General features: G+C 54.3%; 5 protein-coding genes across 6 annotated transcripts; 2 read left to right on the forward strand and 3 right to left on the reverse strand.

Moving 5' to 3' along the window:
• Positions 1-4,081: 4,081 nt before the first annotated feature.
• Positions 4,082-8,311, reverse strand: TMEM74B (transmembrane protein 74B; the record flags this gene model as incomplete). The annotated part of the gene is made up of 3 exons (XM_082292986.1): positions 4,082-4,585; positions 5,220-5,355; positions 8,061-8,311. 3 exons carry the CDS (start codon positions 8,309-8,311, stop codon positions 4,082-4,084), a joined length of 891 nt encoding a protein of 296 aa, XP_082149112.1.
• Positions 8,312-10,138: 1,827 nt separating this feature from the next.
• On the forward strand, positions 10,139-20,991 carry RAD21L1 (RAD21 cohesin complex component like 1; the record flags this gene model as incomplete). The annotated part of the gene is made up of 13 exons (XM_082292755.1): positions 10,139-10,282; positions 10,424-10,553; positions 12,039-12,138; positions 13,102-13,208; positions 13,585-13,770; positions 14,395-14,496; positions 15,481-15,591; positions 16,584-16,813; positions 17,663-17,765; positions 18,473-18,612; positions 19,302-19,382; positions 19,941-20,018; positions 20,800-20,991. The coding sequence occupies 13 exons, from the start codon at positions 10,139-10,141 to the stop codon at positions 20,989-20,991; spliced, it is 1,704 nt and encodes a 567-aa protein (XP_082148881.1).
• Positions 20,992-30,961: 9,970 nt separating this feature from the next.
• Positions 30,962-35,646, forward strand: SNPH (syntaphilin; the record flags this gene model as incomplete). Its single annotated transcript, XM_082293057.1, has 4 exons — positions 30,962-31,005; positions 31,734-31,934; positions 33,438-33,587; positions 34,509-35,646. 4 exons carry the CDS (start codon positions 30,962-30,964, stop codon positions 35,644-35,646), a joined length of 1,533 nt encoding a protein of 510 aa, XP_082149183.1.
• A 1,685-nt stretch (positions 35,647-37,331) lies between these two features.
• On the reverse strand, positions 37,332-39,235 carry SDCBP2 (syndecan binding protein 2; the record flags this gene model as incomplete). 2 transcript variants are annotated; one of them, XM_082293051.1, is made up of 8 exons in its annotated part: positions 37,332-37,386; positions 37,469-37,560; positions 37,685-37,856; positions 37,925-38,100; positions 38,315-38,476; positions 38,644-38,747; positions 38,983-39,058; positions 39,182-39,235. In XM_082293051.1, the coding sequence occupies 8 exons, from the start codon at positions 39,233-39,235 to the stop codon at positions 37,332-37,334; spliced, it is 891 nt and encodes a 296-aa protein (XP_082149177.1). The 2 variants fall into 2 exon arrangements, with proteins under 2 accessions (XP_082149177.1, XP_082149176.1); XM_082293050.1 differs by having other exon boundaries at positions 38,644-38,778; positions 38,978-39,058.
• Positions 39,236-41,964: 2,729 nt separating this feature from the next.
• Positions 41,965-51,109, reverse strand: FKBP1A (FKBP prolyl isomerase 1A; the record flags this gene model as incomplete). Its single annotated transcript, XM_082292910.1, has 5 exons — positions 41,965-42,981; positions 43,960-44,112; positions 44,832-44,944; positions 50,832-50,879; positions 50,986-51,109. The coding sequence occupies 4 exons, from the start codon at positions 51,107-51,109 to the stop codon at positions 43,984-43,986; spliced, it is 414 nt and encodes a 137-aa protein (XP_082149036.1). The 3' UTR covers positions 41,965-42,981; positions 43,960-43,983.
• Positions 51,110-67,260: the final 16,151 nt, after the last annotated feature.

Consider the following 67,260-nt stretch of genomic DNA (forward strand, 5'->3'; position numbering starts at 1 on the left):
GCTGGGAACTCGCTTTGTATCTTCCCCTGAGCAGCAGCGCTTTTCCAAGACGATGTAACTGTATTAGGAAAATGGAGAACAGCCCAGCCCTGCTCCTGCAGTAATTGCCTCTCCAGGGCATTGAATGCTGTTGGAACGCTGCACACAGCTGCGTTGGCAGAAATAAAAAAGGGCAAGGGATCCCCCCATCTCTCCCTTTTCCCAAAAGGCTTTTCCTTTTAAAACCTCTTTGCCTACAAATGCAGTTAATAAAGCTGTGTTATGGTGTGTGCCACCCTGGGCTCTGCACATGTGGGAGCAGGGAAGACCAGCTGGAGAAATCTGGTGCTGGGAGCAGCTGGAGCATCCCCTGCATCTCCCCGGGGCTCATGCATGGACCCCCATTTGTGGAGGGGCTGGTTCTGAGCCCAGACCCACTGAACTATGCAGAGGTTTTTCAGAGGAAGTCCCACCTGCAGACGCACGTGTGGGCTGTGGGCAGTACCCATGACCAGAGCAGCATGGGAAGGATGGAGAGAGACACACGGCTCAGTGAGGCCATTGCTCTGGCTATCCCCTCTGGCTCCTGGGACAGCCTGTGCCCATCCACAGCTTCGTTGCAGGAGAAAAGCTCCCAGCCCTAATGCTGGGGTTGAGAGACTGCAGACCCCAACCTTACTGCGTGAGGGAGCAGAAACAGCTTTGGCCTCATCGAGAGGCCCCTCTCTGCGGGGGGCGGCTGTTTTCTGTGCCTGAATTAATCATGTTCTGCGACCTTCCAGGAGGGAGAGACGCAGCCGGCTTTGATGGGGCTAATTAAAGCGAGTCAGCGCCGGGAGAGGCTGCGGCAGGGCGAGGAACCGGCTTTTGTCTGCAGCGCCTGGCCCCGGCGGGTCCATGGTGTTGTGCAGCTGGGAAACAGGTGGCAGAGGAGGGGAGTGGGTTCCAAAGGGGACAAATGTCCGATTCAGGCCTTTGCCTGAGCCTCTGGGCTCCCAGGGCCGACCCATCTGCTCTCCAGAAAGGATGGGTAAAAGGAGGAAAGGATCCTCCTCTCCATGTCACAGGACAGGATAGTGGATACAGGAGACTGTCCCCACAGTTGGCTTGGGTCCCACCAAAGGGCCTGGAGTATGGCAGAGGTGGCTCCTGAGAACCAGTGATCCCAAGCACATCCTTTATTCCATCTGTAGGGCTTGTGGCCAGCACAAACTCCATTCCCTGACAATGCCTGGGAGGCAGCCGACCCCATGGTGGGTTTGTACCACAGTGGCTGTGACAGCCAGGTCTCCCTTCAGCAGGAGGGACAGTTCAGGCCCTCAGCCATGTGTCCCTGTCCCCAGCACTGCTGTTTCTACCCTAAGTGACAGAAAACATTAACATGCATGGGAGCACAGTAACACACCCCACATTAATTTTTATGGGGAGGCTGTGAGGAGCGGCTGGGGCTGGGTGCGCAGTCTTGGCACAGGCTCAGCCTCCCTCCGCCAGCAGCAGCACTTCCACTACACGTTTGAAGAGAGGCACTGGATTATTGGTAATGGCTCAGGATCCCCAGAGAGTCCTTCAGGCCATCTGCCAGCCCGCCCAGCCCACAGCACCTGCCTGCATGCTCCCGATGGGATGGCAGAACCCCCCGGCGTCGCTAATTACTCTGCAGCCGGCGCTACATCCCTTGGATCCTGGGTGCAGGGAAGCCGTGTGTGTGGCCCAGCTGGAAAACAAAGCAGCCCCCGTTATATGGAACTGGGAAAGGCACACTAGGCCCTCCCTGCTTGCGTTGCTTGCTCCTGGCACAAACAAAGCCCCAAAACACCAGCACTGGGGGACTGGAGGGCCATTGACCCTCATTCCACTCAGGCTGCACAGCATCAGCCTTTCCCAGCCAGATTTTTCTCAGCACTCTGGAATATTTTGGATTGCTTCCTACTACTCCTCTGCACATTAAGCACCACATGCTAGTGCCTCTTCCCCAGTGCCTGCCAGAGTGATGAAGGGACAGCCAGGTCAGACAGCTCTACATCTCTCTGTCGCAGCCACCCTACACCTCAGCGTAGGGGAGCCTGTGTACAAAATCACATCCCAGCCCTGGAGTTCTCTGTGGGGAATCTTCTTTAATGGCACTCCTTCCTTGACACAGTTGGTTCATTGTAAATAGATCTCTCTCCATGTAGAGGCTTCCCCCCAGTCCTGCAGGGACTCAAGGCACAGTCCAGCAACGTGCTGACAAAACAATAACAGCCCCTTCCTGCAGTCTCTTGAGTAGCCTCGTGCTCTAATCCATGGTAGTATTTCTCATGCTCACATACAGCAGGTGCTCAGCAGCTGTAACCTTCACCAGGCTCAGCCTTTCATCCTGAAAACACTCTTTCCATCTTATTTAAAGTAACAAAAAGGGATGAGGATGATTTCTCCATCTAACGGGTTTATTTTTCTAATCCAGACATGCAGGGCCAGTGCTGAGTTACAGGAGGGACATACTGCCTTCTCAGGGCAAAGCCTTGGGAAGGCTCAGAGCTCCCCCTTTCTCCCCTTCTCTTCTTCTCTTTCCTCCCCTCTCTTCCCTCCCACGGCATCACCCCCTCGTCCACCCTAGGGCCCCTCAGGGACAGCCACAATGACATTTGTCCCCCCTGCTCTCCTTGGACCCTTCATTTGGCCCCTCGGGCTCTGCTTAAAGTCCCTGGGCTGTTGGGGACAGGGAATGCTTGTTTGGGGATGGGGGCACAGCCACCCATTTCACTCCAAGTATGGTTTCATCCCAGGGAAAGGTTCCTGGGTGTCAGGATTGCAGGTGTGAGGTGATTTGAGTTGGTTTCCTGGGATCCTACGATAAATACAGAGCATTGCTGGTGATGTGGTGACAGGGAGAGGGGCATGTGGCCCTTCACAGCAGCGGGAAGAATCATCTGCAAAGCATTATAGGAAAACACAGGGCAGAGGACACTGTCCCCAGCATACGAGGGGACACTGGAAGCCCTAGAATAAAACCCAACCCAGGTAACCAGATGTAAATATCACTTTTGTGTCAGGCTGTCTGGGGGGATTTGTCCCTGCCTGAGAACGTTTGAAGTGGGTAACTTAAGGGGTGGATTGAAAACTGGTGGCAGTTCATGATAAGGAGCACCTTTTGTGGGTCTGCATTTTCCAATGGGATAATTATTTCCCTTTCCCAGCACATTGCTCATGCCCATTTCTCTTTCCAGAGAACATTGTGCTTTAATGACGCTTCATGTTTAATTCCCGAGATGCAATTTTACCTTCACACCACAGACAACGGCCCTTGAATCAGCAGAAAGGCCAGCGTGGGGACACCCCAGCAGCAGCACTGCCAGGCCAGCGTGGGACACAGCCACCACGTCACCTCGAGGCACTGAGAATCATTTGCTCTCTTCTGTGTGGAGCACCATGATTTTTGAAGAGGCCATTCCGGGGCTGCTGGTGGTAGTGGGATGCTTGGCACAGTGCAGGCGCGTGTCCTGGCCTTCATCCCGCTGTGCAGAATGGGGCTGGTGGGGTGTGAGGGCTGAGGGGTGGCAGGGGGCTGGACCCCACCCCATGGGTGGTGGGCATGCTTGCTGCCTCTTCTTCTGCCCGAAGCAGTGCAAGCACCAGCTCTGTGCCAGAGTTTTACAGGAAACTATTGCTAAAACTGGTCACTGATGGCAGAAACAGATCTGTTGGGAGGAGCAGTCAGGTCCTGGCTGTGGGAAGGAGCTCAGTCTCACATCCAGCCCAGGCTGCAGCTGACCATGGCACAGAAATCCCACGGGTGCCTTGATCGTGCCACTGCCATGATGCTGGTGGCAGGATCCCATCCAGGAAAGTGCTGGGGAGACAACACGGGATCCCAAGGCCATGCTGTCCCAGTGCTGGTGGTGGGGAACAACCCAGGCCAGGACCATGCAGTCCGGTGGAGTATCCCAAAGCCTCATCATTCCGGTGCTGTTGGGCCAGAGCACCATCCAAGGAGGGTTCAAGGAGGTGAAAATGGTGGCTGAAGGCTAGCGTAGGCAAAGTCTCACCCAATGGTGTCGGTGTTGGGGTGCAGCAAGGGGACCCCGTTTCTGCCAACGGCGGGGGATCCCCGGGGTGCACAGGGCTAGGAGACGGGACCCTCGGGGGTCTGGGGTGGGGGGCTCAGTTGGCTCTCCAGCAGGGCCCGCGTCCCTTCAGCTGACACCCTCCGCAGCCGCAGCCGTACCGAGCCATAGGTGCCACCGGTGCGCCGGGCGGCCCGGGCGCGGCGGCGGGCGGCGGCGGCGGCCAGCAGCAGGGCGGCGAGCAGGAGCCCGCCCAGGGCCAGCAGCGCCAGCCCGGCCACGGTGCAGCGGTCGAGGCGGGCGCGGAGCCGGGCTGCCCGAGCCTCCAGCCGCTCCATCTGCCGCGCCGGCACGGCGGGGTCGGGCCGCGCCGCCCGCGGAACGGCCCCCGCCAGCACCACCAGCGCCGCGCCGCCCAGGGCGCAGCCCAGCGCCAGCGCCAGCCCCGGGCCCGCTGGCACCGGCCCCCCCGCACCCGCACCGGCTCCCGCACCCGCGGCCGCCGCCTCGTCCGGGCTCCGCAGCTCCGCCGCCCGCGGGGACGCCATGGAACCGCCGCCGGCCTGCGCGGCCAAAGGTGAGCGGTCGAACGGGACGGGATGCTGCTCTGGGTCAGAGACGGGTCCCCGAACCGGGATGCTTCCCCAAACCAGAGCCGAACCCTGGGGATGGGATGCTCCCCCTCCCCGGAGTCGTTTCCCCTGACCGGGCTGCCAACCCCACCCCGCAGGTCTCCGAACCGGGCTGCTCCTCGTCCTGGGATCCCGCTTAGCCGAACCGGGATACCTTCGGAGCTGGGACCCCGCCCGGACTGTCCCTCTTCCGCGGAGCCGACTCCCCAGACCGGGCTGCTCCCCGGCACCGGGCTGCTCCCCTTCCCTGAACCCGGCACCTGCCTTTCCGAACCGGGTCGTCCCACCTGGCTCTCCCCCTTCCCACCGCGCGACCCACCTTCCCGAATCCGTCTGAAACCCCCTGCGGGGACCTGTGTCCCTGTGACCCCACTAAACTACCCCTCTCCGGACACTCTCCTCCCGCCGGGCTCTGCCCTCCGGTCCCCCGCTCCCGCACCGGGCTGTGGCCCCGTTCCGTGCACCGGGCTCCGCTTCCGCTTCTCCGCTCGGTCTGCCCTCCCCGCCGATGTCCGCACCGAGCTGCCCCGCTTCCCCTCCCGGTCCCCCGCGTCGGGCTGCCTACCCCCGCCGCCTCCCCGGCTCCCCGGGCAGGTGCCGGTGCCGCCGCGGGGCGGGCGGTGGGTGCCCCGAGCTGCGGTCGCGCACGGCCGCCGCACGCACACGCACACACAGACACGTACGGGGGGCACACACATGCACTCACACGCACACACCCGGGAGCACACTGGCACCTGCTGTGCACGTACCCTGTGCAAGAGGGACCCCTCTGTGCACCCCCCTCGACAGCGCCGGGACCCTCCGTGGGCACCCCGGGGGGCTGCGTGGGGAGGGGCTTTGGAGAGGACAGAGCAGCACGCTGAGTTTTGCGTGGGGTCTGCCTGGAGGACGTGCCCCCCACAAGCAGCCGTCCCCTGTGGGGACCCGGGGCAGAGCTGGGCTGGGGACACTGGGGCTGCAACCTGAGCATCCCCAGCTGCAAAGACAGCAGGGAGAGGTCCCATATGGACGTTGCCCACCCTGAGTCCCCACAAGGGTCCAGCCTGTCCCTAGGGAAAGTGGGGGTTGACCTAGGTTTGGGCCAGGTATGATATGCCCCAGCCTGGGACATAGGAGCCCCTGGGTCCTGCCACGATCCCACTGCAGTCCCATGGCATAACACTCCCCCTTCATACACACACACACACACACGTTATTTACTCAATTTTTCACAGAGCATTCATGTCAGTGCCTGCACTCTGCTTCCCCCTGCCCTGGCACCAGACCCAGGCCCGTGCCCTGGCAGTGACCTGCTGGCAGCCACACGCTTTCCCTCGTTTGTTAATATGACATGGTCTATTTCCACATTTGGAGCAGTGCCTGGAGGTGTGGATGTAAATCCCAAGTGATAGCGGGTGGGCTGCTGACAGCTGCTGGGAAGGTTTGTCCATCGCATTGCCATTCCCTTCAACACCTTCACATGCTTCCAGCATCTCCACAAGCACAGCCAGTGCTGCAGGTGCTGGGTGAGCTCACAGTGCTGGGGCTGCAGGGATGCCCCTTGTGTCCTGCACCCTGTCCCCATTGTGTCCTGAGCCCTGTCCCCTCACACAGTGTATTCCTCTGCAGCTACACTGGGCTTTGTGTTACCCATAATGTCTGGGCACTGCCCTGTGTGAAGATTTCAGATGGGAGTCTCCTCCACCTGTGTCATGACAGGAGCAGGGATTTTCTCTGAAGTCTCTGTCAGATACAGCTTAAATGGATAAAAAAGGGTCAGAGAGTTTAGGGCGTGCCACACAAATAAAGAGGCACATTTGTGTTTTCTGAGGGCTGGACTGGTGCAACACGATCCAGGCTCAGCACCCGTCTGGGCACAGTGTCTATCCATGGTGCTGACTGGCACCCTCTAGTCCAACACATGGCACCTCCAGTCTCTGAGATGCAGCAGGGGCATGGAGCTGCCATGGCAGGGGGCTTGGAATGAGATGATCTGTAAGGTCTCTTCCAACCCAAACCATTCCGTGACTCTGTGACTCTACAAAACGCAGGGCTTCCAAGCACAGTGTCCCCAGAGATGCAGCCAGAAGTGGGCCGAGAAAGAAGCAGAATTAAAAATAAATATAAGTGCATCCTGACACGTTAACTACATTTAGAGAGGCTTTAGTACCAACCCACTCCACAGGAAGGCAGGAGATGCTTGGAGACAAGTAGGTCATGGGACACAGTTTGTCCCAAATCAGCAGGAAGAGATGGATTTGGAGCAGGCGGGCATATCACTGTGAACAGATGGGCAGGAGCAGATCTGCTGCCTCACCATCGCCAAATTCCTTGGGAAGACAGAACTGCCACCAGTTTGCTCCTGAGCAGAGCTGTGGTCAAGCCCTCTCTTCTGAAGCACCCAAGCCCTGTGGCTGCCAATGCACCCAGGGATGCCAAGGCCAGGAGCCCTGCCAGGATGGAGATTTGTGGGGCAGAAGCAGAGCCACTCATGCCGTGGCTCCCGCCTGCCTTCATACAGAGGTCAGGTCTCCATGCTGTGGGGTCAGGGCTCCATGCTGCCCAGGGGGCTGCTCCTGCACCCCAATCCCACAGCAATGCTCGAGAGGCCACCTGTGATGGATGAGGTGGAAGGATGCATCCTGCTGGCATCACTGCCTGCACTGTGCTGCCCCAGGATCCCACTGCCATTACTGGATGGGAGCTGGAGGGGACCCCAGGCATTTGAAGGGCCTCGGGGTAGCCCAAAAACCTTCCCCAGTCTAATCCTGAGTGGCTGAACGTGAGGCTGGGGGCTGGCAAAGGCCACTCCATCCCCAAGGTGCTGGCACTAAGGGAAGGGGAGGACAGAGTGAGACAGCCAAGATTTATGCTGCCAGCGCAGGAGCAAAGAGAGGAGGGAGACAGCCAAGGTCAGAGGGAGCACTGCCAAAATTCACAATGAAACTGCAGGAGTGCCGGAGGGGAGAGACAGACGACTTGGAAAGAAAAGGAAAGAGGAGGGAGGGAAGGAGTCTGGGAGATGGAGCAGGGTGAGGGAGCCAGACGGGGAACCAGGGATGGGAACATGTCACTCCTCAGACAAAATGACTGAACACACATGAGAGGGACAGCAAATGGGAGCCTCAGGCAGGCAGAAGAGGACAGTAGGAGCGGGACTCTGATGGAGCTAGACAGGCTGTGGACCTGGCTCTGTTCCCCGACACAGCCTTGTGCAGCACAGCCCAATTTTGGGGAGTGCACAGCTGTCTGGTGCCCACTGGCACTGCTGACCCCTATCCAGCCTCACCACCGAGGTGAAGTTTCATTCCTGCCTCCTTAGCATTCTCAGCATCCCACAGCAGAGTGAGCCCCCGCAGCCAGCACGGCTCAAGGTGACTCGGAGGTCAGGGAAAAAGCAGCTGGGCAATTCAGGAGCTGGCTCTACATCACCGAGAGATCCAGCAGTTTCGGAGGACCAGAGGTGCCCCACACATCACGGCCTCCCTGCCAGTCCCTCTGTGCCCCAGACACAGCTCTCCAGTTCTCCCCATGGATGGGGGATGGTTCTAATCCAGCAAACTGCTCCTGGGAGCTGTTGCCACTGGCAAGGTAGGCAGGGCTGGACTTCAGCCTTGGTGCCGCAGAGGGCTGGAGCTGCACAGTTAGCATCAGGGTGGTTTCCCTCTTGCAAGGCATGGAGTACCCAGACAGGTTTGGTGCCCTGGAAGAGCAGTGCGCACCTACTCTGGGGCTCGTGGGAGGTTCCTCCAAGTCCCCGTCGGGGATACACCACTCCAAGGATGGTTTATAGCAAAAATCCCTCTCCTTCCCCAAATGTCTGAGCCCCAGCCCAAAGGCAGCTGGAGGGATGGAGCCCTGCTTGCCACTGTGACCGGCTGCAGAGCTGCACTGGGAAGAGGCTCAGCACTTTCCTGGTGATAATTAAGATCTCATTATCTTCAGCTAACACTAGGGAGACAGAGAAAACCACAGGTGCCTTGTGATACGGCAACAGCTGATGCACTGGGCCGTGCCTGGGAGCAGCGGGAGCCTTGCAGTGCTCTGCCTGAATATAAAGCATGGAAAGCATGAAGCAGAGGGTGACAAACTATTTTTTTCCTAGCTGGTGACACCTAAGTGTGCAAACATACTGTCTTCTCCTCTCGGGGGTGGCTGGAGCTGGCACAGACGGGTGGCTGTGTATCTTTTGCGTTCTCCCTCTGCACAGAGGTCCGACCTGAGGCTCTGGTTTTTTGTTTGTTTGGGGTTTTTTGTTTATTTTTTTGTTTGTTTTGTTTTGTTTTTCCTTCTTCTGCAAATTTCCTTCACCAGGGGAGTTTTATCAGACGTGTCTGGAGCCACACAGGAGCTGCCCACCTGCAGAGAAAGAGATGGGGCGGTGTCTGCAAGCGGGCTCTTAGAATGTCAAGGGTGAAACGGATTGGGAGGAGGAGGGGAAGAAGGAGGGGAGGGGAAGACAAGGAGAGGAGGGGAAGGAAGAGAGGAGAGGAAGGAGGACAGATGGAGGAGGAGAGCGAGATTGCTTTCCACTCTCATGAAGCTAAAATGAGGGGTGTTCCCGGGGATGTGTGGGTACTGCCGGTGAGCCCCAGGAAGGAGCAGGGAGCCATTTACAGCGGCAGGTCCGGGAGCCGTGCGGAGCCGTGGCGAGTGGACACGGGCCCTGCAGGGACTGCGGCCGGAGCTGCCCCGCACCGGCTCCGAGGGCGGGACCGGCGTGGGACCCCCGGGCGGCGCCTTCCCGCCCTCGGCTGAACCGCGGCTGAGGCCCGAGGAGGGTCTGCCCGCCCCGCCGAGCCCCCTCAGCCCCGGCTAATTCCCCCTCGACGCCCGCCGAGCCGAGCTGGGCCCTCTCATCCCCCCCTGGGGCCCTTCAGCTGCCGGCTGTGTCCCTCCATCCCTCAGGATCCCGCTAAATCCAACCCCCCCTCCCCCCCCCCGGCATTGCTCAGGCCCCCCGTCCCCTCAGATCCCACTAAATCTCCCTGTCCCCTCAGTGCCTTGGTCACCCCATCCCCTTAGGTCTTGTTAAATCCTCAGGGCCTGCCTGGATCCCCCTGTCCCCTCAGGCACCACTAAATCCCCTCTGACCCATCCTCTAAGGGTCCCGCCAAATCCCCCCCTGCCCTCTGAGGGTCCCGCTAAATCCTTTCGTTCCCTCAGTGCTCTTAGGGTTCTCCCATCCCCTCAGCACCCAGCTGGGTGATCCCAGCCCCTCTGGATCCCACTAAATCCTCATATCCCCGTAATATCTGCCTGGGTCCCCTATCCCCTCAGATCCCAGTAAATCCTCTCATCCCTTTCAGTGCCTCGTTGTGTCCCCCCATCCCCTCAGATCCCACTAAATTCCTCCTTCCCCGTAGCACCCGACTGGTTCCCCCATCCCCTCAGATCCCACTAAATCCCTAGTCCCACCTGGTGCCCCAGGACCCATCTCCTGTTGGAAGGGGAAGAGCTCAGGGAATTTTGTCAGGGCTGCCCTGAGACACTTGGCCAGGCACCATGTTCTACGTCCATTTGCTCATCAACAAGCGGGGGCCGCTGGCCAAAATCTGGCTGGCTGCCCACTGGGAGAAGAAGCTCACCAAGGCACACATCTTTGAGTGCAATTTAGAGGCCACCGTACAAAAAATCCTCTCCCCAAAGGTAGGCTGTGGCATGAGGAGGCATCTCCTGGAGAGTCCTGGGGTGGAGGCGTTGGTCTCTCTGTTGCTTCTGTGTAATATCTTAACATTTTTGCTAAAAATACTAAGTCCTGAATAACTTTTTTTTTTTAAATCCTCACAGTTTGCTATAGCTCTGCGAACCTCTGGACACTTACTCCTGGGAGTGGTGCGGATTTACCACAGGAAAGCAAAGTACCTCTTGGCAGACTGCAGTGAAGCTCTGACCAAAATGAAGACAGCCTTTCGCCCAGGTGTACACAAAATTCAGCATTTTTCAATTTGTGTCCTTTACAGCTCTCATTTTAAAAGTTAATTTTTGGATATTTCTGTTAAATACACATTACTGCTCCCAAAGGAAACGGAATGTACTAGTGCCTACTGCTGATATTTAGTCTGGCTTAATTTAGTGTGTTTTCAGGTCTTTGGCTCCCTTAACAGGAGCAGTATCTTAAGCGGGCTTATAAGAAGATGCTTGAGTTCAGCCTCCATTGCTAGATAATTAATTTAATTTCTGATGACACCAACAACATGTCTAACAATGTCAGTGCCAGACCTGACAGCATGTTTTGAGCTCTAGCCATGTTGACAGGGAGAAGGGAGCTGAGATGACTGGATCCTTTTCCAACGGGCTCTGTTTGTCACACTTAGGCAACAAATGGGAGGCACTGTTGTCTAAAACAGCCTAAGAACACCAGTGTCTATTGCCAGTTTTAATGTGCTTTGTGACCTGGTCTGCTTGCAGAATAGGGAATAATTACTCTGCTTTATTCTCAAGGATATGATCACAAAATTACAGAATCCACGGAACAATTTAGGCTGGAAAAGCCCTCCAAAACCCAGTCCAACTGTTCACCCAGCACTGCCAAGGCCACCACTAAGCTATGTCCCCAAAATAAATGTCTTTTAAGTCCCTCCAGGGATGGTGACTCCAGCACTAGCCTGGGCAGCCTGTGCCAGGGCTTGACAACCCTTTCAGTGAAGAAATTTTCCTTAATATCCAACTGAAATCTGCTGGGCACAACTTGCAGCTATTTTGGAGATAGATCCTATAGCAATTTGGAGAGCACCACACAGGTCAAGAACACGACAGAACAGTCACCACTGCAGCAACAGAGATGCCAGCTAGATAGAAGGAGGGAGAAAATCTCAGCAGAAGTGGTAAAATGCTGAAAGAGGTTGTCTGGGGATGCTGTGAAATCTCCATCAGCAGAAATAGTCAAAAGCAATCTGATTTTGAAATTAACCTCGTTCTGAGCAAAAGGTTGGGTTGGATGACCTTCAGAAATCCTTTCTCACCTGAATTTTTCTAGGATTCTCTGATTCCCAAGTAATTGCAGTCTGAGTACATAATTAGTTGATGCTGGAGAACAGTGTTATGGAGACAGAGCAGAGGAAAGGAAAACACAATGATTCATTTGCAGTGCTGTGAAAGACTCTGGGCTAAACGTCAGCTGTGAGAACCTTCCAGGGACTTAAAGCAGCTGTTCACCAACACAAGTACTTGCATATTTCAGGTCCTGTTGTAGCAGACTCTTTTGTACCTGTTTGTAAAAAATAGATCTTCTTAACGACATGGCAACTGAAATTCTGCTTTTGAGTGCCTAAGCTTTACCTTTCTGTGATTTAGAATGGCAGCAGCCCCTCCTGACAGGTTTATAGGCTTATTATACCTCCTTGGGAGAACACTACTTTTATTTTATTGATACTTATTTTGTTATGTTGTCTGTTTATTTCAGGGCTTCTTGACCTTCCGGAAGAGAACTTTGAGGCTGCTTATCAGTCCATTACATTACCTGAAGAATTTCATGATTTTGAAGCACCACTACCAGATGTAAAGTAAGTGCTTCCCTAGTTTTTATTCACTCTTCTAGTATTTTCAGAAGTAAAAGCTATACTTGCTGTTATCTGATCGAGACTCAGGTTGGGTTGTTTCCATTTAATAACTGAATTCTCCTAAATTCTGAGCTTTGCAAGGCTACAGCCACAGGCGTTGTGGCTTTGGTAGTTTTCCTCTGTCCTTTAATCAACAGACCGTCACAATGAAATAATGTCTTGAACTTAGACTTCAGGATTTTAAATTGTCTGAGTGAAGGATGCAAACAGCTTTCTGAACCTCAAGAGAAGAGATAAAAATTAGTATTAATCCTGAAAGATGTTGGCCAGTAACCACACAGTGTTGTACTGTTCCAGTGGGTAACTTTGTTTTGTTTCTGCTCCACTGCTCTCCAGGGCTGGAGTGTTTTATCAGCAATAGTCAGCCTGGCTCCTGAGAAAAAGCCAGCATATTTCTTAGGCTTTTCTGACACAAATCAGCATTAATGTAGAAAACTGATGAAAAGCAGGAGGCCAAGTCATGTTTCTGATTGCTCTGATGCCCCGAAGGTCCAGGACAAGAGATTTCCACTGAGGGTTGCTCTGTACCTCCTCATAACTATGCTTTGATGGGATCAGTAAGGGTTTATTATTTTGGAAGTACAGCTGCAATATAATACACTTTATTCAAGTGCCTCAGTGTGCTGATTCTGTAAAGGTGCCTTTTCTTCCTGCCCAAAGAGTTGTGTCATTTGGTTGAAAAGATGTTTCACCAATCGTCTTCTGACAAGGGCCTGGTAGATACCAGGGCTTGGATGGGAACAGAATCATGTAAGCCCAAGTTTACTGGCAAAAGAGTGGAAAAATATGGGGGCTTGTGATAAAATGCCAGGATTGAAGGCTGCATAGAAACAAGCTTTCACGTTTCAGCTGAATGCTCAATGATTTTCAGTTCACCCCATATTATTATAATATTTTTTTCATCAGGGCCATTGATGTTGCTGAACATTTTACCTTGAATCAGAGCAGAGCTGAAGAAATCACACTTACAGAGGATTATGAAAGCAGTATACTTCTCTGTGATAGAAACTTTGGTGAGAGAAGTTGAGAAATTTGGAATAGTTCATAAGGGGAAATGTGTTTTATGTGAAACTTTTATGTGAGCCCTTTCCACGTGTGAAAAAGCTGTGATTAACTGTGCATTTGTTTCATGCTTTTGCTGATTGGCCTATCATGCTGTCTTAGGTTTAAAATTTTGTGTGAGCAATATAATCTAGTGTCAGAGACTGAGAACCAAACCAAAAATTTCCTACTTTTACTAAATTAGATAACACTGTTTATTGTTTCTTCCATTTGAGGGATGGGATGTCTTGCAATCTTTTAAAAATTGCTTGAAAAATTAGGAAATTAATAAATCTGGGTTTCCAAAACTCACACAGATGAGGGATCAGGAATTGTGTGTTCCCTCAGATGAAGAAGCAGATGCACTGAGGAGACAGAACTTCTTTGAGGGCAGTGTCCTGATGAGCAGTAACAGCCTGGTGGCAGATCCCAATTCAGCCAGCACCAGCGGAGACAAATCTGTGCTGCACGGAGATGTTTACTGCTTCCAGGATGACCATTTTGGGGATGAGGACAATGCTGCAGATATGATTGGTAGGGTTTGCCACAGGCAAACAGAATCAGTTCCTTTCCAAATATTTTTATTCTTCCAGGAAAACAGTCAAGACAGTACCAAAGTGATTGCTTTCAAACATAAATTCTATGTTATTTCTTGTTTTCATATTTCTTTTTTTTTCTACTTGTCACTAAATCTATGATCACTTAGACACTGCCAAGTGAAATTGGTTTAAAGGCTGTATTTCATAATTTTAGAATTAAGGGCATTAAAATTATGCTTAATGTTTAACAATTTCATTTCTATTTTTAAAGGTGAAACAGTGCAGCATTTTTATCCTTACTGTTGTAATAACAAAGGCAGCCAAGTAGCTTCTACATCGTTATGGCTTAGAGTATTTATGAAAACCTTACAGATTTATACATTTTAACACTATCAAGGCCATAATTTAAAAAAAAAAAAAAAAAGGTGGAAATCTCAAACTTGGGACTAATCCCCTCCTTTTTGTGCTGTTGCAGACAGCCGTACCACTGACGGCCATCTGCGGAAGCTGAGCTTGCTTTCTTTGCAGAGTATTAACCTTGAGTAACATTAGGCTGTATCAGGCTATTTCATGACTACTAAGGCTTAGAATGATTAAAATTATGTGTTTTGTATTTAAGAAATCCTGTTGAGGGATGAGGAAAATGTCCTAGATAAAGACATTCTTGATGTGGAGGAAGCACGTCCTTTGTCACAAGATCTGCCAGAGAACAGCACAGCCAGTGAGTTTGCAGTGTCTGCTCCATCTCACATAAACCCTCTGTTCCCTCTGTTCCTGTGTTAATGCCTAATGTTACTCACATTCAGCTTTTTGTAGTATCCTGTGCCTTTTTCCTTTCTTCATTTATTTTGCTTTTTTTTTCTAAACTGCTTCATCTACTATTTTCAGATAATTTTATTTGATATAGGGATTCCAAATTTGTAACCTAACATTGCTTAGAAACACCTTCATGTGACATCCTGTTGGATATGCTGTTGGTCCACCCTGCTGCTCACAGTGTGATGTCCCTTTTGAGGGGGAAAGAAACCCAAATAAGGCTGTCCTGTAACTGTGAACTTTCCCAGCGAGAGCTTAAGAGGTCTCTTCCAACAGAAACAATCCTGTGCTTCTATTTCTGGTTTCATACTTCTGCGACAAATGACACTTAAGTAGCTCATAAAGATGGTGTTAATCTTCTTTTGGTTTGATGTTCATGAAAGCAATTAAGCTTTGATAACTGTTTCTGAGAATTTTTTGCTATCTTAAATCCTTACTCCCCCATCACAGTGTTAGTTTAAAACAGATTTCTGGAGCAGCTTTAAAGGGGTAGAGTGGCTCTTGCCTCTCCTTGTGCTGTTACTGGTGCTACCTCTTCCTTTTCTGTTGACAGAAATGTCCACACTGCATGCACTTGCCTGGAACTGGAAACAGATAGGGATTAAAACTAAACACCTTTCCCCCTAAACACTTTCTGTTGTGTGGGTTTTTCTCCAGATCAGTTCTTTTGGTCTCTACTATGGCCTGGTCATTCTGGGATCAATGAAGGGAAGTGTGCAGGGCAGAGTATGAGCAGGAACTGGTGAACATAATTGAGATTTTAAACAAAACCACAGTTTCCTATTTCTCACCATTTTTGTCTGGTATCATTCTCTGCCATGTGATTGAGAAATTAGTCCATATTGTAATTTTTTTTTTAATTTGGGTTATTTGCTGGGTTTTCTTGCAGTTGAGTCCAACTGCGCTGACACCACCGTTAAGGACGTAAGTCACACAATGAGTGAGACAATCCTTTTGTTCAAAGAAGAAGGATTTGTGCTTGAGCCAGTTGATGATACAGGTCAGAAGTTGATCAGTTTCTCGCTGAATGTTTGCATTAACTATGTTTGGTTTTCTTCTTAGTAGTGAAAATACTTGCAAAATAGATTATTCCCACCTTAGATTTCTTCTGCTCCTGCTGTCATAGTTCCATTTTATGGTAAATATTATACAAATCCAGTGTCAGGTTATTTATCTCAGCTGCCCAAATCTCTGCTTGTAGTTTCTTCCATGTACCAAGTCAAGTTTTGTTGCTCTTCAGCTCTGGTAGCATTTTAAGCCTGGCCTCAGGGGTGGTACTGAAGATTCACTTGAATAACTTTAATAGCCAGTGACACATCAGTGATTTTTGTATTTAAAATAACAATCTTAAAACTTTCAAGCCTTTGGAAAACATTGGTTTGTGAACTTTTAACAAGATCCAAGGTGCAGAGTATTACATTTCCTCTGTGTCTAAATGTCCCCTATCACGTTGGTGGCTGTTTATGAATAAACAAGCTTATGTTGACAGCAGCATTTACAATATTGGAATTTTCCGTCCTGACCAAAAACTATCCAGGAAGTTATGGCTATATAACCAATCTGTGTCTTTCTTTTGTGTTTACATCTTGATTAAATTGCTAACGGATTAAACTGACAAATACAGATATTAATTATGAGGTAATGAGTGCATCAGAAGTTCCTGGAGCACTTCCTGATGGATTAAAGACAGCTTATTCAGTCTTGTTGCTCTATCATGTGTTCTCATTAAGTTCTCCTGCTACTGTTTTCTTTATTACAATAGTCACTTGTCTTCCACAATTAAATACATGGGTATTTCCTGTACAAGAGTACAAAGAGTGAAAACTTTATGGAAACTTTTGAAGGAATGGCCTGTGGACTTGTACTTTGATTTTCAAGTCTGAGTGGTGTTTGGAAGGTCGGCAGCCGGCTTGATTCACAGGGCTTTTTTTTGTGTGCTTAATGTGCTAGGAATAGACCTTAAGACTTGTTATTAATACTTGCTTTATGTAGCTGTCACCCCAAGGAAAAAAAAACAAAGAAAGAGGAAGTTGCTGGTAGATGTAGAGAAGGAGCTCAGCTGCAACACCATTTACAAGCAGCTCACCAACTGCACCGACCTCCTGGCCACGCTGGACCTCGCTCCCCCAACCAAGAAAACGATGATGTGGAAGGAGTTGGGAGGTGTGGATATACTCCTCTCCCATGCATCACAGCCCATGGGTCACACTGAGCTGCAAAAGGTAAAGACCAGTTCCTTGTGGAGTCTGTGCCACTGTGTAGGTTCCAGGATTGTTGCAGAGCCGGGATCTGACTGAGAGAGGTTTTGCAGACTCAGTTTGATCTAAACTTGGCGCTGGCTGCAGGTGTGTGCTGAGCATTGCTCTGCAGTACAGGTCAGCTGGACGCCTCAGGGTTTGCACACTCACCACTAATTGCTTCAGCCTCTGTGGGGTCACAGCCTTAACCTCCTGCACTTCAACAAGTGAAACACTACAAAAGGAACATGAGAGCTGATAATTCATTTCACACACTGGCACCTGACTGATCTTATACTGAGACACAACTTTTTACATTTCTGCCCATTTCTTTTGTACTTTCTCCTTTGTTTTATTATTTTCTGGTTTGTTTCTGCTTTGTAATCAATTTGGGACATCTTTTGTTTATATTTACTTTAAAGGTACATTAGGCATATTATTATTAGAATATTGCTAATGGATTTGGAAGGGTCCACTGCAGCAGCTCAGCTTCACCACTTAGAGTCCAGCTGCAGAATTACAACTTGCTCTTTAAGAGGATGAAAAACTGCAGATGTTTCTTTCTTTCATCCTTCCTCACTGGCTGGCTTCATGAAAAATGATCCAAGCTGCTCCTAAGATGTTTTTTTTGATAGAATTCATGTTGGAGATGCCAAAGGCTATTACTTAAAAACAAAAAAAAATTGCAGATTTTCAGAGTGACCTAATTAAAATACTGAAATTCTGGGTTGCAGTCATTAATATACAGCTCATATTCATATCTTTGTGTTGATGTTTGCAAATAATCTGACAAGATATTCTGAAAGCAAACACAGAAAAAATAATTATTTTCAGTTGTTTGAAAAATGCTTCAAGAGTGACAGATGTAAGATGAGAGCAAATGGAATACAGAGGATGTCTGAAATGAAAGAAATTAGAAAAGAGCAAGATACTACAGGTAATATTTTAATTCTGTTGTGCAGAATTAGCTGTTAGAAAGTATTTTCTATTCTACATAATGTTTGAGAGACACATGCATGGTGTTTGTGTGCAGTATTCTACAAATTACTACTTTGCTGTTCTTTTGTTTCTTAGAAATTAAATTAAATCCAAGGTTTTTCTGCCTTGTGGCATAAGGAGATATTTTTGGTTTCACTTTTGGTTTCTCTAATTGTCTCTGAAACTGCAGATTTGGGTAGTGTTGTTTGTGGCATTTTTTTAATACAATTTTTTAAAAAAGATTCCCACTTATTCTAAGCTTAATGAAACTGCTCTCCAAATTTCCAAATTAATGTAAATAGTTCTATCTGGAAGATGTGTTTTGGTTAATATCAGGCAAGAAGAAGTGTTCCATTTTAGATCTTCTGAGAAGGATGTATCCACTTTCACTCCTTTGCTCTGGTGGGAACCTAACCTGCCTCAGAAATTAATTAACAAACCTCCTGTGAGTCCATAAAGGTCAACTTTCAGAAAAGGAAAACCTCCCATGGAAGGTTCTTCTTCCATGCTCCTGTTGGGAATGATGTTTCTTCAGTATTTCCTCACTCTGGCTCTTTCTCTCAAAGACTGTGAACTTGGGTGTGATTTTTGGGTTTCAGTGGGGTTTTTTTAAGGACAGTGATTCACAATAATTACCTCTTCAACCTTGGTTTTCTATTAATACAGAGATGCTGCCAGTAGAAGAGCCAAGTTACCTGAAGGACCCAGCTCATTCCGAGACTGAGAGAAAAATTAGGAATGATTCCTTTATGTTGACATCACAGAATGACAGAAATGAAACCAATGAGGACTGTGGTGAAATTATAGTGAGCAGTTTTCCTCAGTTTTAGAGACCTAAGTGTGTCTATTGGTTCCACTTTTTGCTAAGGTTCCATTTAAAACATATTAAGAAATTACTAATGTTTGGAAAGGATGCTAAAACCAGTTAAGAAAGCATTAAGTAGCTTGTGTGATGAAAGTTTATTTATAATTACTTGGTAAACTCTCACAATCAATGAATGAATGATGAATTAAAATGTCTATTAATCAGCATAGATTACAATCTAATCACTAAGTATAAATGAGAGCTTAATATTAAATATGAAACACTGTACTGAAGAGATAAATATAATCTTTATAGAGGATGAAACTTAGATTTTGCGTCTCATATTGAGGAAGTACTTAAGCAATAACAAATTACCTATCTCTTCCATCTTCACTTATGCTGAAGGGCATTCTTTAGAGAATATGAGGATCATTAATGTTGAAAAGTGAGAAAATTGGACCTAATGGCAGTGGAAAATGTGTGCTCTGTGAATAGGTGTAGATTCAGCTGTAGGATAAATCCTACAGCAAGGTCCTTCCCTGTATCAGGAAAGACACGGTGGAAATAGCAGCTATTAACTCATTTTGGAAAACTTCATTACAATAAATTCTTTGAACAGAACTGTGTAAGGAGAATTGCAATGTGTGCATAAATGGTCAGGCCTAGTGATTGTCTTTTTCATGCTCACAGGAGGATGGAGCAGCTTTCTCTGAGAGCTCAAAAAATTCCCTGGATCAGGAAGCTGAAGCACAGCAGGTGGAGGTGCCAAAGGTGTGTGTCCTAAGCTGATGGCCCTGGATTGTTTCAGAAGAGAACCCTGTTTCTTAAAAACAAACAAACAAACATCTCATAATGATCTTACAGTGAGTTTTGCTTCCTGTGAGAACGAAACCATTTCCAAACCTGCTGGCTCTGATGCTCAGACACTCTGAAACCAGGGCAGTCAGCTGCAGACTTCAGAGGTTAAGCCCAAAATCCCAAGCCAAATATTTGAACATCTCTTTAAGCCCCTGGCCAGTACAAATCCTGTCAGAATGCCAGTCCTGCAGAGCAGTACCTGGCTGTGGAGCTGCCTCACTGGGACCCTGTCCATGGCCTGTTGCACCTGAGCTGCCACTGTAGCAGAAAGCACATGGTACCATTCTTTCCTCTGTTTCACAAAACCTTGTGTGAGCACAGAGGTGTCAGAGGCACCAGATTCCCTGAGTTTGGCCATCCAGATGCCCAGCTCCGGCTGGATTTTCAGTCAGGCTGGAACTCCTGTTCTTTTTCTCATGGTGTGTGACTTTTTACACACCCTGACTAACCTTCTGTTTACTTCCTCTCAAGGAGCAAACAAGGATCAGGAAAGACAGTGAAGAAATAAGATGGGGCAAAAGAACTCTTCGGCTACAAAAAACTTTACAGGTACCAGTGCTGGATTTTGTTATTAGATACCAAAAGCTGGTGTTGATTTCAGCTGGATCATATCAGAAAAGGTCTTCCTTCTACTGTCCATTGTGTCTCTGCCTTTCACTTGCAGCGTGTGGTTTTTTTAATATTTCTGTGGAAAATCAGGATTCTGCGTGCTTGATGTGTGGTGTTCCTTTCCACAGCTGCTGGAATCACTAGAATTTTCTGAATGCTCTTTTTTTTGAACGTATTTCAAAGGTTCAGTCCAAATAATAAATAATTATTTACACCTGAGTATAGGCTTTAAAAAACAAGAGATAACTCTGAAACCAAAGAAATGCTCAAGGATATTTATTTTTCCTAATCACAAGACATGATGGAAGTGCTCCATGAGTGTAGTGGGATTTGGTGGAATTGTAGATTTTAGTAACACATGTAGGTACCCACACTATTATGGCATCATAATGTTAAGAGCCACTTCTATAAACACAGATGGAAGATACCCAGAGAGGTTGTGGACTCCCCACCCCTGGAAGTGTTCAAGGCCAGGCTGGATGGGGCTTGGACCTTCAACCTTGTCTAGTTGAAAGTGTCCAGGGTGAGGGAATGAGATGGTCATTAAGGTCCCTTGAGCCCAAACCAGCGTGTGCTGCTATGATTCTATGGAGATTGGATCCTATCTGAGGCATTCAGGCAGAGATATTCCCTCTATGCAGTGCTCTCTGTTTGGATTCCATGGGCTCCAGTGTTACCAGTGGGGAAGCTGACCTGACTGATTTCTCATTTCCTCTTGCAGCAGTTGAAGAGATCAGGTGTGTGTTCCTTCAGTTTTCGGGAGCTCTGCCGGAAAAACAACCGGAAAGAAGCTGCAGCCACGTTTTACATCTTTCTGGTGCTGAAGAAGCAGCTGGTCCTTGAGCTGCGGCAGCATGAGCCCTTCGCTGACCTCACAGCCACTGCTGGCCTCATGTTTGACAAGATCAGATAAACTGAAAAAGCTTAGGTTGCATTTTCCAGCAAATAGTTTTCCTGGAAAAAGATGAAATGTCTTGTCAAACTGTGGGAGCTGAGCAGAGCTCCCTATCCTTTATACCACCCAGTAATGGCTTGCACAGGGGTCCTGCCCTAGGTGATGACTACAGGGCTTATTATTGATATTTATAGTTACATGATGAGTTATATGATAGTTATATAATATGTTAATAAAATACCACTAATATATATATTCTGCATAAGAGATTTGCACTGTGAAGGATTTTATGAAAGTCCTTAAAGGAATTTTATAAAAGTCCTTGAAAGGTTTTTATTAAAAAGTCCTTCAAAACCTTTCTCAGAGACTACCTTTGGAGCTTAAATTATTTTTGACAAGGTTTGTGTCTGTTAATTCTCTAATACCATCAGTAAGAGTCATCTGTTAACTCTCTGTAGCAAAAAAATTTAGACTATTTAAAATTATTCCTGTCAAAGAATGTTCAGTATTTCATATTTTAAGATCTAGCAGGGTGCTGTCTCCAGTGTTGCTTTTGCATGTTCAGGCAGGCAGAGGTTACACTGGTCTTAGAAGAGTCCAGAAGCTACAGCAAGAAATTCGATTTCCTAGAAATTCTGCAATTTCAGATTTCACAGAGCTTTTTAACTTATTAACACCTTTATTCATGTGTAGACCTATTTAAAAATGGATGTTAACTGAAATATTATTAAGTCATTGCATTTTTATCTAATTTAGGATAAACTTTATCCCTTTTACTGTCATTTTCTGAAGCTCTTGGTTTCCAGCTGCCTACCACCTGTGCCACAGGGATGGTTGTGCTCCATTCAGCTGTTTCGGTGCTGTGGGGACATCATTGTCCGTTCATGTGGAATCAATAAAAATCAGAAGATGTTTCCTTTGCTTGTTGGTGTTTCTTCTGAAGGATCAAATCCTGTGGGTTCATCTCAGGGTCAGGGACTTGGTGATTTTATTTGAAATTGGAAAGGATGGGTGATATTGTCACCTGACTTTCAGGTGTTCACTCACTTCAGTGACACCCCCGTTTCTCTGGGCCCACTAATGTGTGTGGTTCCTGTCCCACAGGGTTCAGGGAGGTTTGGGTTTGAGGGTCTCTCTAAGGGAGTAAGGAGGCTTTAAAAGAGGTGAAAACCCAGTGTGGGGCAGGGGGATGTCATGGGGTGGCCACTGGCTGTGGGGGTGTTCCAACTGCGTGTCCTTTCTGAACAAGAATATTTGATGAAATAAGTAATGGGCCTTTGCTGCTGCTCTCTGAGGGGTTCCTTTTCTGCGTGTAAGGAAGGGAAGAGGGTCCCTGTATGGTAAAAACCTCTCCGTTTTCTGCAAAAGAAATGCTGTTTTTCAGTGGGAACAGGAGCATGGCTCAGGCCAAAACTGGAGCCATCTTTTCCTTGTGGCAGGCCTGGCACTTCCAAAGCCGGGTGCTGACCTGAGAAAAGGGTTTGGGTTTGGTGAAAACCTTTCCCTCTCTCCCTGCAGCAGGCCCAATCTCCCTGGAGCAGTGCTCCCACTCTTCAGGTCAGAGTATCCTGGGAGACCAAGCACTGCAGACTGCAGAGGGAAGGAGAAACCATTTTTGTTTCCCAAAAGCCATCAGGAATGACTCTGCATCTCACAGCAGAGCTGCTGCCTGTGCCACATGGTCAGAGCTGCTCCAGTGGCAGCAGATGTGATAACTCATTAATTTTCCTTTCAAGGAGAGAGGCTGTGCATTGGATTCACGGGGAAAGAGGGAAACAAAAGGCAGCTGGAGGCAGGCAGGAATAAATGGGAGGCAGGAGATATATATATATACACACTGAAAACAGTCTGTGTGTTAGGATAAATGAGGTACAAATCATGCAGGAAATAGTGCTGGAAGAAAGACTGGCATGTATTTACCAAACAGGTTTGTCAGAACTCTGGAATAACCCTGGGGGCGTGACAAAGGGAGCTGGGAATGTCTGGGAAGCAGGATGGGCCTCGGGTCCAGACCCAAACCAGGAGCAGGTTCTGCTCGGACTGTGAATATTTCCCACATGAACATTTCCCTCTGTAAGTCTGTATGTGGATCCACACACGCTGGATGTTCAGTGGGTGTTTGTAACACGGGCACATGTGCATCTCTCACGCTCCTGGTCCCCACGGGGGTGTCCGCAGCCGACCTTGGGTGCTCCTGGCCGCGGGCACCAGAGCAGAGCGGAGCCAGTGCCCTGCTACCCCGCGCAAAGGCTGCAGGACGTGGCGTAGGGGCTCCCGAGACGTTTCTTCAGCAAATAATTTGGGAAGGTTGATCTTGACAGTTACAGCAGGAAGCGTGTGGGAAGTGCCATGAGTAACCGGGCTGTGCTGGAGGACGGGACGTGCCGTGCCGTGCCAGCCTTCAGCCTCATCTCCCAAACCTCCCGGACCCCAGTCACAGCCCGGGACAGCTGCTCGGGGTGGCTGTTGCTGCTTCTCCACCCCAGCCCCGGCGATTAGGGCTGAGCCAGAGGGACTGAAATGGGGCACAGAATTCCGGTTATTTAATGATTTTACTTTATGAAAGTGCGTCACTAATTAGGGGCAGGGATCTCCTCAGAGCTGGACTGCTTAAGATGAAAATTAAGACGCTGGGGGGACTCCAAGGGCCGGGTGGCAGCAGCGCGGGGCCACCCCGGCTCCCCCCTCCCCTTCCTCCGCCTCCTGCTCCGGGGTTATGCGGGGCGAGGAGCCCAGGGCCACTGGTCGCAGGGCACACCCGGCCCCGCGGGGCTTCGCAGACGGGGAGGGACCCCAAAACCCCGCTGGTTTCTTTTTTTGAGGTGGTTGCGCCGCTCGGGCAGAGGGGAGTTGCCATAGAAACGGGGGGGAAATCCGGCGGGGGGGCCGGGGGGAGGCACCCGCGGCGCCGTCGCTTTAAGATCGCAGAGGAGGGAGCAAATTACGCAGCTGCACGGCTCACCCCTCCCTCCCTCCCTTCTCCATCCATCCCTCCCTCCCTCCCTTCTCCATCCCTCCCTCCTCCATCCCTCCCTCATCCCTCCCTCATCCCTCCAGCGCTCCCGGCCGCCCCGCCGCACCCATGGAGGCCGGCGCAGGTGATGGAGACGGGGGAGGGCGCGAGGTGCGGGGTGGGGTGCGGGCCATCGCACCGGGCATCGCACCGGGTTCTGCACCGGGCCCCGCGCCGCCGCCGCTCACCGTCCGCTCTCTCCCTTCCCCGGCAGGTCGCTGAGCCCCCCGCCCCGGCGCTGCCGCCCCCGACATCGGCGGGGCCCTGCGCAGGTGAGCGGTGCGGGGCGCGGTGCGGGGGGCGCGGTGCGGGGCCCCGCGGCCGCCGTGACTCATCCCTTTCTGGCTGCAGATTCGGGGTGGAGGGAGGCGGGGGGCACAGCCGGGTCCGCCAGCACCGCTCCGCATCGGGGGCGCGGGAGGGGGAGGGATTCCCGGGGCACAGGGTGCTCGGGGCGGGTCACGCATCGGGCCCGCAGCGCACCCGCATTGCGTGTGCCAGACCCCCGCGGCACACATCAGACCCGTACTGCTGCACCAGAGCCCACGGCATGCGCTGGACCCCCGTGGCACACACTGGACCCCCATGGCGTGCACTGGACCCATGTCTGACTTGTCAGACCCATATCTTATGTACCCTGAGCCACACTGCAAACCCACCTGGACCCCCACCACACCCACCGGTCCTGCTTCACATCCCTGGACCCATATGACATGCACTAGACCCACACAGCAGCATCAGCCACGCATTGCACTCACCAGACCTGCACTGCACTCGCCGGAACCACATCTCATGCAGCTGACCCACTTCACATGCACCAGACCCTCCCGACACACCCCAGACCCTCCTTGCACACCCCAGACTCACATTTCATGCATCAGACCCTCCTTGCATGCCCCAGTCCCACATCACATGCACCAGACCCATATCTCATGCACCAGATCCTTGTCACATGCATCAGACCCTCCCTGCAAGCACCAGACCCTCACTGCACACCCCAGACCCACATCTCATGCGCCAGACCCTCCCTGCATACACCAGTCCCATGTCACATGGATCACATGCACCAGACCGTCCCTGCACGCTCCAAACCCTCCCTGCACACCCCAAACCTGCATCTCATGCATCAGACTCCCCCTTCAAGCACCAGCCCCATATCAGTCATGCAGCATCCCAAAGTGTCTCTGGCACCATGGGGCATTGCAGGAGCCAGGGCTGCTCTGCAGTTGACATTTTATTATTTAATGGCTTCGTGCTCCGTCTCCGAAGGGACACATGAACACCCGAGTGGGGTGATGAGCTGGGTGCTCTGTTTTCTCCTCCCCACAAGGTCAGCGCTGTTGCTGTCACACAGAACCCACTGCTGGGCGCCTGTTCTGCTTATAAAATCCCAGTGTTCCCACCCTCTCTGGGCAACGGGCACGTTGTGCTGTGACCTTGTGCCAGAAGATGCAAATCCTGGTGTCCAGGGCTCCCAGGGTGGGGGTCAGAGGGGCAGTGCCCGTGCTCCCATCTCAGAAGTGCTGCAGTGGGCTGAGGCAGGAGATGTGGTGTGTGCTTAAAGTAGGCCATTCCAGCGATGTGGAGACCAGGGCTAATCCCCTGGCACCGCCGTCATTCCCAGCCCTCACTCAAGGTGGATGGTGGTTGGGGGAGACCTTCTTCCGCCGCGCCGAGGCACGGAGGGGAGGAGGAACTCTTGCACTGGAAGCTGGGTTTGTCTTCCAGGTTTTTGCCTTTGTATCTCGAAGGAGTGGGCTCTTGCTTCTGCTTCACACACCTCAGCTCGGCTCCTGCCAGAGCACCTGTGCAGTGTGGACTGTGCAGTGGGATGTTAGCTCCATCCCATCCTGCCGACCTTCCTGGCCGAGGGTGAGACCATGGGGTCTGCCTCCTGGGTGTCCCACTCCTGCTCTCATGCTGCTACAGTACTTGACATGGAGCTCTTTCCCATTTCCCTTTAGATCCAGAGTCCCCAACGAGAGCCCAGCCTTTGCCCTTTGGTCAAGCACCTTATTTTTAGCTAATGAGGGCTGGTAATTGCCACCTCCCCATTTGGAGTTGCAGCCAGGTCAGCCAGAAAAGTGATGAGCTGCATAACCCGAGCTTTCCAAATGGTGTCTGTTTTCCTGTAATCTCTGGGTGTCAACTCAGCATTTTATAACAAACAGGAGAATAAAAGGAGATGTTCCTGCCTTTTGGAATGGGACACAACCACTCTTAGCAACATTGATTTTTCTGGTGGTGTTGCATAAACACCCTGTGGGGTTTGTCTCTGCTTGTGCCCCGAGCACTTGGCTCTGCCCTGAGCTGGATTTAACGGTGGCCTTGGCAGTGCTGGGTTAGCAGTTGGATTTGAAGGTATTAAAGGTATTTCCCTACCTAAATGGTTCTGTGATTCCATGATCTCCCTCTGCCTAGGACCCAGGTGAAGCTTTGGGATGAACCCATCTACACTGGAGCAGAGGCTTCCAGCCTCTGGAGATATTGCCACATCCTTGGAATCTTCTAAGCAAAAGCAAAGCAATCCCATCATCCCAAAAATCCCCCATGGCAGGAGGAGGAGTGCAGATACAGTCATGAATGTTTGCCCTCAGCTGCCCAGGTGGTGGTCCCAGTGCTGACCCCCTTCTGTGCCAGGACTTCTGCCAGCTGTGGCTGCTGGATCCTGCTCCTTCCCAGCTGTGTCCCAGTCCCTTTTCCAGTGCAAGCAGCCTTGGCATTTTCACTGTCCAGGGACACAGGGCTCTGGTTGTTGGCCACATGCAGCACTTGGCTTATTTCTAGTGTGAAGAAAAGCAGAGCTGGTGTCAGAAAGGCAGGGCAGGTCCTGGGGAGCCCTTGTTGGCCCCTGGAAAAACAAAGCTGTGGTTTCCCTCTCCATGTTCCCTCTGCTTTTAATCTTGTTCTTCGTGGAGGGCTGGAGATCTCCATGGGGACCATGGGGACACCACGATTCCTCTCCCAGGTCTCTGCAGTGGTGAAGCTGCTCTCAGACGCTTGGGCTCAGTGCCACCATTGCAAAAGATTCCTCACACAGGACGTGCCAAGGGAAACACAGGAATCCAGCAGCAGGCAGGATGATGGGAGCCTCGACAAAGGAAGCAGTGAGCAAGAAATCCGGGGAAATGTGGCGGCTGCTGGCACAGCAGTGTTGTGCTGAGGGTTGACACTGGCAGTGAGCTGCGGGCTGTCACACCTTCTCTCTTGTTCCCCGTGGGGATGGGGTGAGCTGGCAGCAGCTGGATCCCTCTGAATCCCACAGGAGCTGAGCTTTGGAAGCTGATGGGAGCAAACTCTTGAGCCTGCAGCCATGAAACCCTCAGAGGAACAAGCTGAGGAACCATCAGAGGCTTCACTGAGCCAGTGATGAGGGTCTCTCCGGGGGTCCTATGTCCCTGTTTCCCATGTGAGAAGCATCTAGGAAGGGATATACCTGCCCAGCCTGGTTTGTCCATTGCTGGCAGAGCCAGGGGATCCAGCAAGGAGTGGGGAAGTGGCAGGATTTGAGCCGAAGAAGCATCTCTGTGGGGCAGTGATCCAGCTGAGCCTGGGGAAATGTTCTTCTGGGGCACCAGGCTGAGCCCCCACTCTGTCACTGCTCTGTCACTGCTCTGCCATCCATTGCTGTCATGGTGTGATCAGTAGGCCAGCAGTGCTCCAGGTCCCCTCTATGGCTGACAGGAGCTGGGGACAGGAGATGAGCCCCATGGTGTCACCCACCCCGGCACTGTGGCACTGTGGGGGACTTGTGCTGATTCTGCATCCCAGCCCTCTGGGAGGGATCCGCTTTTTCATGCAGTAGCTCCAGCTGTTTCCTTATCAAGGCCCATTGCTTTTATTTATCAGGAATTCCCCAGGCTAATTCCACTGCATGGAACAAGCCCTGGTTTTTGCTGTTGTTTGTAAGAGTGCTGCCTTTCTGTTCCACATGTGCCAGGACACTCACAGGGAGTTTTGCTGTTGACAGCACCAGGAACACGTTGGTCCATGCAATGGACAGCATCCACCCTGCTCAGCCCTCCAGCTGCATTTTGGGGGATTTGCAGTGTGCTGGACCATGTGCAGGTGGTTTGCAGGAGAGCCTTTGGGTTTGGTGTAAGTTGGAGTGTCAGACCCTGGCCCATGTGGGCATTCCTGGGCAGTAAGGCAGACACAGAGGTGCTGTGCTGAGCAGGGTCCTACTGGTCCCCCAGTATGGAGACAAGCCAGTGCCCCCAAATCACCTTCATCTTGGTCTGTGAATTGTACTGACCACCCCTGCTGTGGAGACAGCCTGAGAGAGCTGGTAGAGAAGAGAGGGCTCCAGTGAGACCTTAAGAGCCTCTTCCAGTGCCTAAAGGAGCTCCAAGAGGGCTGGAGAGAGACTTTGGACAAGGGCATGGAGTGGCAGAACAAGGGGGAACAGTTCCACACTGACAGAGGGCAGGGTTAGACAGGATATTTGGAAAAAATTCTTCTCTGTGAGGGTGGTGGGGCTCTGGCACAGAGTGCCCAGAGAAGCTGTGGCTGTCCCATCCCTGGAAGTGTTCAAGGCCAGGTTGGATGGGCCTTGGAGCCACCTGGGACAGTGGAAGGTGTCCCTGCCCATGGCAAGGGGTGGAACAAGACGAGCTTCAAGGTCCCTTCCAACCCAAACCATTCTGTCATTCTAACCCCCTGCTATGGGCAGGGATGCCACCCACTAAACCAGGGTTAATCTTGGATTTCCCTTGGCTTTCCTGGTGAGGCTCCATTGGTGCTGCAATCGCTCGTCCTGGTCCATGTGATGGGGGTAATTCTGAGTGCAGATCCATAATTTCCTCCACCTTTAGTAGCCACATACCACATGGGAAGGTGTATGTTCAGCTTTGGTGCTGGATCTGCCCACCCTGCCTGCCTGGGCAGCCCATGGACACAGTGAGGCTTCTGGGGAGACTGAAGTGGCCCACTGATCCTCTGGGAATAATGAGAATTTATTACCATTGATTAAAATCCGAACACCCTGGGTGCTGTGGGAGGCATCGAGCCTCAGCGTGGGCACCAGGCGAGTCTGCAGCAGTGGGAGGAGGAGGATGAGGAGGAAATGAGGTCCCCAGACATGAGGCCAAAACCAGGTGTCCCCACAGAGCCCTTCCAGGCTGCGGTTGCTGGCGGCAGGTGCCTGGGGTATGGTGCGGGGGGCTCTCAGGAGCCCCATGTGCTGGACACACACGTGCCACCTGCAGTGCTGGCACTTGCTGGTGTTAGTGAGGCACAGAGGGACCCCTGCACAGAGCAGGGTGGCATGAGGGTGACCTTGTCATGAGTGGGGAAGATCCAGGTACAGCTGAGCTACCACTGGGCTGATGCTGGGTCCCACTCGGCTGCCACTCGGTGCCTACCACCCCTACAGGGCTGATGCTGGGCATCCCTGGAATGATACCAGATACCACTGGACTGCAGGGGAGAGGGTGAGGAATCAACCTTCTCAAATCTCTCTAAATCCCTGCGCAAGAGCTGTTGGAGTCCAGGCTGTGCCGCAGCCCCACATGGCGCTGCTGGAGGGTGACGGAGAATCCTGGAGGATGCTCCCGCCAGCGTGAGGCCACGCACGGCTCTTGGTGGATGCTGATTCACACTGCTGCAGTAGCAGAGCTCGCTGCCTACTTGGGAGCAGTGATCCAGCAGGACAGAACACTGCCTTCCCCTGCCCAGGTCATCTCCGGGCAAATCCATCCCAGGTGGGAGCAGCAGGATCCCCAAATCCTTCTTGCACTGTCCCATGGTGCTGGCACCCCCCTGGCATGGGGCACTGTGCCTGCTGGGTCTTGGGGCTTCACAGCACCAGCACTCTGGGATCTTCAGTGATCTGGTTTGGTGATCAGAGAGCAGGGAATCCTGGACAGAGGAGGCCTGGGCTGGCCAGGGTGGGTGTTGAGGTATCCTGGAAAAGAAATAACCTGGGGTGGCAAATGCAAAAGGCTGCACTGGGGTGAGCTGGTTGTGCCCCCCTTCCCGTTCTGCCTCCCCTGTTGTCCCACTCCTCTCACTCCCCTGGAGCAGGGCCAGCAGCACAAAGTGTTTCCTGTCACCCATCGATTATCTGTTGGCAGGTCCCATCTCCTGCATTGCTCTGCCAAAATCTGAGATAAATTCTGGCATTGTGAATGGGCCTGGGGGTGGGGGGCTCCCCATGCTGCCCCTGGCCCATCAGTCTCTGGCAGCCTGGGAGCACAGTGGGGATCACAGTGGTGCCATGGGATGCTCGGCAGGATGCGGGTGCTGAGCAGATGCTTCCCTCATGCCCTCACATCCTGCATGTGCCCGAGGTGCTGCAAGCCTCTGGATCTGGCCTATTTATTTACAGCAAAGAGGGCTCTCTGTTTCCCAAGGGATTAGCTGCTGCTGCCTCATCATGCAGGGATCTGTTCTTCCTCACCTTATTTCACTGCTGGATGGGGGATTTGCACTTAATTAAGGAAAAGCAGGCACCCAGCCCACTGCAGGGAGAGCTGCCTGCCCAGGGAGCTCCATGGCTGGGTCAGAGCCCTTGTACCATCTCTGCCCCCAGTAATGCCACCACTGCAGGTACTCTGTGTCCCTGTGGCATTACCCTGCTTGCTGGCAGGGATGGGCATCTGGGAGCAGGGGGAAGCTTGTCCCATGGTGGGCTCCAGACCATGGGCAGGCACCTGCTCTGCTTCTGTTCTGCTTTTTAGATTAAGAACACCCTTGCCCTGTGCCCACAGCATCCCAGTGGGACCACAGGCATGCAGCATTCCCGCATTTCTGGGCTATCTGTGGGAGACAAGTGGGAAGCACAGCCCAGATGTGCAGGGATGCTGTCCTCATCTGCTCCTGTGCTGGTGGCCCTGGGGACCATACTGATGCCCTGGTGCCAGGGCTCACCCCAGAGAGTCCCCATCTCACCAGGGCCATTTTCCTGCCTTCACCTCCTCTCTCTGTTGCCTTCGCCCACAGTTCCCTGTGCCCAGGACCCGTGGCACCGTGGCCATGTCCGTGCCGGGGAGCAGACGCGCATCCACAGGATCACGAAGGTGAATATGCTTCAACCTCTGGCCTCGGGACTGGACACCAGCGCCTGCAGCCGGGATGGGACGATCCCCACGATCCCCACACCTCCACCACCGGCTGCCACTTCGCAGCACGAACCCCCAGCCCAGCTTTCGGGGGTTTGCATGGCACTGCCCGCTGCACAGCACTTCCCTGTCCGTGCATGCAGCTCCCCGAGTGCTGCACGCCCCGTCCCTCTGTCCGTCTGTGCCACAGGCAGGACCGACCCCTCCGTCCGCCCAGGCGAAGGCAGGCAGTGGTGGAGAGCACTGGGTTGGGGCAGTGAAACTGGGAGGTATGTTAGCCCTTGGAAAATCTCTCCTTGAGCTGAGTGATAAAGAGAGAAAAAGAGGGAAAACGCGTTCATTCCCCTCCCAATGTGTCCATGACCTGGACTGCCGTTATGGAGGTCGGGCTCAGCATGGGCAGGGAGCGGAGGCAAAGCTGCCCACGTATAGGTGATGCGCTGGCAGATGTGGCTCGAGCTATGCCGGGACTGTGCTCCCAGGGGACTCTCGAGGGGCTCCCAAGGGGCTTCCAAGGGGATCCCAGGGGCTCCCAAGGTCCTCAGAGTGCCACGCCAGGGAGGGGGGAGCGGGTGGACATCCCCCCCAGCCCTGCCTTTGTGCCCGTCGCCATGTCCGTGCCATTTTGATCCCTGCTGTTTGTTTTGTCCTTTTGTCTTGTGTGTTCTCGGTGTGGTGGTTGGCAGTCGCGGGGTTTATGGACGGAGTGGCTTTGCCTCCTTCTTTAAGTCTTCAGCGCCCTCAGCCACTCGGCCTGAGACACAGCCTCTTCTCCCTGCCTCCAGGCGCCCCTCGCCCCCCGGGAGGGACACCTACGGCACCTCCTCGCTGAGCAGCAGCAGCAATTCTGGCTCCTGCAAGGGCAGCGACAGCAGCCCCACCCCAAGGTAACCCATCACCCGTGGCCCCAGGGCGGCTGCCGGGTGCCCCCGGGCAGGGGGAGCAGCCCCCCGTGCTGCCGGTGCCGGTGCCCGGCGGGAACAGGAGCGCAGGGGCCGCTGGAGCGAGGCTGTGCGCTGGGTGGCTGGGGGAGCCGGAGCTCGCGGAGCTGCTGGTGTGTCTCCAGAGACCCTCACTACCCTCCTCCTCCGAACCGCTCCGCCGCTGTTGTTGTGTCGTCTCCCTTCCTGTCCCCCCGCCTGCCGCCCAGGGATCCCCCGTCCTCTTCCCTCCGTCCTGCTGTGGCTGTGGCTTGCACGCTGCACGCTCCCTCCCGCCACTCCCGCATTCCGAGGAGCACCCGGATCCTTCCAGACCAAAGGCACGAGGGCAAGAGCTTCGCTTCCATCCCCTCGTGTTGCCCGGCAAAGGTTTGGCAAGAGCTGGTGGCCCCCTGGCTTCTCAGCAGGGAGCTCCGGGTGTGTTCGGGGCACAAATAGCCGGCGACGAGCTGTGGGATGGGCACCAGCCCCAGCCCCGCAGGCACAGCAGGCCGTGGTGCGCTGCTCATCCCCTGCCTGCCCCTGCCAGCTCCCAGAGGTGGAATCATTCTGGGAGGATGTGAGGGGCCCGAGGGTGGCATAGTGAGCAGATCCCATGTGTGCTGCGGCCGGGGGCAGGGGCCATCCTGCTGCCATGGGGCTTTCTAAGGCATGGATGCTTCTAACATGATGCTTCTGGACGTGGCTAAAGGCTGCTGGGCTGATGGACACCATGCAGGGGGCTTTGGGATGCCTCCCTTCCATACACGGGGAGTTTGGTCCCCCTACTGCCATGCCAGGGCCGCTCATGCAGCTCCCAGCTCTCCATGTGCCTCCCAGCCTGGCCTTGTAGCCCTGTCCCTGGCCAGCCCCTGCTCTCCGCGCTGTCCCAGGCTTTGGGCCAGAGATGTCACTTCATCTGCCCCAGTGCCAGTGGTGGCACAAGGAGGGTCCAGAAGTGCTGCTGGCCCAGTGTGGAGCAGATGCTGGATTCCCTGGCTTGCTCCCCACAGGCAGGACAGCCACCATCTTGAGACCTGCTCCATCCCAAACCCTTCCATTCCCCATCTTGTGCCTCCATCTCTGGCGGGGCTGATCCCACCCTGGGGTCTCCTTCCACATCAGTTGTTTCCAGGAAGATCCCTCCGGGCACACAGCGACCTTGGTGCCCCCAGTTCTGATCATGCCCCAGCAAAGTGCCCAGCACCACAGAGGGCTCAGCACCTGACAGCAGCACCGGTGTGTCCAGGGGCTGCACCCGCCCTCCTACCAGGGCACAGCACTGAGGACACCCACCCTGTCTGTCCTGCCAGAGGCACAACACAAAAGACACCCACCCTGCCCCTCCTGCTCTCAGGGCTCCTTTGGGATGTACTATGGGGCTGCACCCTGAGAGCAGGCCTTAGGACCCCTGGGTCAAGCCTGTGCTGACCCTGGCACTGGCAGTGGGTGACATCTGTGTTCCTGCAGGCGCTCGTCCAAGTACAACCTCTGCAGCGATAACCATGGGATAAAGCCGCCGACTCCGGAGCAGTACCTGACTCCCCTGCAGCAGAAGGAGGTCTGCATCCGGCACCTGAAGGCTCGCCTGAAGGACACACAGGAGCGGCTGCAGGACAGGTGAGCATGGGAGCAGCAGGCACAGACCCCATGGCATGGGAGCTGCTGGACAGGGTGCCAGCACCAGCCATTGCCACCCGCTGTGGCAGCTCCTGAATGGAGCTGGTCCTTCTGGGTGTCTCAGTTCCCAGTATGGCATCTTGTCCTCGTGCTTGTGCCCAGGCACTGAGGACACAGCTGTACCACGGCATTGCCAGCACGTGGGATCTGGCACTGCTGCCTGTCCAATCTAGGAGCTGCAGATCTGGGGACTAGAGAGCCCCGCATCCCACCTGCAGTGGCTGTGCTCTCCCCTCATCCTGGTTAAGTCCCTGCCATGCTTTTGCTGAATTTCAGCGTAAGAGGGTGGCTAATCCCCATCTGCTCCTCTCAGGCTTAGGCATGGCCCCGCTGTCGTGCCAGCTGTCACGTGCCCACCCGGGGCACCTGCCCACCCCCACGCAGCCCTCAGGAGCCCTGGGCACTGCAGCCCCTCTGGGGAAAGACTGAGCGTCACTTCTAGGGATCCCTGGGCACTGCAGCCCCTCTGGGAAAAGACTGAGCGTCACTTCTAGGGATCCCTGAGCTCCCATTGCTCCCAACAGTGCTCCCAGGGGGCCCTGAGCATTAGTCCTGAGGGTCCTCAAGCATCCATCCTTGGGGTCCCTGAGTGTCACTCCTGAGGGTCCCTAAGCATCACTCCTGGAGGTCCCCAAACATTGTTCCTGAGGGTCCCTGAGCATCACTCAGAGGCTCCCTCAGCATCACTCCAAGGCTCCCTGAGCATCACTCCTGGGGATCCCTAAGCCACTGGATCCATCCCTTATTCCCAGTTGGGAGTTTTACTGGGTGATTTGATTGCAACCCAGTGCTGGGCACACGAGGACAGGGCTGTCCCTGCAGCCCCCTCAGCGCCGCGGTGGTGCCCTCCCGTCTCTGCAGGGATGCTGAGATCGAGGACCTGAAGACGCAGCTGTCACGGATGCAGGAGGACTGGATCGAGGAGGAGTGCCACCGCGTGGAGGCCCAGCTGGCGCTGAAAGAGGCTCGCAAGGAGATCAAGCAGCTGAAGCAGGTCATCGACACAGTGAAGAACAACCTGCTGGAGAAGGACAAAGGCCTCCAGAAGTATTTTGTGGACATCAACATCCAGAACAAGAAGCTGGAGACGCTGCTGCACAGCATGGAGGTGGCACAGAATGGGGCGCTGAAGGACGAGGGCGCGGGCGAGTCGGCCGGGGGGTCTCCAGCCCGATCCCTCACCCGCAGCTCCACCTACACCAAGCTGAGCGACCAGGGAGCCGGGGACCGCAACGTGGGGGGCTCGCAGACCATCTCGCTGGACGAGGGGGCCGACGGCAGCTTCGTGGGGATGGAGGAGGCTCCGGGCCACACGGACCCGCTGGAGGTGGGGGGTGAGCCCGGCACCCGCCTGCCCCCCAGCAACACCTACGAGAAGGTGCTGGGACTGCGGAGCAGCGCGGAGGCAGGGGTGCAGGCCAGCTGCATGCAGGAGCGGGCCATCCAGACGGACTTCGTGCCCTGCCAGCCCGACCTGGACACCATCCTGGAGAAGGTGATGAAGTCCCAGGCTTGCAGCTTGGGCAGCCCTACCTCCGCCTGGGTCTCTGAAATGGAAGACACGATGCCCGTCCCCGAGCTCGCCAACCCCACCGGGACCACGGACCTGATGGTGGCCGAGCCCGACGCCGCGACGGCGGCTGCCGGTGCCGAGGGGGGTGTCCCCTGCAACCCGGCGGTGCGGCAGCCCCCCAGCGCCAGCCCCTCGGTGACCATCGCCTGCGTGGCGGAGGAGGAGCTGACGGAGGTGACCGGCTGCGAGACCAGCCCTTCCAAGAGCTACTGGAGCCGCCACTTCATCGTGGATCTGCTGGCGGTGGTGGTGCCGGCGGTGCCCACGGTGGCCTGGCTGTGCCGCTCGCAGCGGCGGCAGGGCCAGCCCATCTACAACATCAGCTCGCTGCTGCGGGGCTGCTGCACCGTCGCCCTGCACTCCATCCGGAGGATGGGCTGTCGCCCCGTCGCCAGCCCCGGCCCCGGCGGCACCGCCCAGCCCTGACCCCTCCGACGCCCTCCACCCGCCCCCACGGACCCGACTGCTGATTGTAAAGCCCCGGCGTGGCACCGGCGGGTGGGAAGGGGCCGAGGGGTCTGTGGGTGCATCGAGGTGTGCTGCCCCGCCCTGCTCCTTTGTCCTGGAGGAGGGAAAGAACCGTTGTTGGAAGAGGTGTCTGCACCCAGCGTCAGCCCCCGCCGATGGACACCCGTGCCTGTGCCACTGGCTGCGGGGTCTGTGGGGCTGCACCCGCCGGAGGGGGCTCTCTCTCCATCGCGCTTGCTTTTTATTTGTCGCCGGTTTATCCCCGGGGCCAGCCCTGCCACGGGCGGGTGATGACAAGGAGCCGCTGGCAGCGTGGGGCGCTGGGGATGCAGCGGTTCCTTGCTCCAGGTGCAGTGTCTGTCTGTGGGCAGGGGGATGGGGGGTTCCTGTCCAGACACAGGGATCAGCTCCAGAGCGGTTCGGTCCAGCCCGCCCTTCCCTAGGAGATGCCTCCCCACATTGGGATGATCTGGGCTGCAGCTTGCTCACGGAGCCCCCCGAGGAAGCCGTGGGCTCTCCCTCCCCTTGCTTTGCACTATATTCACTTTTTTTTGGGTACAGACTGAAGCCCGGCTGTTGGGACTCTGGCTGCAGGGGGCTCCTGCAGTTTTGTCAGCCGTGCTGCCGGTGATCGCACCATGTGCTGGAGCTCGGATGCCTTTGCTGGGGTGCGGGCAGTGCCGTGCAGGCAGAGCCAAGCCCTTTGCCGCCCCGGCCCACCCAAACCCCTGCTTTGCCGGTGGCCGCCGGAAAAATGCCTTTTTTTCTGTTGTTGAAACACAAAGACAGCAAGGATTGATCAGCGGGGCTGTTGGGGCACGGGACTTGGGGCTCCCTCGGGCACGCCGTGCTCCCACCCCACGAATGTCTGTGGTTTCTTCGTGACTTGAACTAACAGTGTTTCCCCCCAGCCCAAGCCCACTCCCCCACCCATGGGTGCCACCAGCCAGGTGCCCTGGCAGCCGGTGATGCTCCACATGCCGGTGTCCAGTGGTCCCCCAGAGGGGCACGGGCCAGGTCCTCTGTGCTCCACGCTTCCCTGCACTCCCCGTGCTAGGGGGCAGTGGGGACAGCAGCTCTGCCACCAGCACAGCACCAGGTGCCAGGGGAAAGATTTGGGGAGCAGCAGTGTCCAGGCAGCTGGGGCAGATGTAAGCAGAGCTGGGATATTCGCCTCTCGTGCAATGTATTTGTGGATCTGTGTACACGTCTGTTAGACCATCCAAAGCTTTGCCAAGAAATAAATGTAACGACTATATTTGAAAGACAAATCTATATAATATATTTTTAAAATACAGAACTGAAAAAGCTGTAACCCCCCTCTTCTTGTTTCCCCTGTCCTGTACTCGCTCTCTGTGGTGGATGTAATAAATGTCGCTGGGTGTGTGTCTGCTTTGGCTGGAGCCAGCCCTTGGCATCCGCCCTGAGGGGGGTGGCCCAAGCAGGGACACGGGGACAATGGGACCCTGGTACAGGATATCTGCCCCATCCCTGCTGAGGAGAGGAAGAACCACCCAGCAGCCACCAGCCTCTGAAGGGATAAGGGGGTTTGTGCTAAAATAGCTCCTTTTGAGGTGCTGTGGGGTCCCCTCGGCAGGTCCTCCAGGCTTCCAGCATCAGCTCCCAGGACAGCGGCGATGGTATCACAGGTCAGGGATGGAGTGGTCCATGGATGACTTCACCAGCCCTGACGAGAGCCTGAGCACAGGGAAGGGAGGTCAGTGGGGGAACTGGGGGGTCCTGTGGGTAGTGGGGGGTCCCTACAGCCCCTCATTCTCACCGTTTGACCATGTGCTCGTAGATCACAGTGGGGATGATGGTCAGTGTCACCACGTTCCCAGCCCCTGCCAGCACCTCCATGAGCTGCTTGTCCTGCAGGAGAGAGCGGGGGGTCCGTGGGGTGCCTGGCTTTGCTCAGTATCCCCCTCCCTCCTGCATTCTCTGACCACATCCTGGACTCCCCAGGATGTCCTGCACCACCAGGGCACAGCCCTACCTTCATGCCGATGACATTCTGGCCATTCACCTCGCAGATGCAGTGGTGGGTGAGGAGCCCGTTGCGGGCAGCTGAGCTGTCCTTGGCCAGTGACACAATCTTCCCCTTCTTCACCACGATGCCGATGTGGCCGGTGCTGTCCTTGTGCACGGTCACGGTACGCTGGAAAGGCCTGCGGGGAGACTACCATCAGTGCTGCCAGCGGCACCGCCATCCCCACCAATGCCACCACTTGCTCACCTGTCCCGAACCACCATGACGATCTTTTCGGGGTTTGCCTTCTTCAGCGCCCGCTGTGCCTTGTCACTGCTCCAGCCTGCACAGTTCCTGCCGTCGATCTGCAGCACCTGGTCCCCGAAGCGCAGCCCCACCAGCGCTGCCGGCGAGTTGGCCTTCACCAGCTGCACGAAGATGCCCTGGGGACACAGTGGAGTGGTGGCACAGAGACCAGTGGCCATGCCATGTGCCATGCCATCTGCACCCTGCTGTGCTGTGGCACGCTGTGACATTTAATGCCACACATCGCTGTGCCACGAGACAGTGCCGTGTCACGCTGTGCTCTACTGTCATGCTTATGCCATGTCACATCATGCCATGCCACACTGCCCCATGCCATGCCCAGCCCCTCACCTGGTCGACATTCTTCAGCTGCAGCCCCGTCTTGCCCCGCTCGTCCTTGCACAGGTGGATCTCCCGCACACCCGGCTTGATCTCTGCCCGCCGCAGCCCTGCGCTGTTCCCGCTCAGGGGGGCGACCAGCTGGCCTGATTGGGGCCCAGCGGGGGTCAGTGCCTGTGGGGGAGCTAGGGGTCAGTGGGGACAGGGGGACACAAGGCCCTGTGCACTTCAACCCTTGGGAGAATATCCCTTTCCCAGGCAGGATGAGGAACCAGAGGGACCCCCATCATGGCATGGAGAGCCCACATGGGGCAGGGAAAGCTGCCAGCCCAGACACCTACTGTGCTGTCCTCCGTGTGCAGGTTCTTCTGGATCTCCTCACTGGACAGTGCCAGCCCCATGTAGTTCTCCAGCTCAGCCAGGTTGGGGTACAGCACAGGTGGCTCTGAGGGACACACCGAGGGTGGTCTCAGCTCCTGGGGTCCCCAACCCACAGCTATTGCCCCCTCCCTCCCAGGAGCCCCCTGGGACCACGGGATAGCAAAGAGAGACCCCAAAATCCCATCCTCAACCCATGCATTGAGTTGCGGGCGGGTCTCAGCTGAGCCCTCCCCACACTGAACAGCACTGCCCACCCAGACAGCCCCTGCACAGAGTGAGCTGATCATGCCCCACCTTACCAGTGCCTGAGGTGAGCTTCGGCTTCTCTGTCACCACTGTGGTGGCAGGGGTCCTCACCCCAGCCGCTGCCTGTGCCTGCCAAGAGACAGGGTCTGCTCAACGCTACGCCCCCCACCCTGGGGGCCCTCCGAGGTGAAACCCCACAGGGACCCATTGGGGTCTACTCACTCCCTGTAACGCTGCTGTGCTGGCACTGACCTGCAGGACCTGGTGGCCCTTCATGTCCTCCAGAGAGGGGTAGAGTGTTGCCATCGCTGCTGCTGTCTGGGGAGGACAGGGATGGGGTTGTTCAGGGACTGGGGTGCCTCTCTCCAAGCATCCCTCCCAGCCCCTGTGCCGGAGATGGGCTGTCACAGTGTGACTCAAGACTATGTCACCAGGGCCACCACCACTTCCTGGTGGCTGGGTGCTGGGCACTGACACCTGGGCATCGCTCGGCTAGTGGCAGGTCCTGCTCCCCACGTTCACCTGCCCCACAGGGCCATCCCAACATCACCCACGTAGGGGAGCAGGATATCCCATGGGAATGGCCCCTTTGCCCCCTCATCAGACCCCTCTGCTCCCCACGTCCAGCTGGCCAGTGGGGCCATTCCAGCATTACCCAGAAACAGCAGTGAGATGTCCCACAGGAACAGCCCTCGCACACACCATCAGCCCCCTATGTGCCTCATGTTGTGCCCAAGGTTGTGCCCCCCAAACCTACTCTGTGGCATCTCATGCCCCAAAAAGCATAATCCAAAACTCATGGTGTAGGGGCCAAATCCAGACCCAGCTCTGAGCCCTGCGGGAACCAGGCAGGATCCCACCCACAGCCCAGAAACAGCAGCAGCACCCGACAGACAAGACCAACCCCCACCCAAGTCCAACCCTGGGACCCCTGGACTTACCAGCCAACAGCTCCCAGATCCTTGTGAAACCCTCTGCCTGGCCCCTGGATTTTATAGCCAGACCCAGCCCAGGGAGGGGCCAGACAGCCTCAGCTGATTGCACTCCCGACAGGTAGGGCACAGGTGAGGAAGAGGAAGGTGAAGGCAACAATGCACAGAGCTCTGTCACTGCAGGGATGGAACAGGGATTGGGATAGGGATGGCTTTCTGTAGGTTCGGGCATCCTGAGGGAGCAGGGATGGGGCTGTACCCCCCCCATGGTGGCCACCTCTCTCACTGCATCACTTCTCCTGCCAGCCCCAGCACGTGGCTTGGCCCCCCAACTGGGCCCCACCCCCTCATTATCGTTCCTGGGCTCCACAGGCCCTGCTGGGGGAGCAAAGGGGGTTCCCCACCGTGAGCCCCTGCGTGGGCGGTGGCTCCCACTGACACCTCTCTGCCCGGGCACGTGGGGCTGACGCAGCCGTGACCAGGATCCCGTGTCCCGCACCCTTCCAGCCGTCACCTGGGACATGTGCCAGGTGTGGGAGTCCCACGCTGCAGGTGGAGAAACTGAGCCAGCACAGAGCTCAGCATGGGGTGGCTGTGGCATCCCGCTGCCATGGGCCATCACCATGTCACCTGGGGATCCTGCCCTCCAGCACGAACTGGTGACATTCTGCTGTTGGCAGTGGGGATGCCTGGGCCACTGTGGCCCCATGAGCCGGGCAGGGGGGTGCTGAGGGTGCTTGGGCAGGCCTGGAGCTGGTGGCACTGGCCCAGAGCTCCCTGGCACGGGGCCAGTCCCATCGTGGAGCCGTAGCCAGGCACGTCCCAGCTCCTTGTGCCTCCGCTCCAGCGTGCCAGGCCAGGAGGAAGTGTTTTATTTACTGGTGTTATTTTTAGCTGGATGGTGCCCGGCTGCCTTGACCAGCCCAGGACAACAGCCTAAACGCCAGCAGCAGGGAGAGTCCTACACAGACAGAGAGGATTGTTCCCTGGAGTCTGTTTGTTCCCTGAAACCCTCATCCCCACAAAACCACAGCTGGAAGGACCCACGCCCCACCTGCATTCGTGGGTGCTGCAGGAGCCATGCAGGAGCTGAGGGTCCAAGGGCAGGGGGCTTCCCCCAGCCTCCCCCCTGCCCTGGCGTAGCCCCAGCCAGAAGCCACGGCACTGCCTGGCACGAGTTAATAATTAAAACAAACAGCTTTGCAGGAAGAGAAACTCAAACTGGACTCAAGCTTCCACCCAGAAACGGCCACAGCAAAGGACACAGCAGGGTGCTGGTGCCCCACAAGCTCCTGTTCTGCTTAATTGAGCAGCAATTAATGGCAGTGCTAATTCCTGCACAGCCCTGTGCAAGCACCAGTGTTCCTGGATGCATCCCAGCAGCTGAGCTGCTCCCTCCAGGACCCATTACACACAAACTTTGCTTGGCAGCTGGGCCAGGCTGTGTTATTGATCGTGGCTGTGTTATCAGTCATGGCACACTGATCAAAGGTTGTAAGCAGAGGAGCCAGGCACTGGCCCACAGTGGTGCCCGAGCAGGTCCTACACACACAACACCCACAGCTGCAGCAGCGAAGCCCAAAGCAGGTGATGTGCTGTGCCCCATGTACCATGTCCAGCTTTCAAAAAGGACTGAAATAAATCCAGGGAGATGTATGCACAGGGTTCCCTGGAGCTGCAAGGACCCTGGGAACATGCATCCATCTGCCCTTCATGCTTCCAGTCTGGACTGAGTCACAGCCACAAGGGCACAACGCTTAACAGGTTGTGGTGAGGCAATTAATTATGCAAATTCCAGCGGGCCACCATCACCACCCCACAGAGCACAAGAGCCCCAGGCATCCCACTGTGCTCCCAGGGCTGAGCACCTGAGCCTCATAGTAAGGCACAGCAGCACAGCACAACAACCCTGGCACAGCACCCCATGAGCTGGCACGGCACCCACAGCACCCAATGAGCCTGGCACAGGACCCTACAAGCCCAGAGCAGCACCCAAAGCACCCTACACAGCACCCACGGCACCCCATGAGCCCAGCCCAGCCCCTGCTGTGCTGAGCGACAGACGGGCGAGGGAAAAACCTCCAGGACACAGGGCTGAGAAAAGCCAGCATAAAGCGTTTTTATTGCGATCATAAACTGGATACCTTTGTGCGGCGGAGAAGGAAGTGACCAGCGGGAATTTGTTACCAATGGACTGGGCAGGGCAGAGGGAGGGGGCACAGGGGACAGCTATGCGTCCTGTGACACCAGGCAAGCAGCGATGACCAGCATCAGGTGGCAGGAGAGAACGGGCAGGTGTGCTCAGAGCGGGGACAACGGGGGGCTGATGGCTCCTTTCCATGGGGAAGGAGGACAGGGGCATTTTTGTTGAGTTGAGCCCTCACCACCTCCCCTGCAGACAGCACCTTCCCTTTGTCCAGTTTTCCTTTTTTTTTAAAGAAAGCTCCATGCTATGGGATTTTCAGGGTGTAGTGGAGCTCAGGTGGAAACCCAACTCCCTAAATCCAAAAGTGGTCTGGAGGGGAAGGCATGCCCACCGTGAGATGGCAGGGTGAAGCAGGAGCAGAGCAGCCCTCCTTCCCAGAGCAAACCCACAATGCCCAGTGATGCTCCTGGGGGAGCAGGGACAGGCCAGGCTCCCTCGCTGCCCCATTCCAGGCAGAATTCCTATAAACAATCCTAGTGCTACCTTGCTCTCTGCATCCCTTCAGCCTCGACAACCTCACTCTGCTATGGCTTTTGCAGCAGCAGCAATTTCTGGTTTGAAAACACCATAAATCTGCACCAAAACGAGTAACTAACAGGGTTCCTTTTGTTCAAATGACTCCTATCTAAGGTCAGCCCATATGCGTGCTACTGGGAAAACGTAGTCTACACCTGGAACAAAAATAAGATTAAGAACTTGACCCAAAAAGAGTTGAGGTTTACGGCGTATAGTTTAAAAAGACATAAAAACACGATACAAGGAGGAAGAGTCAGACGCAAAGCTTAGTGACCAAAGGCATTCAATCAAGGTGTAAGGTTATACAATGAGTGTAGTGGACTATCAGGAAAAGCTCCATACAAAGTCATGTGCACTCTTCTTGAAGCTGAGATTCTGGATTCCTCCATGTGCCAAACCTGTGGGGAGAGAGGAGAGGCAGCGTGACAGCACTGTCTGCCCAGCAGAGGAGGAGGGAACGTGCCCAGGGCATGGCAGCCTCCACACAAACCACACCGGGCCCTCAGGGCAGCAGTCAAGCCCCAAGTGATCACAGGGGGGAGCACAGCCCTACCCTGCCCACACCATGGGGACCACACACCCCACAGAATCACAGAATGGGCTGGGTTGGAAGGGACCTTAAAGACCCATCTTGTTCCAGCATCCTGGCACAGGTGTGCCAGGACAGGCACACCTTCCACTGGACCAGGGTGCTCCAAGCCCCATCCAACCTGTCCTTGGATACTCCCAGACATGGGGCACCCACAATTTCTCTGGACAGCCTGTGACAGGGCCTCTCCACCCTCACAGGGAAGAATTTCTTCCTACTATCCAATCTAACCTTGCCCTCTTTCAGTGTGAAGCTGTTCTGCCTTGTGTAAAGTCCCTCTCCACCTCTCTTGGAGCCCCTTTAGGCTCTGGAAGGTCCTCCAAGGTTTCCCCAGAGCCTTCTCTTGTCCAGGCTGAGCAACTCCAACTCTCAGCCCATCTCCATAGCAGGAGTGCTCCAACCCTTGGGTCATACTCACAGCCTCCTGCCCACACCATCAGCCCTATGCCCTGGCAGCATGAGAGGCAGGAGGGGGTGCAGTAACAACACTCAGAACCCAAGGCACAAACAATTGGCACTGCAACACCTCCATGACATGAACCCGCTCTGCCAGGCTGGGAAATTTGCATTTACCGCTGCAGTGATCTGAACCCCAGCTCACCAGACTCCCAAGAGCAACTTCTACCCACAGCTAGAGACCTACCTCGTCCTCCTCATATTCCCCACTACCGCCCGCTCCCTCCCTCTCGCTCCCATCCCACCTCTCCACACCATCCCAAGATCAAACACTGGGTCCTTGAGCTGTCCCCAGTCCACACAGTCCCTGCCAGAAGCAGTCCGTCCTTACCCGAGGACAGGGTGCTGGGATGGGTCATTCCAATTTCATGAGCTCCACGTCAAAAATTAGAGTGGCGTTTGGTGGGATGATCCCTGGGTGGCCAGTAGAGCCATAAGCGTAATCTGGAGAGATGGTCATCTTTGCCCGCTGACCAACACTCATCTGGGGCAGGGACAGAAACACAGGGATGTCAGGAGATGGACACAACTGCCAGTTGAGTGACAGAGGAGGGACACATATCTGTCCCCACTGCTTTCCCTACACTGGGCAAGAACAAGGATGCAGGCTGCACAAACCAGAGGAACAGGAAGAATGTCAGAGGGAAAAGGTAGGCAGCACAGGCTGGAAAAGGAGCAGGGCTTGAGATGTCCTTCACATGAGGGAAGGCAGGGAATGCCAGGCCATTCCTCCTGCCACCAGCATCCTTGTGTTTGTGTTGCCAGTGTGGCACAGAGTGAGCGGTGTCACGCAGGCAGGAGCCGAAGCTGTGCCGTGCCCACAGCGTGGGATCACAGCCTGGAGCTGCGCTGTGCCCACCAGCCCTCCCTCCGCGTGGGCTCCGGAGCCCGGGAGGCCTGAGCGCTCCCGCCGTGCTCCTCCAGAGCTGACTCAGTGCAGAAATGTCACCGCTGAGTCACCAACGTGCCGTAGGTGTTGCTGGGGCCTGGCCCGGCTCCATTCCTGCCAGCTGGCAGGTGGCAATGCAGAAGGTGATATTCACACCCACACCTCCCAGCGCCGAGGGGGTGGAACAGGGGAATAAAATAAAAAAATAATAAAATAGGGAACAAGCTGCATGCACACTGATTCCTGCCCACGCTGAAGCTCCCAGCGCAGCACAGCCTGGCATGGGGAGCGCGAGGCGGAGGAGCTCCAGGCACCTGAGCAACTCCTTCCTCCCAGCCGCGGATCACCTCCTGCTTGCCCATCACAAACTTGAACGGCTTGTTCCTGTCGCGGGAGGAATCGAACTTCTTCCCATCCTCCAGCATACCTGGGGAGAGAGATGGAGATGATGGTAATACAGGGACAGAGCCACATGCACCAACATGAGATGCTGTGACCTGGCAGCTCAAGCAGGTGACAGTCACATGGCTCTGAGTCAAAGATGTGTCTCAGCTCATCCTTTTCCCTGGGAAATACCTGTGCAGGAAGGCAATCCCCAGGGCATCACCCATCCTAGGGCAGGGAAGGATGATTCTTAACTGTTTTGGCCCAAAGAGAAGTGCTCCTCTGGGCCAGAACCAAGGACTGACAGGGAAGCAGAGGGATGGAAGAAGAAAATCTTGCCCATCTTGCAGCACTACCAACAGCCGTTTATCAGGCAGCAGGATCTGACCTTGTGCTTCCCATCCCACCAGAAAACACGCCTCTCACTCCTTGTCAGGCTTCCCGCTTCAGGCACCCAAAACACTGATGACGCTCCAGAGCCCCATCTGGAGGCTGTGACCGGCCTCCAGCCCTGCCTGTGCCCAGCTGTGAGCTGCTGATCTAAGCCAAATCCCTCCTGGACCCAGGAATGACGATGGGGAGAGGCAGCACCAAGTGCTGGATGCGTGTGCATGGGGCAGCCCTCATTCCCCAGCATGAGCCAGGCTGATATCTCCAGAGCTAAATATAACTCCCCAACATGAGCTAAGGAGGAATTTCCTCCCCTCCCTTGCTCCCTGCCTGACCTTCTTGGGGAATCTTGGAGCTGACGCTGCCTTATAGGAGCAGTAACTCCACCAGTCAGCTCCTGTAAGGCAGCTCCAGCTCTGCATTAACACAGCCGGTGCCCTGTACAATAAACCCTGCGTGATAAGAGCAAAATTAAACTCTCTTCCAAATGCTTTTCACTTCTTCACTTCCCAAATAAGCCTGAAAAACCTGTTATCCTGACTGGAAACTGCTTTACAGTCTTGAAAAACCAAACTTCCTCAGGAAGGCATGGGGCAGTTTGACTTCCCTTTGCCAGGGCATGTGTGCAAGGGAAAATGTGTCTGTGAAAAAGATGGGATGGGGGATCTCAGCCCCTGCTTGCACTGTGACCAGAGGGAATGGTACACAGGGACCAGCAGCCATAGGGATGGGAAATGCTGAATGGAAAGAAGGGAATGGGAGAAAATACATCACTTTTGCAGGGGCAGCAAGCACCAAGACCTGTGGGCTCCTCTCAGGGAGTAGAATTAAGTTTTTTATTTAACAGACAGCCAAAAATCCCTTCTCCAGGGTGTCGAGCATCAGCTCAGCCGGTCACGCTGTAGCCCTGGACTTTGGAATAGTAAATCTGGAGTTCTCTCATTTCCTCCTTCCAGGATAAGCCTCTTGTCGCTGAACATGCTTCCAGCCCTGTCTGGCACTGCTCCTCGCTGGCCTTCCTCCTGCCTGGCAGCAGGGACACAGGGCAGGCCATGCCGGCTGGCACCAGCAGCGCTGCCTGGCTGCGGCCCCAGCTGACCCCGACTCGGCTCTGAGCCCTTGGGCGCTGCAACAAGCCGGGGTGGCTGAGGAAGGACAGAGGGGACAGCTCTCTGCCACCCTTCTCCCTGGACACCCACCAAGGACAAACCCTGGGGGCCAAGCAGCACAACCCCCTGCTCGTCACAGCAAGCAGGGACTACCAGGATGCTCCTGGGGCATCCACAGCCTGCAGGAGTGCATCCCATTTGATGTCCTGACCAGAGGAATGCAGAGGCATCAGCAGCAGTGCAGGAGATGCCACCAACCTTGCACAGGAGTGGACCGCGCTGCCCAACCCTGCTGCCAAGCTCACCTGTCCCAATCCAGCCTCAGGAAGCATTTCAGAGCTGGCAGCTCCCTGGCTGCAGAAGAGAGGGACTGATGGACTATGGTGGTTGCAGCAGCCTGAGGGATCAATCACTCAGCTCTCCCAGACCAGGATGGAGAAGGTCATATGTGGGAGTGTGTCCCTGCTCCCCAGCATGGGGCTGCCATGCTCCCCCATCATGCCAGTGGGTAAAAAACAAAGAGGCTCCGATGCTTCGGAGACGGTATCCTCATCTCAGGCACTTCCTCTGCCCGCAAGCCTCCTGGGAGATTTCTCCAGCCCTGGACAAGTATGAGCAACCATTTGCTCATCCCTGCCATCCCTGAGCAAGGAGATAACGAGATCTTAAAGCTATTATGAAGGCAAAGCATCCTCTGGCAAAAGCAGCAGCCCCAGCAGAGCCCCAGGAGCAGCAGACAGCCCCTGGCACATCCCAGCTCATCCAAGCCCCTGACAGGGCTCCATGCTTGTCACCCCCAGTCCTGCTAGGAGGGCAGAGCCCACAGAAGTGGATTATGGAGACCCACTTGCCCTGGCTCCCACCCTGAAGGATTTGAGCCGCCCTGAGATCCCAGCTGGGCTATACAGACCCCAAGGGGTCTCAGGGAATCACAGTGAGGAAGAGCAGGGAGCACTACCGTCGAGGCTGCAGCAGCCATGGGATAGAGTGGGGGCTCTGGAGCACAGCCCCAGCCCCAGCTGGGCAGCGTGGCCCTGCCAGGTCTCTGCCACACTTGGCAGGCAGGAGCTGGGAGATGCCGGCTGCAACATGCGACTTGGCTCCGGGCCCCCCTGGGCGGGCAGAGGCAGCGGAGAGCAGTGCTGGAGCAGGCAGAGTCAGCCCTGGGACAAACCTGCCGGGTCGGGTTCTGCCAGGGGTGCAGAGCCCCACCCACACCCCCTCCATCCCCTCCGGGGTGCTGATCCTTGGCAAGGCCATTGCCCAGGGGTTCCGGCACAGAGCCAGCCTCCCTAGGAGAGGCAGGAAGAGACCAGAGCAGTGGGGCAGGCACTTCTGCTCCAGCTGGGACAAGATGGAAAACCCTTCCCAGAAGCCCTGGAATACCCAGCATGCTCCAAACCCCTGCTCAGGGCAGGGATGCCTGCATGAGGTTCAATCCTGCCCCCACCAGCACTCCCCATCACCAAGCCCACCCCATCATCACCCACAGCCCACCATTCTTGAGGCCTGGCAGGACAGAGGACCCCAACGCAGGCAGGGAAGGGACTGCAGGAGATGGCACTGAGCTCCCACAGCTGCCACAGCCATGGACCGGAGTCACACACCTTGGGAGGAAACACCTGACAACGGCAGGGCACTTGCTGAGCAGCAGGAAAGCAACGAGAGCAACACCCAGAGCATCACGAGCAGCACCATTGCCCCAGGGGTCGTGCACAGATGCTAGGGAGGACAGCAGTCCCCTCAGTGCTATCCTGCTGGAGAAAGGCAGTTTTCCCCAGTATCCCTCTCTGCTCCAAGCCCACCTGCCTCAGAGACCCCACATGCTGAGTGTGCTTTGCCACTCAGGCAAACCCATTTGGCCAATCCATATCAGACTTGCTGCTGTCCTGGCACTCCCCAGAATTAACCATGCACCCTCATTTCCCCTCCCGAAGTGCAGTGGGGTGTCCACAGTCTCCCCACACAACAGATCCCCCTGGCAAGAGCACTGCAGGACCCCCAACTGTACAGCACCCCACTCTGCTCCCTGCTCTGACTCAGGGGGGCTCAGCTCTGTTGGCCCCCAACCCACATCCTCTCCCCACTGATTCACTCCCACACTCCCTTCCATCCCATGCCAGTTGCTGCAAGCAATCCTGAACACACCGTGCACATCAGGGAACTTTACCCTTGATTTAGTTCCTTTAAGAGCCCTACATAGCAGATTTCACATCAAAGGCTCTTTCAGACACCCCATGGATGAGCTCTCCAAAAAGAGACCCAAGACCTGGAAGGAAGGAGGGGCAACAGGTCCAATTCCACCAGCTCCCCCCATACATTTCCATCTCTGCAACCCCAGCATAAGAAACTGCCATCTCCAAGGAGGAGGCCCAGAGGTTGCTCTTCTCTCCACCTCTTTCCTCTGCACTGCCCTTCCACACCAGGGCTGTCTGTCCATCCTGGGATGCTCTTGGCAGGGCCATGCCCCATGGAGCAGGAGCTTGGGCACAGACAGAAGCAGCACCAGCCACTGGCTGACCAAGCTGGCCCCCCACAGTCCCTCACCCTTGGATCACTGTTTTGTCCCCAAGTGGTTTTTACCCAAACCACTGTGCATCCATAACCCAGTGCAGCGAGAGCTGCCTCCCGCACACCACAGGCTGGATCTCCCCAGCACTGGAGCAAAGGGCAGCCAGGGACGGAGCCAACGCAGGGCTCTGGAAGGAGTCCTGGAGCTCAGCACCTCCAGCACTGCACTCTGCCACCATGCCTGATGTTGCTCTCGGATCAGCGAGCGCTGCAACCGGGCCAGGAATCAAAGGTTTGTAAGGCTTCCCATGAGCCAAGCCCCGCTCCTGTCTCTGGCAGGGCTGGCTGCAGGAACTGCGCTGCCGATGCAGGGAAATGGCATCAGGGCCTGGAGGTGTTTGATTCCTGCTGCCTGCTGAGGCGGGGGGGCAGGAGCTGCCTGCAGACGGAACGGGGGTGGGGATAAAGGACAAATGGAGACAGTAATAACAAAAAAATAAAATAAAGGAAATTAGAGAACCCCTCCCAGGCGCAGCAGATCGCTGCTGCTGGGGAGGGTCCGTTGTGAGCAAGTCACCACATAGCACTTTGCCTGAAACACCGTGACATGGGGACAGGATGCTGGTGACCCCCAAGCAGATCTGCCAGGGTGGGGGCCAGAGTTGGGGAGAGTAGCCAAGCTCCAGCAGCGCCGCAGGAGGGGAGAGCCGGCGCAGGGAGCCATAGGGTTGGGAGCTGAGAGGGCTGGCAGGCGGCAGGACTGGCCCACCGGGAGCCACTTGACTGCCTGCCAGCCTCTCTTTGTTCTTCCACCGGCAGAGGAAACGGGGCGGCCGGGCAGACCAAGCTGCTTCCTCTCCCTGCTGACGAGGGAACGGGAAGGACGGGGGAGATGGAGGAGCAGCAGATGGGCTGGATGCCCGCTGAGCCCTCCCGGCAGGCCGGGCCCCGCTCCGCAGAGAGGGGCACCCCCAGCCCCCCCAAGGGGAGCACGGGCAGGCAGAAAGCACTGGGGCAGGAAGGGGAATTGGTTATTAGCAAAAACAGACACAAATGAGTTGTTAACTCATTTTTACCACCTTGATGAGCCAACGCTGTACAAAAGGCAGCCGAAGGGGACAAGAGCCTCCAGAGTGACTCCCAAAGCATTTTTTGGGGTCCCAAGGTTGGCGTTTTTCCCCTCCAGCTCGCAGATGGCTGCGGGAGGACATGACCCTCCCTGCCTTTGGGGCAACCCCTCATCGAAGCACTACCCTGACCACCAAACAGCGCCCTGGTTACCCGCACCAGGGTCCCCCCAAAAAAACCAGGATGCAGGTCTGGGGTGGCCCCACGGGTACCCCTGGTGTCACCCCACAAGGGAGAAGAGGCTGGGGCATGACTGGGGAGGACGACTGCACTCCTGCAGGGAGCTGTGCCAGGAGGGACCCCGCTCTGAAGAAGCGGACCCCAAAGCTCCCGGGGGGTAACTCATAGAGCCCCAGAGGGCTCCGGGCTCGGCCGCCCCACAGCCCGCGGGTCTCGGCTGCCCTGGGACCCCCCAGGATTCTATCCGGGGTGCCCTCTGGGTTGTTCCCCGGTGCACCCCCAAAAAGAAGGCTTGATACGTGTGAGAAAGGCCCCTCCATTGATAAGGCTGCGGGAGAGACGGGGACAACGGGGCCTCCCCACGGCCACGGGGCACCGACAGGACCCCCATCCCCACCCTGGGGCTCATCCGCATCCCCCGGGAAAGGCCCCCGTGGCGGCCCGGACCCCTCTTCCCCCGTGGAGCGCCGCGGCCCATCCGAGCTGCCGGGGCCGGGGTCCCCGCAGGCAGCCGGGGGCGGGGGGACGGCAGGCCCCGCTCCCTCGGTGTCCGGGCCGGTCCGACCCTCCCGCCCCTCCGCTCCCGGGCTGGCGGGGCCGCCCCGCACTCACCCGTGTAGTGCACCACGCAGGTCTGGCCGCGCTTGGGGAACGTCCGCCCTGCGGGGAGACAGGCGCCGTCACCCCGCGGCACCGGGACCCGCACCGGGACCCGCGGGGAGGGCAGGGAGAAGGGGTGGGGGGGAGCGGGCTCGCCGCGGCTCACCGTCGCCGGGGGCGATGGTCTCCACATGCACGCCCATGCCGGTGCCGGTGCCCCTCGCACCCGCAGCGCCCGCAGCCCGACGGAGGAGGAGCCGCGTGTGCGCAGCCGCGACGGTCACCGCCATAAAGCCCGCCCGTCACTTCCATAGAGCCCGCCCGCCCCGCCATGGAGCCCGCCCGTCACTTCCATAGATCCCGCCCGGCAGTGCCGCCCTGGCCGCCGCCATCTCCCGCCCCGCCGCCATCTCGGCACCGCGCCGTTGCCGGGGGAACGGAGACCCGGCCCGAGGGACCCCCGGGCGCGGGGCCCTGCGGGCTTTGCCCCTTTATGGCCATTTCCAGCCCGCACGGCTGCGGTGTGCGTGGCCCAGCACAGAGTCACGGAATCGGTTAGTTTGGAAAAGGCCTCTGAGATCAGCGAGTTCAACCTGTGACCCAACACCACCCTGTCAACTAGAGCAGGGCACGGAGCGCCGCGTCCATGCTTTCCTTAAACACCTTCAGGGATGGTGACTCCACCGCCTTGCTGGGCAGCCCATTCCAAGGTCTAATCACCTTTTTTGTGAAGGAATTTCACGTAATGTCCAACCTAAACCTCCCCTGGTGCATCCTAAGACCATGTCCTCTCATCCTGTCCCTTGTTCCTCCGAACTGGACACAGTAAAGGGCTGCAGTGCAGATCCAGGGCTCCTTGAGAACCCCAAGGGCAAAGGCCAGCAGCATCCTGGCTTGTGCCCTCCCCAGTGTGGTCAGCAGGACCGGAGCAGTGCCCGTCCCCCGTGCTCGGTACTGCTGAGGCACCTCGAGTCCTGGCATCAGTTCTGGGCACCTCACTTCAAGAAGGACACTGAGAAGCTGGAGCGTGTCCAGGGAAGGGAATGGAGCTGGGAAAGGGTCTGGAGCACCAGCAGCCACTGAGGGAGCTGGGGGGCTCGCACTGGAGAAAAGGAAGCTCAGTGCCTCCTTGTTCCCTACAGCTCCCTGACAGGAGGGTGCAGCCAGGTGGGGGTCAGGCTCTGCTCCCAGGGAACAAGGGACAGGACAAGAAAAAATGCCTCAAGTTGTGCTAAGAGGAGGTTTAGGCTGGATATTGAGGAAATTTTATTCAAAAGGCTGATCAGACACTGGTGGAGGCTGCTCAGAGCAGTGAAGTCATCATTCCTCAAGGAATTTAAAAGACGTGGCTGTGGCACTTGGGGACATGGTTTAGTGGTGGCCTTGGTCATGCTGGGACTTGATGATCTTAAGTGTCTTTTCTAACTGTAATGATTCTGTGATTAATGCTGCTCCCCACTGTGCAAATGGAGGTCAGTGCCGGCCCTGCATCACTGGGACAGGCTCAGCAGAAGAGATGCAGGTTTGAACAATCAAAAGGACTTTTTTCTGGCAACAGCAGCAACTATTTTCTTTTTTGGTCAAAAAAAGAATCACTCCAGGCGCAGGATTTTTGCCTCAAAGCGTCCTATTTCTTTACTTCAAGGAGGTGAACTTGAGCCTCCACAAGGGAACAGTGAAGTTCCAAGGACAACCAAGAGACTAATAAAAAGCCAGGATTCTCAGCAAGTGCATTAAAATGGGACACAAGAGGAGGAGATTCTTAAAATAACAAATAGCATGAAACAAGTTTTAATTGCTTTTGTCCCTTGCTTGTATCTTTTAAATACTGAAATACCAAGGGTGGGTTTTTTTCTTGTTTGATGCCATAGCATTATGTTTTACATTAAAGCTCTAGCACACCGATGGTGCTGGCAGTCCCTGACTTTCCACATCAGCAGGGCAGATGTGTGAGGCCCTGAGTCAAGGTGAAAAACCACAGGGTAGGAAAAGGGGCATGTTCTCATCCCTACTTATTAATGCTGTCTTTGCCGAGAGCTGGGCCTGCTCTCCCAGCAAGAACTAGTGATAAACAAGGATCTGAAAGGGGAAAATGCTGCTGGATGTAAGCCCATGCTGGAGCCCTCGCCTCGCTGGCACAGGCACGCTTGCACACGTCAGGCACAGCAGCTCTCGCTCTGGGTGGGGTGTTTTGGTTTGGTTTTTTTTAACTCCCTGGTATAAGCTGCTCATCTTACCAGCAGCAAGGTCACTGCAACAAGCAGTGTTTCAACGGGAGCAAGGAGCTCAGCCAGGTTTGACCAACCCCTCACTGCTCAGGGTCAGGGTCCAGCTGGTCAGACCCAGGACAGGTTCAGGTCAGAGTCTGCTGCCTAAACTCTGGAGAAAGCACAAAGTCTTGAAAACTAGTGAATTCTGCCCCAGTCACTCCCTGCCCTCTGGATCATCCGCTGATAGAACTCACAAAGTCAGAAATACCAAGAGGGACAAGCATGACCATTCAGATTTAATACTGTAAAAAATAAAAGGGACATTATTTGAGCTACAGAAGCACCACCCCAGGCAGCAGTGGGCTGGCAGGCACCACACACACCAGCAGCTGCGGATTTGCTGGAGGGCAGGACGGATCCACAGAGGATCTGGGCAGGCTGAATCGATGGTCCAAGGCCAGAGGTATGAGATTTAACAAGGACAAGTGCTAGGTCCTGCCCTCAGGTCACAGCAACCACATGCAGTGCTCCAGGCTTGGGACAAAGTGTCTGGAAATCTGGGAAGAGACCTGGGGGTTCTGAATAACAGTAGCTGAACATGAGCCAGTGTGTGCTCAGGTGGGCAAGAAGGCCAATGGCACCGGGCTTGGATGAGCAATAGTGTGGCCAGCAGGAGCAGGGCGGTGACCCTGCCCCTGTACTATTCCTAAATCCAGAGGCAGCCAGACTGGAAGCGAGGCAGTGGCAGAGTGCAGTGCATCCCAACACCTGACCAGGATGAGCCGGGTGATCCCAAGGAAGAGCCTTCACACTCCAGAAAACTAAACAACAATAAAGGTAAAAAAGAGAAAAACGTGACATTCCTTGTGCATCAGAGAAATGGTTTTGAACCAGGGCTGCTGTGACCATCCTGACACCGCTCTCAAACACCATCGCCCCATTGGTCACAGTGTTGCACCATGAGACTTAAGGCTTTGCATTAATTCATCTCACAACTGGGGAGCAATTTGCTCAAATTCTGCCAGTGTGCACCAGACTGGAGAGCTGCAAGGTCAGCCTACGGTCAGATCCAGCTCCAGCCCTAAAAATAACCAGCCTCCCTCTCTGCCTCTGCACAAGGCTGAGCCCAGCCCAGCGCTACAGCCCCGGGATGGCTGATATCCCCCTCTCCCCCCACTGCCCCCTCACTGTTGCCAGGAGAGATGTGGGGGTGCCAGCAGCTCTCAAAGATGCTGCTGTGGGAGATGTAGTTATGGGCTATGATTTAAAAGTTCAGCCCTTCTTGATATTCATTTGACACTTCTGCCATAGCCTCCCAACCTGCCAAAATCATGGACAAGCTGCCAACCCCTCTCAGCTGCTGACCGGAGGCAGCACAGCCCATTCTCTCCTGTTTTCCCAGAAGTGACTCAGGTGACATGGCCCAGGCAGGTGGACAGACCTGACTCCCACCCCCCTGCTACCAGGTGTTGTTTCTGCTCATGCATTAACCCACTGCTGGCTTCAACTTCACCTTTGTTCAAAGAAATTCTAAACCTTTCCCTGTGAAAGGGCAGTCTGAGCACAAAGACATCCACTATCTTGGCAGTATTTTCCCTAAAAACTGGTCAAAAATAGTTTCCTCTCAAAAACAACCCCTGTGTTTGCTGTGCTTGTGTTCCCACCAGGCTAAGTGACACCTCCACACCCTGGTGTCTCAGTGCTGCTCTGGGGCTGGTGGGGGCTCTTCCTCCCAGCACTGCAGTCTAAAGGACAGCATGGACCTGCCTTGCCCAGATCTGTCAGGACCTGCCAGGCCAACCCCTGGAAAAAGTTCTGGTGAGGTGGCAGGACTGAGGCTGCAGCAGGACCCCCTCCCCGTGCCTGCCAGCTGAGAGAGGGAGGGGTTTGGGATACAAACCAGACCTTCGGGACAGGGAACAGGAAGCAGCAGGAAGGAACGACTTTCCCCCACAGCAGCACATCCTGACAGTGCAGCAAATCTGTGTCTTGATGAACGCAACCTCTCCAGCCCGGGTTTATTCCCAGCTGCCGCACTCTGCCTGACGTGGGTTACAAGGAGCACAAGCACTCATGAAACCTGGTGGGAAGTCAGGCAGGGGTAGGACAATAGGCTATGGCTTCAGACTGCATCCATTCCTCATACTCCCCAGCTGCAGCTCTCTCAGGCTCTGTTCCAGGTCCCTTCTCTGGGACTCCCCAGCTGACCGTGCCCCATCCGTTGCAGCACAGGATGGTGTGTGAGACAGTCAGCCCCAGGCACCATGTTCCTTACAGTCTGGAAGGAGCTGTACCTGAACAGGTGCTACAGGAATTGCAGGGAGGCGGGGTGGGATCACACCACGCCGCAGCAGAGCACCCCAGACAGCACAGAGCTTGGAGCAGCCCTGGGGAGGAAGCAGAGCTGGCCAGATGCGACCCTCAGATAAGGTGGTCACACTGCTCCTTGCACAAGCTGAGCTACACAACACAACCGCTTCCCTGGCCTCCCAACCACAGCCCAGCTACTGCCAGATCAAGATCTGTGAGAGGAAACACAAACATTTGAGAGAAAACGTAATGTCCGAGTTTCTAACATCTCTTACTCTCTTGCTTAACTGCTTCAAGTCCTTGCCCTGCAGCAGAACCCTGGGGCAGCAGTGACCCTCTGCATGCAAGATCTGCCCCTACTTAGAGCCTGGAGAAGAGCTGCTGGCACAACTGACTGCACATGTCCCACCACACTGGCGTCTCACAGCACTGAATCCCTCGAAAACCTCACCTCCCAGTGGAGTGTCCCAGCTGCCTCCTTGTGCTACCACTCAAGGAATTTAAACACAGCAAAACCCTCCTGAGGTTTCTTCATGGTCATTCACCATGGTACCAGCTTTTTGCTGTATTTTCTCCTTGGGCTCTTGCTGACCAGGAAGCCAATAGCAGACTGCATCCCAGTCTCTTCCAAGGGAAATGATCAAAGAGGTGTGGAATGGCTCCAGCCAGGGGGGACAAAGGAAACAACAGTTTGAAAGGGAAAGAAGTCCTGTGGAAAGACTGTGAGCAGCAGCACGATGCAGCTCATTCCAGCCAGCATTTCATCTGCATTCCCTGGACACCCCTCCAAGTGTTGAAATGACCCCTCCACCACCAGTGTTTACAATGATGTGATTTTGATCCAGTTTGAATGCATTTCCGATGGCTTTCAGCTACCCTACCAAACTCTACCTTTGTCCCAGACTGCTGAACCCCTTTGCAGATAACCCCATCTCATGTGGCCACTCGCCTGCACAATATCCAGCAGGAAGGTCTGGAAGAAAAACTCCAGGGCATTGCCTGTAATCTGGTAGGGAATGGTCCAGCAACAGAGCTGGACCTTTGTGCAGAGAGTAGCCCTGGCTTCTGCTGCAGCCGAAACTCCAGGAAACGATCCCACCTTAGAAATGATACACACCTCTGGCTGACAGCTAAACCAAAGCTGCTGCTCATCTCCAAGGATGATTTAAACCCCGAGTGATGTCATAACCCCCATGACAAACATACCTATTCTTGGCTGGACATTGCTCCACCTGACACCCACAAGCAAGCTGGTCAGCTGGGCAGTGCTGTGGGGTGCTTCCCCAACTGCTGGAATCTCAGTGGTCAGGGTGCAGTGCTTCTTACACACAACCTTCCCTTGGGCTTAGCCTGGATCCTGAGGTCCTTCTTGGCAGCGTTCCATGTTCATGAGCCTTCAGGGTCTCTTGCAGAGCAGCTCTGAGGGACCAGGCACGCTGGCAGCCTCTTTTTCTGCTCCAACCCAGTGTTTGAGGGTGGTGAGGCACTGGCACAGGGAAGTTGTTGATGCCCCATCCCTGGAATTGTTCAAGGCCAGGTTGGGTGGGGCTTGGCACAGTCTGGTGTGGAAGGTGCCCCTGCCCATGGCAGGGTGTTGGAATGAGATAAGCATTAAGGTCCCTTCCAAACCAAAGCTTTCTCTGATCCCACACCCACTCCTCCACCAGCCAAAGCTCCAAGGCAAAAGCTGATCAGTGAGCATCTGTGTCATTTGCTCCTCTTAGGCTTGTCTTGTCAACAGGGTCACATCTCTGGTGTTTGCCCTGATTCTCCTCAAGGCATATTTGCAGGAGATGAGAGGTTGCTAACGAATGAGACACAGACCTAACTGAGGCACAATGCTCTGCTGAGCTCTGACATTGTCCTTTCCTGTTCTATTGAACCACAGTCCAGCAGTTCAAGTTCTGTAACGTTAAAAAGTACAAATTGCATCAGGCTTAATGTGACTGTAATGGAAGCAGCGAGGAGAGAGACTGCAAAGACCAGAGCCCCGGGGGATTTCTATAGATCAGCAGGGGAAGCACAAGGAATGTTTCAGCATGCAGGAAAAGGGCTAATGGCAAAACCTCTCTTTTATTTGGCTGTGGTTAACTTCAGTAAACACCACGCCAATCCTCAAGTATCTGGCAAGTTCCCAGAAGCAACCACAGCACTGACTTCCCCTCAGCCCCAAACTGAATTTGCTGTCTAGTGTGAAACACCTCAGCATCGAACAAGACCAGAAGTATCCTGTGGGATACAGGGTGAGGCCACATTGAGAGCAGACAGCTTGTCTGGGCTCGGCTGGAGCAGCGTGTGACCTTGGTGACACTCGCTCTCCTATGAGCAGACCTGTCCCCAGGCCATTCTGTCAGGACAGTGCAGACCAGGGGTGACCTCCCCTCTCAGCACAGGCTACCTGGGATGATGCTCAGGGCTGACAGGCTCATGAGCACCTCAGGTTCTTGATCACACCACATTTTGGCTTTCCCGATCCCCGAGCAGCTCCAGTGCAGCAGGTGGGCTCTGTCCTGCACTCAGAAAATCCACAGCACCTTCTGGAAAGATGCAAAAGGCTCCCTTGCCTTGTGGAGTACACGGCCACCCCAGGTACCAGGCATGGTCCAGAGATGGCTGTAAAAGGCTGGGAGCTCCTGCAGAAGAGCCCTGCAGAGAGTGAGGAGGGATGAACAACTGGGTACAGGGCTGCTGTGCAAGAGGCTGGGCTGAGGGACAGGTTGCAGCATCACATGGACAGCTGGGGAACCAGGAAACTGAATCAAGGAATGCTTCAAATTCCCACTTCCCTCATCTCTTTTAGGGTGAGGGGGCAGCCTGCCAGTTCTCTGGTTTGGTTGGGCTGGGGACAGCTCACTGTGCCACTAATATCAGTCGAGATGACAGCTACCCTTGAGGGATGACAGACCTTCATTGTAATGGTACTAGGGAGCAGTGTACAAAATCAGGGGCAGAATCCCAAAAAAGCAGCATTCCAGAAGGCACTGAATGAGTTTCCCTCATGCAGCAATTAGCAATAACTCCTCCACAGCCCATGCCACGGAAAAAGCACTGGCGCTGCTCTGCCCACCAGGCTGGAGGGCCCAGCTTCTCCCTGCACACCCAGGGGAGCAGAGTATCAGCCTGTTCCTGCCTCTCAGCTTCTGGTCCCAGTTTACTTTCCGCCTTTTACAACCCACAGCAAGAGTCAGATCCCTTGTATTCCAAACAGCAGGCATGCGATCTAAAAAGCCTTGTCCTGCGGGAATGGCTGAGGCATTAGGTTTGCACCACAGAGGAACACTTACTCATACAACATCTTATTTCCACAGCAGTTGTGTTTCTAAAATTACAAAGGCATTTCTCAGGGCTGCATGGCTTTGCGGTAGCTTTTGTTCCCTTGATGCTCTCAGCAGGTAGGACAGCGCTCTGCACGGCTCTGCCCGTTTCACTTGAAAGTCAGCAACAACACCACAACGCAGAGCTTTGCTTTAACAATGTGTTCTCGAGCCTGAGTCATAAACACTTCAAACCACCCCCACAGCCTGCGGCTCGAGCCGGGCAGGCTCCGCGTGGGCGAGCGCACTCGCGAGGGTGAGCTGCACGTGTGAAATGCGCCTCTGCATGTGAGGAAGCAGCAGCCTGGGACACTGATCTTACCTCTCTGCAGACCACTCTCCTCTCTGGGAGGGCTCCTTGGGTTGACCTGTGCAGCTCAGCATCTTCGTGATGCCTGGAAGCGTGACGGCAGACACGGCCGCATCTGCACGAGCCTTCCTTGTCCAGGGTGAGGAAGATCCTGCCTTGCACATCAAGTAGCGTGCTGAAAATGCAGCTTGGAGCTGGCTGGAGATTTGACAAGTGAAGGTACAGCATCTGGGAGGCCCCAGCGGGGGCTGTGGAGGGGAAATGACCTGCCCTGCGGGAGGAGTGTGGCCAGACCCTGCCCACAGAGGCAGGAACCCTGTCAGGGCTCACAGTGCAGCACATGCTCGGGGCAGTAGTTCCCAGGCTTTCTGCAGTCGAGTGGAGAAATCTACTGCTCTTCAAAGGTCAAGCTGTGTCCAGATAAAGAGATCTCAGGGATGTGGGGAAGAAGTCCTTTGCCTGAGCTCCAGAGCGCTACTGGAGCATGCTGGAGCCAGCCCAGCACTCCTGCCTCAGCACCAGCAACCACCAGCTGCAAAGAACCATTGTGTGAAACCCAGAGCAGGCAGGCAGAGTGGCAGCAACAGGCAGGGAGAGGGCAGTAGGAACAGGCAGGTCTTTGCTGCAGATCACTTCCAACAAAAGACCTTCTCTCCCAAAGAAGACCTGGAACCCAGCTTGGGCTCCTCATTCACAGAATTACAGAATGGTTTGGGTTGGAAGGGACCTTAAAGCTCATCTTGTTCCAACCCCCTGCTACAGGCAGGGGCACCTTCCACTAGACCAGGTTGCTCCAAGCCCTGTCCAGCCTGGCCTTGAACACTTCCAGGGATGGGGCAGCCACAGCTTCTCTGGCTGCCAGAGACTCACCACTCTCACAGGGAAGAATTTCTTACAAATATCCCATCTGACTCTGCCCTCTGTCACTGTGAAGCCATTACCCCTTGTCCTGTCACTGCAGGCGCTTTTGCGAAGTCCCAGGACAAGGTCAGTGAGCATGGGGAGCATGGATACATCCATGTGGATACATGGATACATTTTTCCTTTATACTGGAAGATCTGCAATTTCCAGCCTCCTTCAGCCTGTGAGCTCCCAAGAGATCTCCCACAGCAGTGCAGACCTCACACAGTGTTTTAACCTGGTGACAAGAAAAGTGCATTTCAGTTCCCTTTCACAGTCATTTTGTAACCCAGAGCACCCACCAGTCTCAGAATCACAAACCAAAAATTACTCCTTGATGAAGAGCGGTGGGAGCCCAGTTCCTTGGCGCTGGCTGTGTGGGAGCAGCGGCGTTCCCAAGGCAGCTGTGCTCACAGCTCACAGCCAGCTCTGCTGCAAGTGCTGGGCAAAGCACAGCAGAGGGAGAAATTGGCTTCAGAGGACAGAAGGCACTGGAAAAGGCTGGCAGGGAGGGATGGCACCGCCACTCTGCCCGCTAGTAATCTGTTTGGCACATCTAATCCCATGGGGCAGCTCTTTAAAAGCAGATCCTGCCTCAGTCTCCAAGACTGGACTTCTCTGCAGCAGCCAAGGCAGAAGAACAGAGGCAAAACCCTCTCCCTGCTCCCAGTGGGAGCATTCAATCTGTGTTAGTGTCTGTGTACCACATCCTGTATCCAAGGGGAACTGAGCACCCTTCCTGCAAGGTTCATTGCAATGTGTCATCTTCAGCTCAGCCTTGCCTTGTCCAGTGGGGGTTAATCTAAACCACCTGAATTTCACAGGCTGAGTCAGAACTTGGTTAATAAGGCACAGCACAAGTGAGTCAGTGGCATCTCTCCTCACTGCTGTTTTACTGACATCCCAGATAACAAATATCACTCACGCTGGACCACAGCCAGTGCGGTGGGATCCAAATCCCCATCTCCCACCAGCATATCTTGGCATAATTCTCTGTAAGAAAGCAAAATACATTTCTCCCCATTCAAGAGGAAAGGGGAAACTCAAAAGGAAATATCAAATCCTGATTTTTATTTTTTTTTCCTAGGCCATTTTGTACCCACTCACCACACAATTACATTTGGACAGATGCAAGGTACTTTGGAAATTGTACTCAGCACTTAATCCTCTGGCTCTTTGGCACTCACTTACTCCCCAGGTGCACAGAGCTGCATTTGCTGCTCACAGACTAGAAAGCAAAGAGCTGACCAGCAGTTACCTCTCCAAGCAGCTGAGTAGCTCTGGCTCCCTGGCTAAGTCAGTGCACAATTATCCCCAGCACAGGGAAGCTTTATTCCTGCCTGCTCAGCTCCTCCCAAAGCCTCTGTCGTGCCCTCAGTGCCTCACAGGAGGCAGCTTCACCCGCTGGGGCTCGACAGGATGTCACGATTGCTAGAGCAGCATGAGGAGGTCACAGGCCACCCCTGCATGACAGCAGGGCTCAGCTTGGCGCTGGAAAGGCAGATTTTGGTGAAAAGCACCAGTCTCAGTGTTACTCACTGGTGTACACTGGGTGGCTTGCTGCAAGCAGTGAGCTCTCCAGTAACGCTGTGTGCCAAGGCCTGAAATCTCACCAAGTGGCTGGAGTGAAAGGATGATGCCTCTTCCATCATTAACTGATGTTTTTCTATCAGTTGCTTAAAAATATGCTTTGAGAAAAAAGGGAAATACTCATCAACACAGCAGCTACACCCTGTATTCTGTTGCAGATACTCAGCAAAATGTTCAGAGAAACCAAAGCTCTGCAGCTTAAGAAACAAGGTCTCGTTGGAATTACTCACTGCAAAGGAACTTCCCCAGAACCCTCTTCTCCACTGCAGAACCATAAGATCTTCCCTGTCCAGTCAGCCCAGGGCCCAAGAATGTGTGATACCAGCAGCTTCCACCCAAGCCATGCTGGCTGGACAGGGCTTTCTCAGGGCACTGTGACCTAGACATGGGCTGCTCAGGCAAGGAAACCCCACTGAAAACAAATAAAATAAAAAGAAGTCTAAAGGCAGCAAATGGGGATGGGGTTTTTTTGCCACAGAAGCAAGTGGCAGCATTTGGATGTGTTCCACCAACAAGTCCTCCAAAGGTTTACCTCTCCTTCACTGCTGTTGGCATGGCCAGAGGCTCTTGGGTTCCCCTTAGCACAGCTGCCTTCTCTTGGTGGAACAGGAGCCAGAACTTAACAGCCACCAAAATGGATGAGGCAGGAGAGAAGCTGTTGGCACTGTAGGCCTCATAAGCCATTAAAGAGTAAATTTAAGGAGGAGTCATGAAATGTACCCGAGTAAATAAGGACATCTGGAATCTATTCAGGAACTCCCAGCGCTGGGACTGACAGACTCAGTACAGACAAGACAGAACAGTAAATAAGATAAGCATTTAGGAATGTAGAAAATAAGTCACAAAATGATAAATTAGTAAATCAAGAGGTGCTTGACACTGGAGCTGTTCAGCTGCAAAAGATAAGGGCCTGTGGCATCATTAGGATTGTACTACTCTCTGTACACCTGTGTAATTGGGAAACATGGGACTCGTTTGGAAAAACTGCTCACAGGTAACTAGAAAGGATTTCACCTCCCATTTCTGTGGAATCCTGCAGGATTCTGGCGGCCCCATCACCTGGCCTGCACCTGCAGTGAGCTGCTCCCTTGGTTAGACGGGGTGTGTTTGTTTAGCTCTCCATCAGTGCTGCCTTAGGAGTCCACTCAGCACTCTGGAACCCATGGAAGTCCCCAGGTGATCCACAGTGACACACTCCACCAGCTCCCAGGGCCATCGTGCCAGCCATGTGTGGTCATGCCACGTGGCACAGCACGTGCACCACTTACCTGAGCAAGGAGGAGACTTGCAGCTGAACTCTCAGCAGACATCAAATAACTTTAGTCTTTTTTCCTTCCTGAGGTGAAATGAAACTGCCCAAAGCACACCATAAAGCTGGCAGAGCAGTGGTACCTCATTCACAAGGATGAAGGTGAGGAGACCCAGCTGTGCAGGATTCAGTGACCGTGTGCCATGGCTGATTCTCCTCAGACCAGCCAGAGCAGCGATGTGTGCATTTGTGTACCTGTGCCTGCAGGACAGGTGCAGAAACACACAGCTCAGAGAAGTCTGCTCTGAGTCTCCCAGCATGAGAGGAGCTGTCAGGCTTTTCTTTCGTGGGGATGCAGCTGGGATGCCAGGAAAGCACTCCTGGCAGCAGGTACAGCCGAGAAACGCGGGCTCTGGCTCCCAGCCCTGCCTGGAGTGGCTGTCAGACACCCTGCCTTGGAGGATGCCACGTTTACCACACAAGCACCAATGGAAACCCACAACCTGGTGAGAAAAGGAACTTCATTGCTTAATTAAATCTCTCATTTAAGAGTACCAGTCTCCATCTGGTTCACCAACAAGGCCATTCAGAAGCAGTAAGGGGCTGGCCCTCTCTTGCTTTCACAACCCAGCAATCCTTCACGCAGGTGCCTGGAGGAGCAAACTCCCGCACAGACAGCAGCTCCTGCCCAAGGATTAACACAGGTATCACAACTCCTCCCCTCGTGGTGCTGGGCTTTGAAGAACCCCACAGCACCTTGTTTTACGTGACTGTGACACCAATCCCCTGAGCACATTTTCCAATCTAACTACAGATTCAGAAGGAACATCAATTCAAGGTGCTTTTTCTTGGTAACAAAGGATCTGTAAAGCAGTGCTGCTTTCAAAAGAAAACCTCCTGACTGAACTTCCAGAGAACATCCCAGGAGCAGACTGACATCCTTTTAATCAGTCCTCTAAGTCAAGACACAGGGAGCTGAAGACCTGCCCAAGAAGCAGAAGGTCCCTTTTTCCTTCTGGAAGGATGTAGGGTTGTCCAACAATGAGATGCAAAGCCTAAATTAAATATAACTGATTATAACAAAAAGCAACAAGCCAAGACAAAAAAAAAAGGCCTAAATTTCCAGTCATCCTCTAGTAGTGCTGTTGTGCCCACTGGGATTTCTTTCTCCATATGCTTTATGCTGCTTCCATTTATCTGCCAGCTGAGCTAGTTGAGTTTGTGGCCAAAACAAGCCAATCAAAACTTGATGCTTTGTGTTGTTAATTTTGTTTTACTTGAACAGGCAGCTAAAGGTACAGCTACAACTAGAAATGGGTGTTCCTACACCAGGATCACTGAAAAGCTTTGTGGCCCTGGGATAGCAGAACCTCCTGAGGTAAGCAGAGCACTAAGCCTGTAAGAAACACAGATCAGGAAACATCCCACAGCAAAAGCAGCATTACAGAGAGGGAAGCAAAGTTCCCAGGAAATGGTGTGAAATGCTATCAGAAAACACAGGAACTAAACCTCAGCAATGAGGATATGTGAAAAGAAAGAAGAGGAAACAAAGAACTGCATACGAAAGAAAAAAATCCCAGGAAGTCCTACAATTACCCAACTAAGGAAAACTGTTAAAATTCAGCATTTGGAGAAAACAGTGGGATACAGTGAAAGACATCAGCTCCAGATAGAACAGCGCAGTCCTGAAACTGGGCTGTATCTTACTCAGAAATTGAGAAGAAGTTGAGTTTTCATGTGAGATGTGGAGCACTGCTTTAACACTGGGGTGTGAAAGGCCAGAAAGACAGGCACAACCTCCTTGTGGGAGAATGATCAATGAAAAAAGGAAAATTTTGCAGGGAAACACTTCTCAGGCAAAGGAAAAAAAAAGACTTTTTTGTGAGCATAAATATCTGTTTTAGAAAAGCCCAATCTGGGCCCGTGACTTTGTTAGAACACAGAAATGGAATGGCAAAGGCAAGAGATTTTACTTGAGAGGAAGTCAAACTCACTAATCATCAAAAACTACAGGAGTGTCAGAAATAAGGGTTTCTCTACTGCAGGGGCACACCATCAAACAGAATCATGGAACCAAGGAGTGGTTTGGGTTGGAAGGGATGTTAAAGCTCATCTTGTTCCAATCCCCTGCCACAGGCAGGGACAGTTTTCACTAGATCAGGTTGCTCCAAGCCCTGTCCAACCTGACCTTGAAGTCTTCCAGGGATGGGACTGTGCAAGTGACATGGTGATTTTCTTCACAAAATCACGGTGTCTCTTTCCTTCACTCTTTTTTTTCCTCTTCTGGTGTATTATCCTTTCTCGTTAATTAGCTTATCATTTTTGCTTTAGAGCTTATTTTATTTTATAGCGAAACACTTCACCAGCTCACAGAAGGAGACAGTTTAATATAGGTGATTGCATGTATGTCACTTCCAATTGGTTCCACGGGCTCTTTTGTCAGCTTTGGAAGAAGGCAGATCTACCTTGGTCACTGATCTCACCTCAGCACTCCGTCGGGCAGTGGGGCAGAGCTGACCAGCTCACCAGGAGATAAGCACTGCTCATTACTTACAAAAACCAAGGAGAGAATCAGAGGCAGGAGGAGCCGGCAGCGGTGTGCCAGAGGTGCTCACGGACACACCGGAGCACAAGGTGCAGCTCCCAGCAGGAGTCGGCAGAGCTCCTCCAAGAAGCCTTCGAGGCAGAGCGGCTTTTCTGCAGCACTGCCACCCTCCGGCTCCAAGGGAAATTTCCTCTTTCAGGCAGAGAAAAGTCCCTGAGCCCCTGGGTTTATCCCCTTTCCCTCCCAGCGGCAAGGAGAGAACTGGCAACACCGCTGGATGTGAAACTTCCCATCGGTGAGCAGAATCTGCACAGCAAAACCTTGGGATCAGCAGCTGGAGGAGTTGCTGTCTGGCTGCCAACGCTCATTGAATTTGGAGGCACCAACACGGCCCCATCCGAGGACCACGGACACCAGCTGGGCACCACCTCGGTGCTCTGATGCCCCTGGCTAACAAAGGCAGAAGCAGAAGACAAGTAATTGCACCCTTTCTGTTAGATAAACTTTCTTTCTGGGTCTAGCGGTACATCCTGTCCAGCACTCTGGAAGATGTTGTCCCAAGTCCCCAGAATGGTACATGTGAAGATCAGGATACAAGAACTCCACAAGGCAGTTGTGACTCTATTTAGCTCTGAGGGAAATCCCCTTTCTCAGTTCTCTCTGCACTGTTCACACCGGTTACTCACTGGTCATAACATCACCAGCAAGTGATGCACAGGCAGGTGAACCCCAAGCTCTCCTGTCACAAAAATTAATCTTTAAAAATGCTGCTGAGAGGTTGAACCTCATTTAGCAGAAGACAGCTCAGCACAGGAAATCTGCTCGCAGAACAACCCAAAGAGGAGACACCCTCATGAACACGATCCAAAATCCGAGACCAGATGGCAGCTGTTATTAGAAAGGGTCAAACGCTGTTTTCCTGTTTGTGGGCTTTTAATGGCAATTTTCACAATAATTTACAAATTGGTTGTTACGCACACTCCATGTCTGTTTAGTAAAGAAAAATGGGAGTTAATTCAGCTCTCAGTTGAGAAACTGCTGTAAAAATGCCCTTGCTGAGGGCTTCTCTCTGCTCCCACTGGTTTGTGTTCTACAGGCAGCCAAGCGAGTTCCTCATGCTGAACCTGCCCAACCTGCCGGCCCTCCCCAGCCTGCTCCTGAGCTCCCTCTGCTCGCACCAAGGGCAGGACCTGGAAGTTTCCGAGTGCTGAGGGGGGTGGAGTGACGGTGCAGAGGCCACGGGGCTCATGTGTGTCCAAGGCAGGATAGGGAGGGACTGCTCCCAAGGACCCCGCTCCCAGGGAGCCGGTGGCTGCAACCCACGACCCAGCACAGCTCTGGGCTCCGCTTGGAAGCCCTGAACAAAACCAGAAGCAGCTGAGGGGCAGTGCAAAGTGCCGTGGCACAATATTCCATGGCAACTATGCCAGCGCTGCCAGTGCCTCGTGTCTGGGCATAAGGAATTAACCCACAGGATTCTGTTCAAAGGAGGGAAAGAGATGGAGACCTGAGCCCAAAACAAACAGAACAGACCAACGCTGGAGAATTCCAGGAATTCAGCCATGTTAGTCCTCAGCAGAGAAGAGGAAATACATCAAAGGGTACCACAGCCTTGAGTTTTTCCACCCAAGCTGTTGCAGCCATCTCAGTAATTCACCTCTCAGGACAAAATTTGCTTTCCAGTAAGACAGACTCTGTTTGCCTTTTACTTCCAGTCACTTCAAGCTGATTCAGCTTTGCGCCTTCTTGGAAAGAAGTCAGCAGCAGGGTTTTTCTAAAAGAAATGCAATACAGCAATTTAAACCTGCAGCCAGTCTGGCCTGTCGGGAAAAACAAAGGCAGAGCAGGTGGGGACTGCAATGTATGCCCCAAGAGTTCTGCTGAGGGAAGGAAAGTCAGGGATTTCTCTCCAGAAAAGCATGGGAAGTGTTAAACCTTGCACCTCACACATGTCGGAGTTTTCCCCACACTGAGCTCTTTCACAAAGACTTCCCCCACAATGCTTTTACAGG

The sequence above is a fragment of the Coloeus monedula genome (genome assembly GCF_965178545.1).
Source record: "Coloeus monedula genome assembly, chromosome: 17".
NCBI classification, from domain to species: domain Eukaryota; kingdom Metazoa; phylum Chordata; class Aves; order Passeriformes; family Corvidae; genus Coloeus; species Coloeus monedula.